The sequence below is a fragment of the Phacochoerus africanus genome, chromosome 12 (assembly GCF_016906955.1).
Source record: "Phacochoerus africanus isolate WHEZ1 chromosome 12, ROS_Pafr_v1, whole genome shotgun sequence".
Taxonomy (NCBI): Eukaryota; Metazoa; Chordata; class Mammalia; order Artiodactyla; family Suidae; genus Phacochoerus; species Phacochoerus africanus.
In genome coordinates this window covers 2,982,513-3,043,074 of record NC_062555.1, presented here as the reverse complement: position 1 = coordinate 3,043,074, position 60,562 = coordinate 2,982,513, and the positions used below count along the sequence as shown (strand labels likewise).

The following is a 60,562-nucleotide window of genomic DNA, read 5'->3' as shown; positions in this document are numbered from 1 at the left end:
AAACAAAGAATATGTTCTTTTGAAATAAAGGCATGTACAGAGTAAGACCATATGTGTTTGGAACTGTAGAGCCCGCTTTGGTAACCATCTTCAGATCTAAAGACGTTGTCATGACTTTGCTCTTACAGAGGGTTTGGGTAACATTCAACCACAGGAGTCTGAAATTTGATTTTTATGCTCATTCATTTCAAAGAGCATAGACAGTTTAAATCAGTGGACTATAAAGGTTTTACATTTCTAAAATCATGGAAATTTTAAGATGAAAAGAGAGATATAAGTAAGTAAGCTGAAAAGGTTTTAAGGGGATATACCGTGACTCTGCATTGCATCAAGTCCAGTGGCATTCTCAGAGCACGCAGCCTGGCCGCCCTCATTGGAGATCATTGATCTGCACCTGAGTCACTGGCCACAGCCAGTTTTCTCACTGTAAGTGAACGCGGCTGCACTTGGCGAGTGTTTTGTGCTGCTAATGTTAACATTTGTGTACATGCTCTTTCTCCAAATGTTCACCTAATGGCTGGCGAACTTATTTGACAATACAGATTGTCAAATACAGATTCATTTCAATCAGTCATTCGCTCTTGTCAGAAAACAGTGTTTAAGATGAATCCTATCATTTTCCTGCGTTTATTAACTGTCCTTATGTATAAAGATGGGTGTTAATTTATCACCTCTGTTTATGTCAAATTTCCTTCTAAAATGCTTTGCCAAATCTTTATGTTTGCCCTTTACCTTCCAACGTTGAGAGCGGGAACTTGAGGTAATAGTAACCCTCTATGATGGTCTTAAGATGTTTTTCCAGTTTTATAAAACTGTTTTGTCTAACAGTAGTAAGAACGCCTAAAGTTTTGTTTATTCAATTTGTCGAAATCCGTTATAGTCATCCGGTAAAGGTAAAATTATTCAAAATTTGGCTAGTGAGTGCCTCTTGAAACTGGCTTCTGGTTGCTTATGATGGTCTTTGAACTTTTCTCTTTGGTCTTTGAACTTTTCTCTTCTTTTTAGCACAGTAATGATTATTCATCTCACTGTATACCTCCCATGCCCAACACCTACAATCATACATTTTTCTGAAAAGGTCGGATTCTTTTTCTTGAGGAATAATTCCTAACACCCAAGAAATGTATTATTGGTGCTACATGGGAATTTTCAATACTGTTGAAATGTCTTTGATTCCACCGTCTTTTGGTTGTCAGATCTTTGAAATGGAAAGGAAAATTCTTTTGTGTGGTTGTTTTTTAAAAATATTTTGTGTTAGCAGTTCCCGTCGTGGCGCAGAGGTTAACGAGTCCGACTAGGAACCATGAGGTTGCGGGTTGGGTCCCTGGCCTCGCTCAGTGGGTTAAGGGTTTGGCATTGCCCCGAGCTGTTGTGTAGGTCGCAGACGCGGCTCGGATTCCGCGTGGCTGTGGCTCTGGTGTAGGCCGGTGGCTACAGCTCTGATTAGACCCCTAGCCTGGGAACCTCCATGTGCCGAGGGAGCAGCCCTAGAAAAGGCAAAAAGACAAAAAAAAAATTGTGTTGAAGTATAGTTGATTTACATTGTTTTCAAGTGCACAACACAGTGAGTCACAATTTTTGAAGGTCATACTCCAGGTATAGTTATTCCAAATATCGACTCTACTCCCTGACTTGTACAGTATATCCTTGTAGCTTATTTACTTTACACGAGCTGGTTTGTACCTCGTGGTCCCCCACCTCGCGTTGCCCCTCCCCGCTCCCTCTCCCTGCCGGTCACCACTCATTCTCGCTCTGCATCAGTGATTCTGTGTCTCTCTTGTTGTGTTCACTAGTTGCCATATGTTTTAGATTTCACATATAAATGACATCATAGTGTGTGTCTTTGTCTGTATGACTTACCTCACTAAGAATAATTTCCTTCAGCTTTATCCATGCTGCTCCAAATGGCAAAATTCTATTCTTTTTTCATACACGACTCGTTCCATTGTGTGTGTATCTTTGTGTGTGCGTATGAATATATACATCACAATGTGGTGGGTAAGGTTAAACCTAGTTGGATATAACAACAAGAAAACCGTATATATTTCTTTCAGTGCAGTCCTCATTAGTGCCGGAAAGCAAGGGAAGAGATTTAACTTTGGGTCCCATTCATCCCAAATCCTCTATTTACACTGAGGGAGGAATATTAATTTCCAAGCTGAGATGGTTATTCACTAAGGTTATTTGAGGTCTTATTTTTTAAAGTAGAAGAAGAGCTTTGAACTCTGACTTATTTCACGTATATCTAGTGCGCAGGGGTGGGATGTAAAAACGTGAAATGGTTTAACAATTGCCCCATTATTTCAAAATGCCAGTTACAAATAAAAGTCATCAAAAACTCTTTTAGTCTTTTGCCGGTGGTACTGAAGTGACTAGCATTTCGAGAACAAGAAAAAAAAATACACAAAAAAGATCTATAGCTATGTATGTCTGAAAGATGAAAACAACACCATGAACATACCTTCAGTTGAGGTACTAAAGACTGGACGGTGTTCTCCGGCACATGCAGTAAGTACCAGAGAGGAGAACTCGTTACATTTCGTGAGTCTGCATAGTGAAACACCAGGGGGAAAGATCACATAGAAGATGGCAAATCCGGAATAAAAAAAAAAAGTCAAGACTGAATCTAAGGAAGTAGCCAGAGCAACGAGAACACAAATTTGTGTTACTTTTAAAATTTCAGTGCAATGCCATAATTTTCTAAGCTAAAAATGAGCTAATACGCACTGTATTTGGATTAATTTCATGTCATGCAAATATAAGAATCTTTCTGAACCAATCTCAGGCTGCTTTCTTCAGTCAAAGGATAATGGATGCATCCTATAGGCATTCATTTCTCTTCAGGGGAAAATGCCCTTATTCTCATATTAAAATGTAAGTGGTAAATCATACACCCCAAGTCTAATATCAATAAAGAAATTTAGTTATATACTAATGCCTTGTGAGAAATTAACTTTTAAATCCATCAAGAAAAAGTAAGTACAACATTTTTTATTAATTATGAACACTGATAGAGTAAAACTAGAATGGTTTCAGATACACTCTGAAAAATTACAAGTTTTAAAGGAGAAATTCACAAACACGAAATTAAAAAACAAAACTCGGAATACAGTATTTGAAGGGATTGATATAAAATTTGTAAGAAAAATGCTGTACTGACAGAAGAAACAGCAAGTGTTTGTGTTTGTATTTTGACATGTGGCATTTGTCGTTAAGTGTAATAAAGGTAGATTAGAGTGACTTCATTAGTTTAAATTAAATAGCAATTATACGGATGCAAACTATTGCCTTTGGAATGTGTAGCACTGGGAACAATATCTAGTCACTTATGATGGAGCATGATGATGTGAGAAAAACGAATGTATACATGTATGTGTGTCTGGGCCACTTTGCTGTGCAGTGGAAAACGGACAGAACACTGTAAACCAGCAACAGCAGAAAAAATAAAAATCATCAAAAAAAGAAGTTATGCAGTTGAGAAGTGTATGTTCAACATCGGAAAATTCAAGTCTGTTTCTACCGAGGTATAAATTGCATACAATACAGCTTACACATTTTAGCAGACAGTCCAAGGGGTGTCAACACATGTACACAGCTGCAGAAGCTCCATGCCCCAAGCTATAGAGAGTTTGATAACTGCTAGTTCTGCCGAGGGAGACCGCGCTAGGCCAAGATGGTAAAGCAAAAGAGATTTGTTAAGGCATCGGATAGGGATGGGCTGAGCTCAAGATGGCACCGGCTCTGACTGTGAGGAGGTGCCAAGCTTACAGAGGGTCTGTGGCAGGAATCTGTGGCTGGAGTCCATGATGGAAACACGTGGCAGGAACAACAAAGAAGGAGAAGGGGAAGGTCAAGGGAAGGGTAGGGGGTGGAGTCCCTTGACCCAGGGCACTCAATCCTTGTAGGGGGTTAATCTATGCAGGCATTTGTTTCCTAAGCCATCATTTCTTGCTGCCCAACTTAAGCCTCCACATTCCGGGAGAGGGTTGAGCTCTTGTGCTGGGCTCCACCCATGTCCGCAGCAGGTCTCCAAGGCGAGCAGCCACATTCGGGGGGTCGGGGTCTGTCTCCACCCTCCTGGGAACCTATCAACAACCTCAAGAGGTTTCCTGCTGGCCCTTTGCACGTAACCTCCTCCTTCAAACCTCTGGGAACCACTGACTTGTCCCCTGGACCTACAGTTTCACCTTTTCAGAATACTCCAAGTGTCCATCAACTGGCGAATGGATAGACCTTTCCTCTTATTGACCAGCGTCTCTTAATCATATGTTTCACCTCTGCATTTTAAACCATTGAGACTTACCCTTCAGTTGCCAATAGGATCAGATCGTCATCCATCTACATTTGACATCTGCATTAAACACAAACCTCTTCTAAGGGATTTAGGAGCTAAATTTGGGTAGCATGTGGCAACTTAATAAAGGCGTCAACACACATAACGGAGAATTGAAGTTGTCTCTCTTTCAAAGAGCCGTTAACGTTGGAAAGACGGAATGAGGCCCCCAGCATGCAGATGTTGAAACCAAAACCTCTAATACGATAGGCTTCAGATGTAGGATCTTGGGAAGGTAATGACGACGACAGCAGGACTTCAAGGTGGAGCTCTTCTGAATGGGCTTGGGAGCCCCACGAGAGTAACCAGAGCACTTGCTTCTTCGGGCTTCCACTTGTGCTAGTTTACACCGTGCTCTCTCTCTGAGAATGGGGCACTTTTCTGCTCTGCTGTGTAGCTTCTGGCAGTGGCCATCGCCCCTTGGTGTTTCAGGCTTGCACCTGCGTCATTCTAATCTCGGCCTCTCTGGCCACGAATTCTTCTCCCTGTGTTTCTTTGCCTTTTCTTGCTCTTTCCTCTTCTCACAAGGATGTCAGTCGTATCTGACTGGAGCCCACCATACTGACCTTACTTCACTCGATTACGTCTTCAGACATCCGCATGCCAAGTAAGGTAATATCAGACATCCCGGGTGTCAGGATTCTCAAAAGTCTTTTGAGGGACGCTGTTCAGCACAGGTCAGGCCACAGGGTGGCCCCTCAAATTCGTGTCTTTCCCAGCCGTGAGATGTATTCACCCAAGCCCAACACCCTCCAAAGTTTTAATCCATTCCGGCATCAGTTCTAAGGCCTCGATTTCACCTCAATACCTTTCATTTATGTGTGAGGGAGACTCAGCTGCTGGTCCACCATTGGGCAAAATGCCTATTCATCTGTGACTGTGAAACTGTGAAGCAAGTCCTGTGCTTTCAGAATACAGTTTTAAGACAGACAGCATAGTCAAAGGGGAGGAGCAGAGACCAAAAGAGCTCTCAGTTCCCAGGGAAACTCAAAGCCAGCAGGAGAAATGTTGGTAGGGCCCGAGGACTGACCACAGACCTCTGCGAAACTGTCGGGTGCCCTGGGGTGACACCTGGGAGGTGACCCTACCTTCTCAGCTGTGAGGGGCTCTGGTGGCCCAGGCCTCCGTATGCATGGCTCTGTCTTTGGAGACATTCTTCCTTTATTTTGTGCGGTCCCTGTCCCTTATCAGTCCAGGCTGGAGGCATCTCTGCTAGTATAACAGTCTCAAAATCGCCTGTGCACTAACAGGGGCAAGTTCACAGACGTGAGAGTCCATCACAGGCCTCTGCTGGATAATAGCTTCTCTATTTCTGGCTTAGGCTGGAAGGATTGATGAGCTCTTGAGTCACTAGCTTAACCTTACTCCCTGTCTTTTTAGGGTGGCACCCGGGGCCTGTGGCGGTTCCCAGGCTAGGGGTCCAATCAGAGCTGTAGCCCTCGGCCTAGGCCAGAGCCACAGCAATTCGAGATCTGAGCCGCATCTGCGACCTACATACCCCACAGCTCACGCAAAGCCGGATCCTTAACCCGTTGAGCAAGGCCAGGCATCGAACCCACGTCCTCATGGATGCTCGTCAGGTTTGTTAACCACTGAGCCGCGACGGAAACTCCACCAGCTTAAACTCTTAAGCAAGGACTGTCCAGTCTCACTCTTGGCTTGATTTATGAGTACACTATTGGATGGGCTGAAAATTTTCAAATTGATCCAGGGGTGGTTCGTTTTTGCTCAACAGTTCGCCCTTCCATTTATGTCTCGTCTCATGTATTTTATTACCATATCGGCAAGAAGCAACCAGGAGGCTCTTCTGGAGTTTGGTTGGGAATCTCGTAAACAAAATACCCAAGTTCACCCCTGTGCTGGTTCACTTAGTGTCCACTGGGCTGGGCTACAGGACTCAAGCGCTTGGTCAAGTGATCAGCCCAGGGTTTCTGGGACGGCATAGTGACGAGATGTGATTAGCATTTAATCACAGACTTTGAACAAAGCAAAATGCCCTCCATAATGTGGGTGTACTCCATCCAATCTGCTGAAGGCTTGAAGAGAAAACACTGAGCTCCTTCAAGGGAAAAGGAACTGTCTTCAAACTCCAAAGGGCACCACATCCCTTTCCTGGGTGTCCAGGCGGCCACCTGCCCTGCAGATTTCAGACTTGCCAGCCTCCACACTCACATGAGGCAGTTCTTGAAAATCAGTCTCAGTCCCTCTGTGTGTGTTTGTCTTCCCGAACTCCAGGTGTGTGTTTGCCTCTCTCCCTCTCCCTCTCTCTCCCGGTGTCTCTCTCTCTCTGAACTCTGACTAGTACAGGTTTTGGTAACGGGAGAAACTAAAGGAAGAACATCTTCGGGATGAGTTTTCTGCACTGGCTCTGGGACTTCTGGAATTTGTTCTCTAATCTGATATTTTCAACAGAATCTGCTACCAGCAGTAAAGAGGGCACTCGTAGCCCACGGCCTGACGTCACAAGAGAGTTACATAAACCACAGCAATGGATACTTCCAATCGTACTGATAGGAGCAAGAACTTGATTTCTTCAAACACTTTTGTCAGACTCGTGAGTGGAATCAGCCTGGCTGCTGGACCTTGATTGCGCTCCATAAACTGGGGAAAGAGACCAGCTCAGGAATTCAAATTCACCATTCCAATGGGGCACAGGTGCTTTCCTGAGCACGAGGAAATACAGATGATGGCATTAGTTCCAAATCCACGCTGGTTTTCTTAGACCCGTAAGAAGCTGAATGAAGGTAAGAAAAGGATGTGAGAAGGTGCTAGTGATATGGACTCAGAGTTACTCACCTACGGTTCACCTGATGGAGAAAGAACACCATCTGTTTTTAAGACATGCTTAATTTAAAAATGACTGTTTTATGTCACTTCCAGAGCCAGCCTTTACGGTCTGTAAAGAAAAAAAAAAAAAATTGCTCAAGTACATATCAGGGAATGAATTCAAGTTTGTGTGACACCACTACCAGGAAGTCAGGGATTTCGCAAAGCTCTTTGAACTTTACTGTTTGCTATGTGATCTCATTAACCAGCATCATGCAATGACCCTTAAATAAGGGTCACGCATGATACTCCGCTAAGGGGCAGGTCTGAAACCCCAGACCGCACAGCTGGAATATCTATCTACATGCACGTACCTCTGGGGATCCCTAACATGCTGTCACTAATCAATGTCCTCCATGTCCTCCTCAGCCTGTGGGTTTCCTGTGCTCACGGACAAGGTAAGTTCAAAGCAGCCCTGGACACGCAGCTTCCCTCTTAAATGTGCCTTCATGTCTCACGTGTCTTTACATTTTACGTTCGCATGTCTTGGTATTTTAATAACAGACTAGCAGAGATTGCCTGTATTGTGTCACCATAACAGAGAGTAACCTTCAAGAAAACTGTCTCACACTCTTCTCAGGGAAAAAGAAAGGAAATTATGTTTTCTCTGTTTTTTGAGTCCCGCAGTAAAAGGACTCTCAATACTGCTTATGAAGAAAGTGAGTCTGCTCACATGACATTAGGAAACATGTCACAAGCTAGATTCTGACTTCAAAATGCCCAAAGATTTCTTACTTTTGAGGCAAGGGAAACTTCACGGGCAATGGATAGCTTTATAATCTTGCGTATGCTGATGGTTGTATGGAATCACATGTCAGAACGCATATTTCAAGTCGATTTGGTTTCCTGAATTGAAAGGACAACACTGCTGATACCTTGATCTTGGACCTTGAGCCTCTGGAACTGTGAGGAAATAAATTTCTGTTCTTTAAGCCATCCTGGCCCCAGGGCTATATGACGGCAGCCACAGCAAATGAACATTTGTAAATGGGCAGTAATAACCACAACCTGTGTTTCTGTTTCCCACCCAAGAGTATTTAAATTCCTACATGCGTGGATTCAGATGACACTCGTTAGGATTTAGAAATATATCCTGGCGCTACTGTGTTGCTAATTTTTGCTTTTATGAATGTTTTATATTCAAATAATCTTCACTGATGTTCCGAACTGCTATGCACAGTCCTATATACATGTGTTCATCTGGGTGTGGATATTCGTTCAGACATTCAGCCGAAGCAACAGGTTACCTGGCCTGGGGGGGTGGGGGGAAGTGCTGAGAGCCTGGGGGGATCCCTCCGCAGGACAAAGGAAGAAGAAGCACAAGAAGGAGAAGGAGAACCGTACACAGCCCTCCGTCCCTTCCAGAAGCCAACGTTTTCCATCTGGGGGCTTTCCTGACGAGAACCACTTTTAGTCTCTTTCCCGGTCTTTACATCTTTCTGTGGGATTCGAATCTTAGAAATACTTTTCAAGCACCTAAACATCATGAGCTCCTCCAGAACCTTTGCACTCTTAAATATAGATTGTCCCAGATCCTAAATCACTAATACAAGTGGAATAATTTAGCCAAAGAGAGCAATGAATCCATCAGCGGGATTATGCACATGGGCAGAATGCATCATTAACGGAGGATGCTATTTCTTTCCTAAGGAAGAACTTGTGATCTCCCGGAAATAAAACACGGACGCATCTATGATGAAAATAGATATAAACAAGTCTTCCCGGTTAACGTGGGGCAATATTTCTACTACACTTGCGACCACAGCTTCGTGTCTCCTTCACAATTACTCTGGTCACAAATAACCTGCACAGACGCAGGATGGTCACCAACACCAAAGTGTCTCAGTGAGTAAACACCCTCGTCACTACTCAGCTCAGTCGTTCAAACCGTGTACTCAGTGAGTGGAGAGGCTGTGCCTGCCGGTGTCACACAGAGCCCGGGCGGTCACAGAGGCAGAGCCTGGAGGACCCAGCAAAGATGAGCTAGGTCTCGCCTCCTTGTACAAGCTCTTTATAGGAAGTAATGTGCCAAATATAAATTGTTTTCTTTCTTTCTTTTTTTCTTTTTTGTCTTTTTGTCTTTTTGCCTTTTCTACGGCTTCTTCCCACGGCATATGGAGGTTCCCAGGCTAGGGGTCTAATTGGAGCTGTAGCTGCCAACCTACACCAGAGCCACAGCCACGCGGAATCCGAGCCGCATCTGCAACCTACACCACAGCTCATGGCAACGCTGGATCCTTAACCCACTGAGCAAGGGCAGGGACCGAACCCGCATCCTCATGGTTCCTAGTCGGATTCGTTAACCACTGAGTCATGATGGGAACTCCATGTAAAATGTTTTCCACATGGATACAAGTCTTAATTAATGCCATTGTCTCGTAATTTTTTGACATGCATGGCCTAACTTTGAAAGCATGAATTTTGCACTTGACTATCCAAGATTGAAAAATGTGGCATTCCCGTTGTGGCTCAGCAGTTCGCAAACCTGACGAGCATTCATGAGGAAGCAGGTTCCATCCCTGGCCTCGCTCAGTGGGTTAAGGATCTGGCATTGCCGTGAGCTGGGGCGAAGTTGGCAGATGCGGCTCGGATCCCGCGTTGCTGTGGCTCTGGCGCAGGCCGGGAGCTATAGTTCTGACTGGACCCCTAGCCTAGGAACCTTCATATGCTGCAGCTATGGCCCTAAAAAGACAAAAAGACCAAAAAAAGTTTGAAATATGTAATACTCCTTCATTACAAGATTTACATCAGTCGTCTTTTGGCTTTTAGGACAGTGCTTCTTCCCTTGGGTGGAAAATGGACTTTCTGCGTCATCAGGACAAACACACCGGGAAGGTGACACTGTACAAATTGCCTGTGACGCCGGCTACAGGCTCGGGAACAATCAGAGCAGCATTACATGTGCAGAAGGTGGCTGGTCCTCCCCCCCGCAATGCAGTCCTGCCTGTAAGTAAAGTAGTGTCCTCCGGGATCCTGTGTTCTTTCCCATCTTACAGAGAATTAACAGCCTTAGGTGTCTGCAGTATTGCTGTTCTTACTCTTGTCACCTTTTTAGTTTCAGGGTTCCACCTGGGTCCAAACAGACATGCAAATCTTTGGATCATCATTAATAATTATTTTGTCTACTTACACAAATTAAGTGTAGATAAAAATAGAAAACACTAGCCAAAAACTGTGAAAAGTTTTGAAGGACACTTACGCAGTTAAGTAGCACAGCATTAATGTTTGTAATGAAATTATGTAAAATCGGTGACATAGCATGAGGATAAATTGAATTTTCCTTGGAGTGATTGTTAAAATACCACAGTTACTTGGCAATTTTTTTCTTTTTTTGGCAAATGTTAAATTATAAAGCCCAACTTGAAAGTATTGATCATTTCCACGTCATTAGAACTTTGTGCTTCTGAAATTTAGGTTTCCAAAAGATCATTTAAAATGTGGAAAACTCTTCCATAGGAAACCACATTAAAAAATAAGCATCTGTGGGTGCTGACACTGAGTTGGAGCTTCTCATGTCATGGAAACAAGACAACTGCATAAATGAATGAGACATGGGAACCCTGAGAGTAAGACTCCTAAAGCGCAGTCAACTCCTTTAAGGGAAGGAGCTCTATTCTGGCCCTTTCAACCTCTGCTCTCACCATCAAGTCATCTAATCAGTGGTCATGGGCCACCTTTTATGAGCCAAGTGCCGCCATGGATGTGGGGAATCCAGGCTCTTCAAAAGTCAGGCCCGGAGTTCCTGTTGTGCCCCAGTGGTTAACGAATCCAACTAGGAACCTTGAGGTGGCAGGTTTGATCCCTGGTCTCGCTCAGTGTGTTAAGGATCTGGCATTGTCGTGAGCTGTGGTGTAGTTCTCAGACTGGGCTCTGTCTCACATTACTGTGGCTCTGGCATAGGCGGGCAGCCGTAGCTCCGATTAGACCCCTAGCCTAGACCCCTCTTCCATATGCTGTGAGAGTGGTCCTAAAAAGCCAAAAAACAAAAACAAAAACAAAACAAAACAAAAAACAAAGTAATGATAAAGAGGAATTAGAATCTACCTAAATATTTAACAATCGAGGCATCGACATAAAAAGTGATAGTAATTCAATGTCGAGGAAAAACATGCATTCGCACTCCACACACACACACACACACACACACACACACACACACACACACACACCATCACACACGCATGCGCAGTACTGCCTTCAGCTCTAAAGAGTGTGGCGGATCTTTCCATCTGTCCATGTCGTCTTTGATGTCTTTCATCGCCGTCTTACTTTTTTGTGTGTGTGTGTGTCTTTTTTTGTCTTTTTGCCATTTCGTGGGCCACTCCCACGGCATATGGAGGTTCCCAGGCTAGGGGTCTAATCGGAGCTGTAGCCGCCAGCCTACGCCAGAGCCACAGCAACGCGGGATCTGAGCCGCGTCTGCGACCTACACCACAGCTCACGGCAACGCCGGATCCTTAACCCACTGAGGAAGGGCAGGGATCGAACCTGCAACCTCATGGTTCCTAGTCGGATTCGTTAACCACTGCGCCACGACGGGAACTCCGCGTCTTACACTTTTTAAGAGAAGAAGTCTTTTGTTTCTTTAGGTAGGTTTATTCCTAGGTATTTTATTATTTTTGATATGAAGGTAAATGGGATTGGTTCCCTAATTTCTTTTGCTGATCTTTTATTGTTAGTATAAAGAAATGGAATGGCTTTCTATGTATGAATACTATATCCTTAATCTTTACCAAATTGGTTGATGAGCCCTAACAGTTTTCTGATTAGGATTTTCTTTGCATAGTATCATGTCATCTGCAAACAGTGAGTTTTACTTCTTCTTTTCCAGTTAGGATTCCTTTTATTTCTTTTTCTTCTCTGATTCTGTGGCTAGGACTTCTAAAACTATGTTGAACAACAGTGGTGAAAGTGGACAGCCTTGTCTTATCCCTGATCTTGTCAGAAATGCTTTCAGTTTTGTTCGTTGGTTTTGTTTTTGTTTTGTTTTGTTTTGTTTTTTAGGGCCACACCCGTGGTATATGGAAGCATAGGCTAGGGGTCGAATCAGAGCTACAGCTGCCAGCCTACATTACAGCCAGAGCAACCTGGGATCTAAGCCACATCTGTGAGCTACACCACAGCTCAAGACAACACTGGATCCTTAACCCACTGAGCGAGACCAGAGATTGAACCCACGTCCTCATGGATCCTGATTGGGTTCTTTACCACTGCACCACCAGGGAACTCCCAAAATGCTTTCAGTTTTTTTTTTTTTTTTTTTTCCTATTTTATGGCTACACCCGCATCATATGGAGGTTCCCAGGCTAGGGGTTGAATCGGAGCTGTAGCAGCCAGACTACACCATAGCCACAGCAATGTGGGATCCAAGCCGCGTCTTCGACCTACACCACAGCTCACGGCAATGCCGGATCCTTAACCCGCTGATGAAGGCCAGGGATCAAACCTGCAACCTCATGGTTCCTAGTCGGATTCGTTAACCACTGAGCCACGAAGGGAACTCTGTGCTTTCAGTTTTAAAGGTTATTTTTAAACATCTCTGTTAGAACACTTTCAATTATTTCTCTCTCTGCGTGTGTGTACAGTAAGTTCAGTATCTTGACACAGTAAATAACACTTTCAATGAAAATCTTCTCTGCCTGTACATGTCACATATTCCAATTTTTTTGCCATGTGTTTACTGTGCCTGGCTATTTTGTTGAAAACTAGAGATTTCTGATTATATACATTGTAGCTAGAAGGTTCCTAACCCCACAGCATCTGTCTTTGTGTCTCATTTGTTCCTTCTGGCCTGGTTTTGCAGCATCTGTCTCCCTTGGTGTGTGCACTCACTGCAGACTCTGTTGACTTTCTCCTTAAAAATCTGTCTTTCTGTGATGCACCATTAACTATGGAGAGCCTAGTGGTCAGTAAGTAATTCATCACAGACTGTGTTCAAAATTCTTGAGCCGGGAACACTTCCACTCTTTGCTAGTCTGAGACTGAGAGTGGGAATGATGAATGGAAGGAACAGAAGATTTTTACGGCAGTGAAATTACTCAGTATGACAGCATAATGGCGAATACATGTCATACACTTGTCAAAACCCACAGAATACGTGATGCCAAGAGTGAACCTTAATGTAAAGTAATGATCTTCTAGAGTAAGTTTACAGTGTAAAAATTGCTTCTGCCTTGATACACGTCTCCTTTCCTAGTTCTTAACTTAAAGAGATCAAGTGCTTTTCTCACACTCTCACTCTATCGCTCTCTTTTTACAGCTGCACCTGCAGCCTGTAGAAGCTTGCAGGCTAGGGGTTGAATTGGAGCTGCAGCTGCCAGCCACAGGCACAGCCACAGGCACATCAATGCTGGATCAGAGCTGCCTCTGCAATCTACACCACAGCTCGTGAAAACACTGCTTCCTTAACCCACTGAGAAAGGCCAGGAGTTGAACCTGCATCTTCATGGATACTAGTCAGGTTCTCAACCTGCTGGGCCACAATGGGAACTCCAAGGGCTTCTTGAGACTACTTTTTTGCCTAAAGTGGTTATCATTTCTGGGTTGCAGTCTCAGTGGCCAGTCTGCGACACATAGAAACCAAAGTGAAAACTCCAACAACTCTCTGAGGTATAATCCCTTGAACCCCCAAGGCTCTACCAGAATTACTTCTTCTCTTTGTCTTTCAGGATCTCTTATGTTCAGGATTTTCCATTAGTAGAAGGAATGTTTAGCAAAAGCAATAGGCAGAAATATTTCCATCTCATCTAGAGCTGGAAGCCAGATTAACTTTCACATGGTTCAAATCTGTAATTCTTTGAATTTCATTAAAGGAGCTGATGTTTCTTTTGTAATAAAATGAAAATCAACAAAAATAAAAAGAGATTCAATAGACAATGCAGTGTGATATATATAAAGACAGGTTTTTTTTTTTTAATTTTAACTAGTCATCTATCCGGCATATATTCAGTGAAAAACAAACAAACAAAAACATGTTTTATTGCTGGAATACTACAAAGCATTTGGTACTGTGTCATGTGTGCTTTCATGTGGAGTGAAAGGAAGGGCTTAAAAATGTGCCTTTTGGGAGCCCCCGTCCAGGATCAGCAGAAACTAATCTGACCAGTTAGTACCCATGAGGATGCCTGTTCAATCCCTGGCATCAGGTCAGGCATCTGGCATGCCATGAGCTGTGTTGTAGACTCGGCCAGAATCTTGTGTTACTGTGGCTGTGGCATAGGCCGGCAGTTGCAGCTCCGATTTAACTCCTTTCCTGGGAACTTCCCTATGCCGTGGGTGTGGACCAAAAAGAAAATGTGCCTTTGGGTTTAAGTGACTAAAACTTCTTCAACAAATCATTTCTCTCATCAGAAATCACAAGTCCTTGGAGAATAGACTTGTGGTTGCCAAGGGGGAGGGGGAGGGAGTGCAGTGGATTGGGGAGCTTGGGGTTAAGAGATGCAAACTATTGCCTTTGGATGGATCAGCAAGGAGATCCTGCTGTGTAGCACTGGGAACTCTGTCTAGTCACTTATGATGGAACATGCTAATGTGAGAAAAAAATAATGTATGCATGTATGTGTAACCAAGTCACCATGCTGTACAGTAGAAAAAAAAATTGTATTGGGGAAATAACAATTAAAAGAAAAAAAAAAGAAATCACAAGTCCTGATATTGTATATTATGACACATTTTTATTTTCCTTATTTTAAACTGTGGGGATTTCTTTGGTCTTTCAGTAAATCAAACAATGTATTTTTCAGACTCTCAAGGAAAATGTGGGCCGCCTCCATCCATAGACAATGGAGACACAACTTCATTCCCACTACCAGTGTATCCTCCGGGATCAGTCGTCCAGTACCAATGCCAGTCCTACTATCAACTTGAGGGAAGCAGCTACATAAAATGCGAGAATGGACAGTGGTCAGAACCACCAAAATGCTTAGGTAAATATTTTAATCTTCTCTTGGGTCATGGGGAAATCAGAGTACTGAGTTTAGCTGTTTATAATAGAATTTCCGTGGATTGGAGTTCCCATTGTGGCTCAGCAGCAACAAATCAGACTAGTATCCTTGAGGACATGGGTTTAATCCCTGGCCCCGCTCAGTGATTTAAAGGTCCGGTGTTGCTGCAAGCTGTGGCGTAGGTTGCAGACATGGCTCAGATCCTACGTTGCTGTGACTGGGGTGTAGGCCAGGAGCTGTAGCTCTGATTTGACCCCTAGCCCAGGAACTTCCATATGCTGCACCTGTGGCATTTTTTTTTAATAATTTTTGTGGATTGAAAAACAACCTTTCTGTTGCATGCTTGATTACCAAAATATATGGAAATGAAGTTTGAAAACTTCCTGTTCAAGCAACAATATCAACAAAAGATTCCTCAGTGGAAGCTTTGATAACTGGCATTATGAATCTTTGATTATGACATTTAACTATAACATTAAACTTAGTACCTCATTCTTACATCATCTGTTTAAAATGATGAATTTGCATAATGGATTTTCAGTGAGTTGGTTTGGAAAATGTTTTGAGAAGAATTTTTGGAACCAGAGTGGAAGAGTCTACTTGAAAGCCTGAAATTCTGTGGAAAATATCTGTATCCCACTTAATGTTTTATGTCTACTTTTTTACCTGCAGATGCATGTGTAGTTTCAGAAGAAATGATGAGAAAACATAACATAGAGCTAAAATGGAGACCAGATAAAAAACTTTATTCCAGAACAGATGATATTATTGAATTTCGGTGTAGACAAGGATATTATAAGAGGACGCCACTGCATACATTCCGAGTAACCTGTCAGCAAGGCAAAGTGGCCTATCCTACGTGTGGATAAAACAGTGATTAAAATGCAGTCATAAAACTGAAATATGTACATTTACTCAGAGTTTGTCATTATTAATCCAATTCTCCATTTATTTGATCGACTATTATTGTTTAACTCATCTTTATTCAGAAATCAGCGGATTTTGTAATTATAATCTGGGAAACCAATGAATTACTTCTTTAAAGCATCTCATTAAACTTGGCAAATCAAAATGCTACGTGTCCTATTCATACAACGTCTATGTAAGAAATTAGATGCAAAAACTTCAGTGGCTCCTTCCACCCCTCATTTTTTTATCTCTTTCAAAGCTTCCTCCATAACTTCTGAGGCTTCCTGGCACTCCATTTCAGGGGATATGTAAAAGAATACTTGTCTCCATTCAAAACTAATATCAGTTCACAAATAAGTAAAAAGAAAATTGTGCCATACCTGTATTAATAATAAGATGTAAGTAGGTATTACTTTTGCTTATCTATCCATAGGAAATATACCAACACTTGATGAAATACATGATTTTCTGCAAGATACCTCTGCAGAACACCTAATCATTTGATCACATCATAAGAGGAATTAAAAACAAGTTGGAAGCATAAATATAACATGATATAATGAGTAATTTTAAAAATCCAACATCAAGTATAAACACACACACATATATCAACACACTATGCTTTAAAAACAATGCACTTTAGAGAAAAAATATTGTCAGGAAGTATAATAGAACATTTGAAATAACCATAGTCGACTTTAGAGACCCTATTAAGGGGTTCCTATATCCTCAAATTTTTCTATCTTTAATGTATATCACCTGTGAAACAAAGATTATGTTATTTTGAAATAAAGACATGTACAGAGTAAGACAAAATGTGTTTGGAACAATAGAGCCCACTTTGGTAACCGTCTTCAGGTCTAGTAACATTTTCATGATTTTGCTGTTACAAAGAATTTGGGGAATATTCAACCAGAGGAGTCTGAAATTTGATTTTTATGCTCATTCATTTCAAACAGCATAGTCAGTTTAAATCAATGGACTATAATCCAATAATACATTAAAAGGATTGATCATCATGATCAAGTGGGATTTATCCCAGGGATGCAAGGCTTCTTCACTATCCACGCATCCATCAGTGTGATACACCGCATTAACAAACTGAGGAATGAAAACCATGTGATCCTCTCCATAGATGCAGAAAAAGCCTTGGAGTTCCCGTCGTAGCGCAGCGGTTAACGAATACGACTAGGAACCATGAGATTGCAGGTTCGGTCCCTGGCCTTGCTCAGTGGGTTAAGGATCCAGCGTTGCCGTGAGCTGTGATGTAGGTTGCAGATGCGGCTTGGATCCCACGTTGCTGTGGCTCTGGCGTAGGCCTGTGACTACAGCTCCGATTCGACCCCTAGCCCGAGAACCTCCACATGCCACGGGAGCGGCCCAAGAAATAGCAAAAAGACAAAAAAAAAAAAAGAAAGAAAGAAAGAAAAAGAAAAAGCCTTTGACAAATCCAACAACCATTTCTGATTAAAACCCTTCAGAAAGTGGGCATAGAGGGAACCTACCTCAACATAATAAAGGCCATATGTGGCAAAGCCACAGAGAACATCATTCCCATTGGTGAAAAGCTGAAGGAATTCTGAGATCAGGAAGAAGACAAGGATGTCCGCTCTCACCACTACTCTTCAACATAGTTTTGGAAGTCCTAGCCATGGCAATCAGAGAAGTAAAAGAAATAAAAGGAATCAAATTGGAAAGGAAGAAGTAAAACTATCACTATTTGCAGATGACATGACACTATACCTAGAGAATCCTGAAGACTGTTTGAGCTCATCCATGAATTTGATAAAGTCACAGGATACAAAATTAATACACAGAAATCGACAGCATTTCTATACAATAACAATGAAAGAGCAGAAAGAGAAATTAGGGAAACAATCTCATTTAACATTGCATCCAAAAGGAAAAAATACCTAGGAGTAAACCTACCTAAAGAGACAAAGGACCTGTACTCTGAAAACTATTTGACACTGATGAAAGAAATCAAAGATGACCCAAATAGATGGAAAGCTATACCATGCTCTTGGATTGGAAGAGTCAATACCATCAAAATGACTATACTACCCAAGACAATCTACAGATTCAATGCAATCCTTATCAAATTACCAAGGACATTTTTCACAGAACTCGAACAAAATATTTTAAAGTTTGTTTGGAAGCACAAAAGACCCAGAAGAGCCAAAGACATCCTGAAAAAGAAAAATGGAGCTGGAGGATTCAGGCTCCTTGACTTCAGACTATACTACAAAGCAACAATCATCAAAACCATATGGTACTGGCACAAAGACAGACATATAGATCAGTGGAACGGGATAAGAAAGCCCAGAATTAAACCCATGCACCTACAGCCAACTCATCTATGAAAAAGAGGCAAGAATATACAGTGGAGAAAGGACAGCTTGTTCAATAAGTGGTGCTGGGAAAACTGGACAGCCACATGGAAAAGACTGAAATGAGAACACTCCCTAACACCACACACAAAAATAAACCCCAAATGGATTAAAGACCTAGATATGAGACCAGACGCTATAAAGCTCTTAGAGGAAAACATAGGCCAAACATAGACATAAACGACAGCAACATCTTCTCAGATCTACCTCTTAGAGTATTGACAATAAAAACAAACATAAACAAATGGGACCTAATCAAACTTACAAGTTTCTGCACAGCAAAGGAAACCCTAAACAAAACGAAAAGACAACCCACAGAATGGGAGAATATCTTTGCAAGTGCATCAACTGACAAGGGATTAATCTCCAAAATTTATAAACACCTTCTGCAGCTCCAGACCAAAAAAAAAAAAAAAACAAACAAACAACCCCATCGAAAAATGGGCAGAAGACCTAAATAGACAATTCTCCAAAGAAGACATACAGATGGCCAACAACCACATGAAGAGATGTTCAACATCACTCATTATTAGAGAAATGCAAATCAAAACCACAATGAGGTACCACCTTACACCAGCCAGAATGGCCATCATCCAAAAGTCTACAAACAAGAAGTGTTGGAGAGGGTGTGCAGAAAAAGGAACCCTAGTACACTGTTGGTGGGATTGTAAATTGGTGGAACCACTGTGGAAAGCAATATGGAGATTCCTCAGAAAACTCAAAACACAATATGGAGATTCCTCAGAAAACTCAAAATACACTCCTGGGCACCTATCCAGAGAAAACCATGACTCGCAAAGACACATGTACTCTGATGTTTGTTGCAGCACAATTTTCAACAGCCAAGACATGGAAACAACAGAGGAGTGGATCCAGAAGAGGTGGTACATACACACAATGGAATATTACTCAGCCATTAAAAGGAATGAAATACCAGCATTTTTAGCAACATGGATGGATCTGGAAATTATCATGCTAAGTGAAGTCAGCCATACAATGAGACACCAACATCAAATGCTTTCACTGACATGTAGAATCTGAAGAAAGGACAGAGTGAACTTCTTTGCAGAACAGATCCTGACTCACAGACTTTGAAAAACTTATGATTTCCAAAGGAGACAATCTGAGGGCTGGAGTGACGTGCTGGGGCTGTGGGATGGAATCCTATAAAACTGGATTGTGATGATCGTTGTACAACTATAAATGTAATAAATTCATTGAGTAAATAAAAAGTTAAAAAAAATAGAGCAATGGATTATAAAGGTTTTACATTTCTAAAATCATGGAAATTTTAAGATGAAAAGAGAGATATAAGTAAGTAAGCTGAAAAGGTTTTAAGGGGATATACCGTGACTCTGCATTGCATCAAGTCCAGTGGCATTCTCAGAGCACGCAGCCTGGCCGCCCTCATTGGAGATCATTGATCTGCACCTGAGTCACTGGCCACAGCCAGTTTTCTCACTGTAAGTGAACGCGGCTGCACTTGGCGAGTGTTTTGTGCTGCTAATGTTAACATTTGTGTACATGCTCTTTCTCCAAATGTTCACCTACGGCTGGTGAATCTATATTTGACACATGACTACAATCAATTATTTCACTGTTGTCTAGAAAAAAGAGATTTTTAAGGTCAATCCTATCATTTTCCTTCATTTATTAATTAGCATTCTGTGCAAAGATGGTGTTAATTTATCGAGTCTGTTTATATGAAAATTCACTGAAAACATTTTAGCAAATCTTTATTTTTGCCCTTTAATTTCCAATTTTTGGAGCAAGGACTTGAGATAATGGCAACCCTCTATGATGGTCTTAAGATTTTTCCCAGTTTTATAAAACTGTTGTGTGTAACTCCTAAATCTTTATTTACTTGATTTGTCAAAATCCGTTATAGTCATCCGGTAAAGGTCAAATTATTCAAAATTTGTCTAGTGAGTGCCTCTTGAAACTAGCTATTAATTTCTTTTGATGTAGGCCCATTGGTCTTGGAGATTTCTCTTCTTTTTAGCACAATACTGATTATTCGTCTCATGTATATCTCCCATGCCCAACACCTATAATCACATATTTTTTTGAAAAAGGTCAGATTCTTTTTTTTGAAGAATATTTTCTAGAACTCAATAATTGTGTCATTGCTGCTATATGGGAGTTTCCAATACTGTTGAAATGTCTTTGATTCCAAAGTCTTTTGGTTGTCAGATCTTTGAAATGGAATGAAAAATTCTTTTCTGTAGTGGTTTTTAAAAAATATTGTGTGTTAAAGTGCAGATGATTTATTTTTAAGTGCACAACACAGTGAGTCACAATTTTTGAAGGTCATACTCCAGGTATAGTTATTCCAAATATCGACTCTACTCCCTGACTTGTACAGTATATCCTTGTAGCTTATTTACTTTACACGAGCTGGTTTGTACCTCGTGGTCCCCCACCTCGCGTTGCCCCTCCCCGCTCCCTCTCCCTGCCGGTCACCACTCATTCTCGCTCTGCATCAGTGATTCTGTGTCTCTCTTGTTGTGTTCACTAGTTGCCATATGTTTTAGATTTCACATATAAATGACATCATACAGTGTGTGTCTTTGTCTGTATGACTTACCTCACTAAGAATAATTTCCTTCAGCTTTATCCATGCTGCTCCAAATGGCAAAATTCTATTCTTTTTTCATACACGACTCGTTCCATTGTGTGTGTATCTTTGTGTGTGTGTATGAATACATACATCACAATGTGGTGGGTAAGGTTAAACCTAGTTGGATATAACAACAAGAAAACCGTATATATTTCTTTCAGTGCAGTCCTCATTAGTGCCGGAAAGCAAGGGAAGAGATTTAACTTTGGGTCCCATTCATCCCAAATCCTCTATTTACACTGAGGGAGGAATATTAATTTCCAAGCTGAGATGGTTATTCACTAAGGTTATTTGAGGTCTTATTTTTTAAAGTAGAAGAAGAGCTTTGAACTCTGACTTATTTCACGTATATCTAGTGCGCAGGGGTGGGATGTAAAAACGTGAAATGGTTTAACAATTGCCCCATTATTTCAAAATGCCAGTTACAAATAAAAGTCATCAAAAACTCTTTTAGTCTTTTGCCGGTGGTACTGAAGTGACTAGCATTTCGAGAACAAGAAAAAAAAATACACAAAAAAGATCTATAGCTATGTATGTCTGAAAGATGAAAACAACACCATGAACATACCTTCAGTTGAGGTACTAAAGACTGGACGGTGTTCTCCGGCACATGCAGTAAGTACCAGAGAGGAGAACTCGTTACATTTCGTGAGTCTGCATAGTGAAACACCAGGGGGAAAGATCACATAGAAGATGGCAAATCCGGAATAAAAAAAAAAGTCAAGACTGAATCTAAGGAAGTAGCCAGAGCAACGAGAACACAAATTTGTGTTACTTTTAAAATTTCAGTGCAATGCCATAATTTTCTAAGCTAAAAATGAGCTAATATGCACCGTATTTGGGTTAATTTCATGTCATGCAAATATAAGAATCTTTCTGAACCAATCTCAGGCTGCTTTCTTCAGTCAAAGGATAATGGACGCATCCTATAGGCATTCATTTCTCTTCAGGGGAAAATGCCCTTATTCTCATATTAAAATGTAAGTGGTAAATCATACACCCCAAGTCTAATATCAATAAAGAAATTTAGTTATATACTAATGCCTTGTGAGAAATTAACTTTTAAATCCATCAAGAAAAAGTAAGTACAACATTTTTTATTAATTATGAACACTGATAGAGTAAAACTAGAATGGTTTCAGATACACTCTGAAAAATTACTTTTTTTTTTTTTGTCTTTTTGCCATTTCGTGGGCCGCTCCTGCGGCATATGGAGGTTCCCAGGCTAGGGGTGTAATCGGAGCTGCAGCCAACGGCCTACGCCAGAGCCACAGCAACACGGGATCCGAGCCGCATCTGCGACCTACAGCACAGCTTACAGCAACGCCGGATCGTTAACCCACTGAGCAAGGCCAGGGACCGAACCTGCAACCTCATGGTTCCCAGTCGGATTCGTTAACCACTGCGCCATGACGGGAACTCTAAAATTACAAGTTTTAAAGGAGTAATTCACAAACATGATATAAAAAACAAAACTCAAAATACAGTACTGAAGAGGTTGACATAAAGTTTGTATAAAAAGTGTTGTACTGACAGAAGAAACTGCAAGTGTTTGTGTTTATATTTTGACATTTGGCATTTGTGGTTAAGTATAATAAAAGTAGATTAGAGTTACATCATTATTTTAAGTTAAATAGAAATTATATAGCTAAAAATGTATGTTCAATATCTGAAAAATCAAATCTGTTTCTACTGAGGTATAATTTGCATACAATAAAGCTTACACTTTTTAGCAGACAATTCAAGGGGTTTCAACGCATGTATGCATGTATCAAGCTATTGACAGTTTGATAACTTCAAGAAGGTTTCTTCTTGGCCCTTTGCAGGTAATCTCCTCCTTCAAACACGAACCCCTGGGAACCACTGACTTGTCCTCTGGACTTATAGTTTCACCTTTTCAGAATATTCCAAGTGTCCATCAGCTGGTGAATGGATAGACCTTTCCTCTTATTGGCCAGCTTCTCTTAATCATATGTTTCACTACTGCATTTTAAACCACTGAAACTTATCCTTCAGTTTCAGTAGGATCATTGTCACGAGACATGTTTCTACAATATTTTCTTAGCCTGTTTCTATTTTCTATGCTGAAAACTCCATCTTGTCCTGCTTTACTTTACCCCATATTCCTGCTTGAAAAAACGGTCACAGTGCTGGCAAATGACAAGCTTAAGAACAAAGATAAAGGCATAAGTTATTCATATGATCAGCAGAATGAGGACATTATCCGTTTGTTTAGGTATGCCGGATCTGTGCAGATAGGCATTGACGCTTGCACAGCATGATATGTCCTCTTAAGAATAAAAGGACGAGGAGCCTCATGGCCCCAAGGGGTCTATGAGGAGTCATTAGCATGATATACATTAGCGAGGAGAATGGAGGTGCAAACCTAGGCATGCTGGGTTGCTGCAGATAGGCGTGCTGTCTTCAGAAACACAGTGGATATTCTCTAGATGCTCTGCATAGATAGCTGATGCCAAGCTTCCTCAATGCTAATGATTGTTAAATGCCTAAAGGTCAGAATAAAAGCTTAACTGCTATGTGACTTTTAAAATAATTAAAAAAAAACCTATGTCCTGCACCTACAACCCCCTCCTCACTTGATGTCATCCTAAAGAGCACAATAAAAGCAGTGTGGTTTTTTTGGTTTTTTGTTGTTTGTTTGTTTGTTTTTATTTTCCCACTGTACAGCAAGGGGATCAAGTTATCCTTACATGTATACATTACATTTTTTCCCCCCACCCTTTGTTCTGTTGCAACATTAGTATCTAGACATAGTTCTCAATGCTGCTCAGCAGGATTTCCTTGTAAATCTATTCTAAGTTGTGTCTGATAACCCCAAGCTCCCAACCCCTCCCACTCCCTCCCCCTCCCATCAGGCAGCCACAAGTCTCTTCTCCAAGTCCATGATTTTCTTTTCTGAGGAGATGTTCATTTGTGCTGGATATTAGATTCCAGTTATAAGTGATATCATATGGTATTTGTCTTTGTCTTTCTGACTCATTCCACTCAGTGTGAGAGTCTCTAGTTCCATTCATGTTGCTGCAAATGGCATTATGTCATTCTTTTTGATGGCTGAGTAGTCTTCCATTGTGTATATATACCACCTCTTCTGAATCCAATCATCTGTCGATGGACATTTGGGTTGTTTCCATGTCCTGTGTGGCTCGCAGCATAACTACTCGGTGTTGCTTCTACAGTGTGGTTTCTTCAGGCAGCACTCTTGGTCCCTGAGACCTTGAGTCCCCTGGTTCCCACCTTTAATGAAGATAAATGTCTCTGTCTTGTTTTATGTTAGATTTTTCCTTAAGTTTCACAACACCCGTTCTTCAGCCCTTACCTGCTGAGCTGGTCTCAGCAGATCAGGTCGTCATCCATCTACATTTGACATCTGCATTAAACACAAACCTCTTCTAAGGGATTTAGGAGCTAAATTTGGGTAGCATGTGGCAACTTAATAAAGGCGTCAACACACGTAACGGAGAATTGAAGTTGTCTCTCTTTCAAAGAGCCGTTAATGTTGGAAAGACGGAATGAGGCCCCCAGCATGCAGATGTTGAAACCAAAACCTCTAATACGATAGGCTTCAGATGTAGGATCTTGGGAAGGTAATGACGACGACAGCAGGACTTCAAGGTGGAGCTCTTCTGAATGGGCTTGGGACCCCACGAGAGTAACCAGAGCACTTGCTTCTTCGGGCTTCCACTTGTGCTAGTTTACACCGTGCTCTCTCTCTGAGAATGGGGGCACTTTTCTGCTCTGCTGTGTAGCTTCTGGCAGTGGCCATCGCCCCTTGGTGTTTCAGGCTTGCACCTGCGTCATTCTAATCTCGGCCTCTCTGGCCACGAATTCTTCTCCCTGTGTTTCTTTGCCTTTTCTTGCTCTTTCCTCTTCTCACAAGGATGTCAGTCGTATCTGACTGGAGCCCACCATACTGACCTTACTTCACTCGATTACGTCTTCAGACATCCGCATGCCAAGTAAGGTAATATCAGACATCCCGGGCGTCAGGATTCTCAAAAATCTTTTGAGGGACGCTGTTCAGCACAGGTCAGGCCACAGGGTGGCCCCTCAAATTCGTGTCTTTCCCAGCCGTGAGATGTATTCACCCAAGCCCAACACCCTCCAAAGTTTTAATCCATTCCAGTATCAACTATAAGGCTTTTTAGTGGCATATGGAAGTTCCCAGGGTAGGGGTTGAATCAGAGCTATAGCTTCCAGCCAGTGCCTCAGCAAAGCGGGATCGGAGCTGCATCTGCAAACTACACCACAGCTCATGGCAATGCCAGATCCTTAACCCATTGAGCAAGTCCAGGGATTGAACTGCAATCTCATGGTTCCTAGTCGATTTCGTTTCCACTGCACCACAAAAGGAACTCCTAACGATGTTATTCAGATACAGATTGCTTAGTGTGTTGTTTCTACTGTTACTTTCTCTTTGAGGACATCTGCGTTCCATGGCCACTTTTCTAAAATACATTTCAATTCAATTTGTGTTCACATCCGCTCTAAAAGAAGGTGGATAGGCAGGAGCAGTTGGCTTCCCTCACACTCAGGCAGCTCTCTGCTGAAAATTCACCCTGATTCATATGCAGCCTCGATGTCAGCGTACATATGTTTGCTCTTCAGCAACCTCCATCAGCCACATTTAGGGACGCTACTTATTTCAGAGGCTTGAGGTATAGAGGTGTATGCATTGCTCAGTGCTCAGAATGTACACTTAATGGGAAAAAAAGTGGAGTTTCCCTGTGGCTCAGTGGATTAAGGATCCAGCATTGCCATTGCTATATCTCTTGTTACTGCAATGGCTCGGGTTGGATCCCTGGCCTGGGAATTCTGAATGTGGTGGGTGTGGCCAGAAAAAAAAAAAGGTGGTGCATTTCTTTGTAAATTTCATATCAAAAGAATAATCTGTAAAAATGCTGAGTTGAGTTAATGAGATATTTGCTTTAGTTTTTAAAAGAGCATGTACAAATACCTACAATTGACTTTGAAACACATCAAAAAAGAATGCATGGATAGACAAATAAATATGTGATTTTAAAAGTATAATGAAATGTTAATGATATAATCCAGGTGGAGGTTATATCCAAATTTTTTCAAATTAAATTATTATCTTTGGAAATAAGATAGAAAATCTTCTAAGAACATAATCACCCAAGTATCCACGAAGAGCAGGTTGGTTGGATGTTAGGGTCATGTTAACAGAGTGGAATATTATGCGGTGAGGAACTATTTACCACAGCCCAAGACCTGGACGAAACCCACAAGAAAAATGTTAAACAAAAGAAGCCACGTTTAAAAATTAACGAACAGAAAGACTTTATGATTTTTTTTTTATGTAGAATAAAACCAGGCAAAACTGATCTGTGCTGTTGGAGTCGAGATTTTGTTTATACTGGGGGTGGCCCTCAGCAGCAACATGGAAAGGGGATTCTTGGAGCTGGTGTGTCCTGTTTCTTGTCCTGTGTGTTCAGTTAATGGGAATCTACTGGTCTGTGCACTAACGGTGCATGATCTTTTCTCTTAATATGTTGTATTTTAACAAAGTTCCAAAATTGAAGTAATAACAGTTTCCACCCTACAGTATTATTTTGTAGTTTAAAACTCATTAGAATGTAAACTCCATGAGGGCAGTCATTGGAATCTATTTTCTCAAGGGCTCTACACTCAAGACTAGAACATGTCCTGGTACAGACTAGACACTCAAAACCCTTTTCAGAAATGATAATTCAGCACGGCCCTTGTCTCATCACCCGCCACAGCATACAAACTCAGCGTCAGGCTTTAAAATCAATACTATTTTTCCATCACTGCTCAAGTCAAGGTCACTTTTCCCTTTAGCACCGCTGTCTGGACAACCCCGGATGTTCACACCAGGAACCCTTGGTCCCAGGCAGCCACGTTCGTCCCTTCATTTGATCAGTGGTGGCAGAGGAGTCAATGGCCACAACTGAACTTTACTCCATGGACTTACAATAGGGAATTAAAGGTGAACTTTTAACCTGTTTTGATGCAGCCCCAGTTAATTATTTATGCTGCTACTATTATTTCTCTTATTGGTGACCATGTTCTTGTTGGACCGTGGCATGAAAAGTATTGTCAACTAACACAGTCGTGTATTTTTAGTATTATTCTAAACGATTTTAAATGAAATATAAGCCTTGTTGCAAAGGGACTTAGACAGCTGTTGTAAATAATTAACTTTTTTTCAGAGGTAGTGTGTACTTAATGAGGTGTCCCTAGTGCTTTAGAATGGTTAAAACCTTTCTTAAACACACCATTGAAGATGAGGTCGGAACACTTGGCTTTTATTATCATATTAATCATCTCAGGACAACTCTATGCAGAAGGTAAAGTTAACTTTTAATATTCCTTATTCCCTAAAAACTATAAAAGAAAATTCTACCACTAATTTCTCTTGAGCTTTTAATATGGTCTTCCATTTTTATGTACCAATTTTATTAAAGGGATTCTTATAATTTGTTAGACTATTACAAATACTTTTAAATATATTTTGTTATAATATTTAGACAGATCTTTTCCTTTGGGGAAAACTACTAAACTATTCCTAGGGTAACATAGCTTAGAAAACCAAAACAAGACAAAAAAAAAAAACAAGAAACAAAAAACAAAAACAAAAACAAAAAACCCTTTGCACCTTTAGTTTTGAGGCCATAGGAGACTAGGCCAGAATCTAAATACTCTAAAGGATTTTCAGGCTAACAGGCTAAGTACCACCACGTGAATGTTGTATGTTAACCTTGATTCTAATTTCAGACTAGAATCTATTGCTAACACTGCGCAGCTTGTACAATTTTAATTCTCTGTTCTGAAAGGGAGAGCTTAATGTGGGAAGTTTGAAAAAGCAATAACCATAAAAACCTCAGCAGGATTTTTTTTACCCTTGACACCTTGATTTTTACCCTAATTTATTTTTTGGTTGAAGTCATCAGTAGGACAATATGATAATGTAAACCAGGGCGCTTCTGAGAGAGAAAGAGACTCTTGTTAATACTCAAGTAGGACCACAGGTAAACCAGGACTGTCCAGACACCATGCCTGTGGACTCCCTAACTGTCAGAGACACCTATATCCGGACCGCCTAGTGTTTGAGGTGAGTGTGAGTGAGGCAGACAGCTGGGAAAAGAAACCAGGCAGGTCCTTAACTGTCTGCAAGAGTTTTCCTACAAAGTTGGAAACACCACCATAAGGCTCTTTTAAAATATCTTAGGGAATTTGTTGAAATAAAACATCCTACAGATTATATATAATTGCCGTTATTTGAATAGCTTGCTACAGATTTTCTACCAAAAGAGGCTCTGCATTTAAAGTTATGAAAGTGAAATTAATAGAAGTCATCTTATTTGAGACATTTAATTCTGCAACAGGATAATTTTTGTGTGATAGTTTCCTTTTGTTTTATTTTTCTATCTAAACAGGGAAAGAAACAGTTGGTATAACTGTCTACAATTTATACCGTGAAAACATTACAATATTCTAGATACTTTTCTAATTATTATGAGGTTATAATCTTTCACAGAACAATGACATGTCACCTCCCTGAAGACAGGCCATGATCTCATATTTCCATGCTCCCTGCACCCATGCCTGGAAACTTAAGGGCAAGAGTGTGTTAACTGCTCTTTCCATTTCATATGACCATTACTGGCCTATCAAAGGTGTCACTTTTGTTTAATTTATACATTTTTCCTCCTTATTCCTGGCCCTGAATTCCATTTCCCCTTGAACCAAATGGGGACCTGCTATAATGTGTTTGATATATCCTTAAATATGCAAATATCTTTGGAAAATATGTCTGTTTCCATGGTTTTTTTTTATTCCTAAGATGCCAATACACCTTTTTAAAATTATTTTATTAACAGATAGTTAATTTACAGCCCATTTCTTCTGTACAGCAAAGTAACACAGTCATACATAATATACATTATTTTTAATGTATATTATCTTCCATCATAGTCTATCCTGGGTGATTGGATATAGTTCCCTGTGCTATACAATGGGATTTTGCTGTTTATCTATTCTAAGTGTAATAGTTTGCATCTATTAACCCCAAACTCCCAGTCTATCCCACTCTCTCACCTCTCCCCCTTGGCAACCACAATTCTGTTCTCCATGTCTGTGAATCTGTTTCTGTTTGGTAGATAAGTTCATTTGTGCCATATTTTAGATTCCATATTTAAGTGATGTCGTATGGTATTCATCCTTCTCTTTCTGACTTACTTCACTTAGTATGAGAATCTCTAGTTGCATCCATGTTGTTGCAAATGGTATTATTTCATTCTTTTTTATGGCCGAGTAGTATTCCATTGTATATATTACCATACCTTCTTAATCCATTCATCTGTCAATTGACATAAATAGTGCTGTTATGAACATGTATCTTTCTGAATTATAGTTTTGTCCATATGCATGTGAGATTGCTGAATCATATGGTTGACATGGAGTGAGATTGCTGGACCATATGGTTGGTTTTGTGTGTTTTACATTCACATAAATGAAGACTCGCCATAGATTTTTATCTCCTTATTGTTTTATTGTACTTGCTGTTGTTTAAACATATTTCCCTGTTGCTGAATCCAATTTGTTGCTTTTAAGTGCTAGGTAGTGTTTCGTGTATTTACTTATCCACTCTGCTAAGGATGGACAAATAGTTACTGCTAATTTCTTCCTAACCATAAATAACTCTGAAATGAATGCTGTCATGTAGTCACTTTATCTCTCTATGACAATTTCTCTGGTCTACCATACACACCCCCATGGGGACTATTGGCTCAATTTCTTTTCTTGATTTCCTGATTTATATCAGATTAGCATTTTCCTCTGCTTTCTGCCTTTTAAATAGCTGATTTGTAGAAGCTCTTTTCCAACTATACATTTTAACCTCTTAGTTTTGGATGTTGCAAATTCCTTCTTCCAAAATGTGATGTGTATGCTTTGCCAACAACACTTTTCATGGAAAGAAGTCTTCAATTTGATATAATCAAATTTGCCCACTTTTGCATATAGTTTCTGCTAGTTCTAAAAAGTATTCATGTAAATTCCTGGTTGTATTGACCTGGGAAAATGGTTGAAAATTCTTAGGGGTTGGGGCCTCTTCTGCACAGTTTTTATCTGTCTGTCCTGATCCCCATCAGACTCTGGAAAGTTTATTTTACTTACAATGCCTTGCCCACTTCTGGGCTGACACTGCTTTTATTTTCTGTCTCATGGTAGCAACAGAGTAGAAATGATCCCCAGGTATTGAAAGCAGAGTAACCCATCTGCCCAGGTCTTCTGCAGGCCTGCTTCCTCCTGACACAACCCCTAGGGACTGCTCAAAGGTTTCTTTTAATTGCTTTTGCGGTTGTAAGGTCCCCATCATAAGGACAGATTTTTTTTTTTAATAAATGCTTTCTTTGGAGATTAATGTAAACAGAAAAATGCAAAAATCAGAAGATATCCTTCTACAAATGTGTATGAACTTTAGGCACCCAGATTAAAAAAAATAATAATAACTATTAATTAGCAGCACCCAGGAGCCTCCTAAACGTTCCCTTCGAAGGGACTAAACCCTAAGCAGCCGTCCTGACTTTGACCGCGGATCGCCTGGCCGCCAGGATGAGGCGCACGCGGTGGGCGGAAGAGGCTTCCGCAGGGATGCGCTGTGGCGCCACAGCTACGGAGGCTCTCCGCACAGGAGCCAGCTGTGTCTAGCCCCACCTCCCCAGGGAGCACGGGGGAGGCTGCCCCTCTTCCCCGGAGCTGGAACACGTTCCCAGAAGGAGGGCAAGAGCCCCAGCAGAGCTGTGGGACGGCCGGGGCCATCGGCTTCCCCGCGGCGTCCTCCTCTTCATCTCCCCCCTCCCTGCCGCATCCTCTTCATCCTCACCCCGCGACAGCGGAAAAGGAGCGTCCGCAACAGATGAAGGCTGCGCAGATCACCGGGCAGCAGCGCCCGCGGGGCTGATCCCGGGGGTCAGGGCCTCCTCCCACCTCCTGTGCCTGCGCCTGGGCGCCGGTCCTTCCTGAGGAACAGGCGACCCTCCCCTGACTGGACTGCCTGCGGCCTCCAGACTGCCCAGTCCTTTGGGTTTGGCCTGGATTCTGGTCCTGGCCTCTGAGGTCAGCGGAGGGCGTGTGAAGCCCATGAGATTCAGCACCAGCATCCGGTGCTCTCCAGCTGCTGCACAACATTTATTGTGTGTAAGGTCTGATGTGCGCCTGTCTCTTCCGCCATCCACGGGCATTTGGTAGCTTCCCTTTGGCACCACAGGAAGAGAGCTGCCAGGAACACTCTGCTACATGTCTGGGTGCACAGGTGTGTTTTCATGTGGTTGGTGCATATTCTGCTTTGATAACAGCTGCGCAAGGAATCCCCAGAGTGGTGCAGTGGGTTAAGAATCCGACTGCCGCAGCTGGGGCCACTGCAGAGGAAGGTTTGATCCCCAGCACCTGGACTGTGAGGTAAAGGATCCAGCGTTGCCACAGCAGCAGAGCAGGTTGAGGCTGCAGCTGGGGTTTAATCCCTGGCCTGGGAACATCCATATGCTGTGGGTGCAGCCATTAAAAACAAAAAGAAACAAACAACAAACTACCAAACTGTTCTCTTGAGAAATTGTGCCAGTTTACACCCCTACTTGGGGTGGGCTAAGAGCCCCCTCTTCTCCACATCTTCCCCAGCTACTGAGTAGCCTGTCTCTTCCAGGTTGGTCATTCCCATGGATACACATTTCCCTGATGACTAACAAGGCTGAGGTTTTTTTTATTAGATCTCTGACCATTTAAATGTAAAGTTCTCCCTCAAGTCTTTCATTCATTTAATTGGTTGTCTGTCTTTTTCTTGAAAAACATAGCAAATCAAAAGGCATTCATTTCAAAATTTGAAACTGCTTATCTGTTCTAGAACTGTCCTGTCCTATGCAGTGGCCGTTAGTCCCATGTGGCTAGTCCAAATTGGGATGGACTGTGAGTGTAAATGCACACTGGAGTTCCGACTTGGTGGGGAAAAAAGAATGTAAAATACCTTTAATATATTGGGTCAAATTTAAAGTATTATTAAAATTAAATTCTGGAGTTCCTGCTGTGGCTCAGTGGTTAACAAACCTGACTAGTATCCATGAGGACGCAGGTTAGATCCCTAGAGGACGCAGGTTAGATCCCTGGCCTTGCTCGGTGGGTTAAGGATCCAGCATTAGTGTGAGCTTTGGTGTAGGTTGCAGATGCTGCTCAGATGTCGAGTTGCCGTGGCTGCAGCTATGGCACAGGCCAGCAGCTACATCTTGCATTCGACCCCTGGCCTGGGAACCTTCAAATGCCATGGGGTGCGGCCGTTAAAAAAAAAAAGACAAAAAAATTAACTTCAACTGTTCCTTTTATTAATGTGGCTGTTAGAAATTTTAAAATTACATGCATAGCTTATGTTACATTTCTATTAGATGGTGCTGTTTGACAAAGTCAGGTAAAGCTTCTCTGAGGAAGCAGGTTGCCCAGATTTATCCAGACTGTTGGGTATTGGGGTTGCTAGCAGATTAATTCTGATGGAAAAGGATTGTTACAGTACCTTAAAACTTTATTTTTATTGATTTTTGGCGTGGTGACCTTGTTCCAGATAACAGAGCTGTAGCCTCTCTTACTTCTGGTGTCTGCCCCCCTTGTGGCTGGAGTCAGTATGGGGGGCTTGCTGTAGGCTTCCTGATGGGAGGGGCTGATGCCTGCCCCCTGGTAGGAGGAGCCGATTCTAATCCCTCTGGTGGGTGGGGCTCAGCCTCTGGATGGGATTAGGGGCAGCTGGGTGCCTGAGGCTCTTTAGGCAGCCTGTTTACCGAGGGGTGGGGCTGTGATCCCACCTGCATTGTTGTTTGCCCTGGGGCTTCTCAGTGCTCACTGATGGAGGGGGCCAGACTTTCTCAAACTGGCCACCTCCAGAGAAAGGCAGCTTTGCCTTCAGTGTCCCTCCCTCACAACAAGCCACGTTCACCCCTGTTTTCCCAGGATGTCCTCCAAGAACTGCAGTCAGGTTTGACCTAGGTTCCCGTGGAGACCTCGCTCTGCCCTGGGACCCAGTGCACGTGAAAGTCTGTGTGCGCCTTTTAAGAATGGGGGTGTCTGTTTCCCCCAGTCCTGCGGAGCTCCGGCGCGCAAGCCCCACTGGCCTTCAATGCCAGATGCTCCAGGGCCTCTTTCTCCCAGTGCCAGATCCCTGCCTGTGAGGGTTTGATGGGGGGGCTCAGAACTCTCACGCCTGTAGGTGAGTCTCTGTGAACCAGTTAGTTTTCAGTCTGTGGAGCTTCCCTCCCGGGAGGTATGGGGTTGTTTATATCACGAAATCACCCCTCCTACCTCTTGATGTGGCCGCCTCTTTTTCTTCTGGAGTAGAGTATCTTTTTTAAGATTTCCGGTCCATTTGGGTGAAGAATGCTCAGCTTTTAGTTGTGAATGTTGTTGGTTTTAGAAGCTGCACACCAGTCTTTCTATTTTGCCGTCTTAATCCCATCTCAGTACCTGAAAATTTTAGGTAACAAAAATAAGGATTAGTTAAAGTATCTGCCAACACTGAATTTGTAAATGTCCCTTGATCATAAATTATATGCTGTTAAGTGTATTTTTGTTTTTCATTTGACATTACTCATTTCAGAGAAACCCTGTGGTTTTCCTACTGTGGAAAATGGAAGGATTGCTCAATACTACTATACTTTTGAAAGTTATTATTTTCCAATGGGCCTAAACCAAAATTTATTATTTTCCTGCTTGGCTGGTTATACAACTGAAACTGGGAAGCAAGAGGCACGGACCACATGTACAGCAGCTGGCTGGTCCCCAGACCCACGGTGCTTCAGTAAGTCTGCAGAGGGGTCAGCGCGATGTGATAATATGAAAATAGATTAGCTTGTAAAAATAGGGTCTCCTAAAGTATGGCAGGTGTCTAAAACTTGTTGGTAAGAACCAAATGACTGGCCTACTGTCTTGTTGACAAATGAAAGCATATTCTGAAATTCTATAAATCATGTCTTTCATCAAAATATTAGCTTTCTTATGTCTCCATAATTATGCCCTATGAAGAGAATAAGGATAACTATTGAAATTGTTATTATCACATTGCACAGAATGGAGACATGATTGGGTTACTTTAAGGTATGAAACTTATACAAATAACTGTGCAGGAGCCAGAAAACTGCTTGACACTGGCCTTAGCAGAAATGAGATAGTTACTCTAGTGTTTTTTCATTTGAAAGACTCATCCCTCTTTTGTATGACAACTTCTCATAATATCTATTGCAAAATATGTTTTTTTTTTCTGAATTTGGAGTTCAAATTTATGGTAAGAGGAGTTCCCGTTGTGAGTCAGCAGGTGAAGAACCAGACCCAGTGTCTGTGAGGAGGTGGCACTGCTCAGTGGGTTAAGGATCCAGTGTTGCTGCAAGCTGCCGCATTGGTCACAGGTACAACTCAGATCCGGTGTTGCTGTGGCACAGGCCAGCAGCTGCAGTTCTGGTTCAAACACTGGCCTGGGAACTTCCATATGTTACAGGTGCAACCATAAAAAGAAAAAATGATTGAATTCTATACAATGCTAACGTAAATGTACTATCCAACACATCACTCTTCTAAGTATTTACTAAAACTTTGATCTGTGAACTGGAAAATCTTTAGGAGCATGTCCATGACTCAGTCATGGTCAACATGGACAGACTCTGGGATCTGACCTTGCAGGGAGGCAATTAAATGCTAGAAAAAAGGATCTAAGATGTCTGCACAATTATATAACAATTCACAAAGTATGTAAATGTGTTTTTGTTACATGATGTTACAAATTAGCAAACTCAGTGGACCCAAAAATATTAGGAAGTCAATCTGAAAGAACTTCCTTCTGTTCTTCATGAAATAACAACTCGTTAGAGAAGTGCTCTGGAGATACTTTCTCAAGTAGATGAGGTAGTGGTGGGAATGATTGTGAGAACTGAAGTTAGCACATATAAAGAATTTTGGTGTTGGAGTTCCCTCGTGGCTCAGCAGAAACCAATCTGACTAGTATCTATGAGGACTCAGGTTCAATCACTGGCCTTGCTCAGCGGGTTAAGGATCTGGCATTGCCGTGGTCTGTGGTGTAGGTTGCAGACGCAGCTCGGATCCCGAGTTGCTTTTGCTGTGGTGTAGGCCAGTGGCTACAGTTCAGATTCAACCCCTAGCCTGGGAACCTCCATATGCCAAGGGCGCAGCCCTTAAAAAAAAAAAAAAAAAGAATTTTGGTGTCCAGTTGAATCAACATTCAAAGAAATTTGATGCAGAACATGCAGGATAGTTCCAAAATTAAATTAAGAAATGACAGAGCGAACACTTTTTCTCTCTCTCCTTCCAATTCCAAGAAAACAATGAAAACTTTTGCATTGTTATTTTTATGACTTAGTAAAGTGCAAACTTAATTCATCAATTTAGTAAAGAAATATTTTTTTCCCTAGAAAAATGCCCTAAGCCTGACTTGAGAAATGGTTATATCCTGGATACAAAATTATTTTACAAAATTCAAGAGAACATGCATTACGGTTGCTCGTCTGGATACAAAACCACTGCAGGGCAGGATGAAGAAGTGGTTCAGTGCCTTGCTGGTGGATGGTCTTCTCAGCCAACCTGTAGGAAGGAACATGGTACGTGTTTAAGCATCATCTCCTAGGAGTGCCCATTGCAGCTCAGCAGTAACGAACCCAACTAGTATCCATGAGGATGCAGGTTCAATCCCTGGCCTCACTCAGTGGGTTAAGGATCCGCATAGCCGTGAGCTGTGATGTAGGTCGAAGATGAAGCTGGGATCTGGCATTGCTGTGGCTGTGGTGGAGGCTGGCAGCAGCAGCTCCGATTCCACCCCTACCCTGGGAAGTTCCATATGCTGCTGATGCAGCTCTAAAAAGAATCATCTCCCAAAGCTGCAGATAAGGGCTTGTGAGATCAGTGCTTTCTTGTTTGGGTAAGCATTTTTATTTAAATATGACCGTTGTTTTATTCTATCTCCCAGTGTACGAAGTTATTACATTCTTTCTCTCTAATGCTACGTGCTTCCTTAATCCAAGGGTTCCCAAGTCCCTGACACACCTACTCCAGAAGTTCCTACTTTCTACAGGAAACAAAGAATTGGAGTGGAACAAAAGGAAGGAACCTAAATAAACCTTTGGTCAGAACATGTATAAATTATATCCTTCATTGGAGAAGAATTCATCATAGTGCACATTATTTTATCAGATATATTTTAAATAACCCAGTAATAGATATATACACATACACTTTGTTAGAGTGTTGTTAATTGTGTAAATTGTGCAAATCCACAAATAAGACATTATCAAAAAATGCTACTGCACAAGCCTTCTGTTGAATTGTGGCCTTTGGCCACATGCACTATTCTAGAATTTTAAGGACAGAAGACCAGTGATGTTAGGACATAAAGTGCATTAAAAAATGGAATAGATAGGCAAGGGCAAGCTATTTCTTAATCTCGCCAAGAGTTGATTCCATCATGTATTATTAAGATTCAGTGACAATACCTTTTAGAGATTTCTTTTAAAATATTCTAGTTTTAGTGATGAAGTTCATGAAAGAAATGACCTTTATTTATTTTTAGAAACCTGCTTAGCCCCTGAATTACATCATGGAAATTATTCCACAACCCAGAAAATGTTCAAAGTGAAAGACAAAGTGCGGTACGAATGTGCCCCTGGGTACCACACAGCTTCTGGGAAGAGGACGGAGGAAGTGGAGTGTCACCCATACGGATGGGCCCTCACCCCACGATGTGCCAGTAGGTTCTCCCTTTGAGGACAACTACTTTCATTCTGAAAACTCCTTCTTGGAAGTTCCCTTTGTGGCTCAGCAGTTAATGAACCCAACTAGAACCCATCAGGATTCGGTTCGATTCCTGGCCTCGGTCAGTGGATTAATTATCCATCGTTGCCATGAACTGTGGTGTAAGTCGCAGACACAGCTCAGATCCTGAGTTGCTGTGGCTGTGACTGTGGTGTAAGCTGGCAGCTGTAGCTCCGTTTCGACCCCTAGTCTGGGAACTTCCACATGTTGCGAGTGCAGCATCCCCCCCCCCCCCCAAATAATCTCCCTCTCAAACAGAAGTGGGTACAAGCTGTCATGCTAATTCTTTTTTCATACTTTTTTCTGCTTTTAATGATGTGGACAATAGGCATTCATCATGTCAAGCTCTCAAAAAGGAAAAAAAATCCTTTTAGTTCAGATAATTAAAATAAGCTTAATGGTATTTAATAAGTATATACATTGACAAGCTTTTACCATGAATAACGAAATATGTCAGATTTGCTGATTTCCAGTTCATGTATGGCATGTAAGTAGTAGGTGAACTTTGCCTAGCAGGAAAAGTAACATTTCTTTGTATTTTTATTTGTTCTTTCCTTTTTAGAATTAAAATGCTCTTCTTTAAGGTTAATAGAAAATGGCTATTTTCATCCTGTAAAGCAAACCTATGAAGAAGGAGATGTAGTTCAGTTTTTCTGTCATAAAAATTATCATCTCAGTGGAGCTGACTTAATTCAGTGCTATAACTTTGGTTGGTACCCAGAATCTCCGGTCTGTGAAGGTAAATTTTAAAATTTCATACTCACACAAATAAAATGTTGTGCCTTAATCAGCTTTAATTTCTATGAAAAAAAAAAATGTCTCTGGTAACATCAGAGTCTTTCCCTGAGTGCTATTTTAAAAATAAATATTGTCTTTTTTTTTGGATTGCGGCCATGGCATACGGAGATTCCCAGGCTAGGGGTGAATTGTAGCTGTAGCTGCTGGTCTACGCCACAACAACAGCAACGAGGGATCTGAGCAGAGTCTGCAACCTACACCACTGCTCACAGCAAAGCCAGGTCCTTAACCCACTGAGCAAGGCCAGGGATCAAACCTGGGTGCTCTTGGATGCTAGTCAGATTTGCTTCCACTGAGCCACAACAGGAACTCCAATATTGTCTTTTAAGTCTTTTATTTTCAACAACCTTGAATACATTTAATCGGAAGAAATCTCAAGTGTTGTATTAGTTTACAGAGTGGCTATAGCCCTTAAACATTTTTTAATCTCATAAATTTCTTATTATAATAAAAAAAAACTTTTCTTGTTGGAAATTGTTAGATCTAATTTTCCCAGTGTGGCATCTTTGTGAAGGTATTATCTTATTTGGCTACATATTTCCTGATGTGAAAATACGGACTTCAAAACAGTAAAGTAGGGGAGTTCCCTTGGTGGCTCAGCGGAAATGAATCTGACTAGTATCCATGAGGATTTAGGTTCGATCCCTGGCCTTGCTCAGTGGGTTAAGGATCTGGCATTGCCATGAGCTGTGGTGTAGATTGCAGACTCGGTTCGGATCCAGTGTTGCCGTGGCTTGGTGTAGGACAGCAACTGTAGCTGCAACTCGACCCCTCGCCTGGGAAATCCCATATGCCGCGGGTGCAGCCCTAAAAAGACAAAAAAAAAAAAAGTGCGGTAAAGAGCAGAAAAAGGAGCAGAACGTTACACAGGATGAAAATAAAACCTGAAGTCATCTAGTAAGAGCTGCCCTAAAGTGGAATGTTTATGGTTCCGTTTCTATCTGTGGGTGCGTTCAAGCAGGTGGTGTGATTAACTGCCAGAAGTCAGTTCAGAAGTCAGGTAATCACACCTACAATTGTTCGTGAGGGTGGCCCTGGTCTAACAGAAGAAGAAGATCCACAAGAGTGATACAACGTGACAGATGGTTACTGGAGTCAGGTATAGAGCATTCGAACAAACAGGAGAGGTTCTGATTGATGTGAGCTTGGGCGGCATTTACAGAAGTAACGGCTGATGATTGAGCCAGGCTTAAAAGATAAACAGGAGCTTGAGGATTGAGAAGGATGGGAGAGGCAAAGGGCTTGATAGCCTCTATTTCCTCTGTGATATGGAAAATAGCGTTTTTTTTTTTTTTTTTTTTGGTCTTTTTAAGGCCACGCCCACCGCATATGGAGGTTCCTAGGCTAGGGGTCCAATCGGAGCTACAGTCTCTGGCCTACACCACAGCCATAGCAACATGGGATCCAAGCTGCGTCTGTGACCTACACAACAGCTCACATCAATGCCGGATCCTTAGCCACTGAGCGAGGCCAGGGATTGAACTTGCGTCCTCATGGATACTAGTCAGGTGCATTAACCACTGAGCCAGGATGGGAACTCCATAGCATCACTTCTAGCAGGCAGAAGAAAGGTAGGAAGGTGAAGAAGCACTTTGAAGAGGGTGCTTAAGATTTGAAACGGTTACTGGGAGGAATAAAGGAGGGGTGACCAGGGGTGTACAGCGGGATTGCCCGGAACTGCCGTCACTCTCTGAATGCACTTAATTTTTTAGTGAACAATGACTTTAATTTTTTTTTCATTTAAAACATTCTTTTTTAAATTTTCCAGTGGTGCTCAACAGCCTTGGTCTAACAGCCTTGGAGAGAAAGAGGGTTAGCAAATTGCCTGTTGCAGTATTTTTTTTTTTTTTGGTCTTTTTGCCATTCCTTGGGCCACTCCCATGGCATATGGAGGCTCCCAGGCTAGGGGTCGAATCGGAGCTGTAGCTGCTGGCCTACACCAGAGCCACAGCAATGTGGGATCCGACCTACAGCACAGCTCACGGCAACGCTGGATCCTTAACCCACTGAGCAAGGCCAGGGATCGAATCCGCGACCTCATGGTTCCTAGTCGGATTTGTTAACCACTGCGCCACGACGGGAACTCCGCGTATTATTTCAAAAATAAATGGCAGACCCTAGTTATCGTCTCTTCCACACTACAAATCCCCCCCCCCCGCCCCAGCAATTAGTCAGATGCCAACAGTCCTGTTATTTTTTTCTAATAAATAGTCATTGGCGGTACAAGGCTGAATAATGCTTCCCTGATCCCCAACACCTCCCCAGCCCCCCCAAGAGATACCCAGACCCTAACCCCTGGAGCCGGTGAATGTTACCTTATATGGACAAAGGGTTCTGCAGATGCGATGAAGTTGAGACTCAGGGGGTAGGAGTGATGGCTGGGAGTATCCACATGGGCCCTAAATGTGATCATGAGCATTGCAATTCTAAGAGAGAGGAAGAGGAAGACTATAGAAGGTCAAGTATGAGATGTGACAATGGAAGTCAAGGTCGCAGTGAAAGAGGAGGGGGTCACAAGCCCAGGAGGCAGGCAGCGCCCCCAGGAGCTGGCAGAGGCAGAGAAGCTGCTTCTCTCCTAAAGCCTCCAGAAGGGATGCAGCTCTCCTGACACCTTGATTTCCAGCCCCATGAAACCGCTTCTTGACTTTGGCTTCCAGAACTGTAAGAGCATAAATCAGTGCTGTTTTAAGCCACTGCATGTGGTAACTTGTCATGGCAGCCATGGGAAGTTAATAGAGTCAGTATTTTAAAATAGTTAGCAACTGGAAATTCCCTTGTGGTGCAGCAGGTTAAGGATCCTATACTGCCCAGCTCTGGCGCAGGCAGCAACAAGGGCACAGGTTCAATCCTTGGCCTAGGAACTTGCACATGCTGCGGTGAAGCCAAAAAAACCCCAAAGAGGTTGGAATCGTTAAGAACAGGAGATTTTAATTCAGGGAGACATGGGTTCAGGAACAGATCCACCACTTACTAATAGTTTACTTACTTCTCAAGTTTTAATTTCTTGACCTATAATATAGGGGTGTAATAATCCTCACTTAGCAAAGTTCCATAAAGAGTAAAGGAGATAATGAATGCAAAATGCTGGCCCTTTTAGTTTTCTATTGGCACAGACTTAGCAGCCTAAAATGACAAACTGTGTTCTTTCATATTTTGGGGGGAGGGGGTCAGGACTCTGGGCGTAGCTAAACTGGCTCTGGATGCCTGTCTCACAGAGCAGTGGTTAAGGTTCCCAGTGGGACAGCAGTGTCATCTGAGGCTGGACTGGGAAGAATCTGCTTTCCAGCTCACTGTGGTTGCTGGAGCAGGAGCCTCAGTCTGTTCCTGACTGCCCCCCTGGAGGCAGCCCTGTGCTCCCCCCAACCCCCAGGCCTCCCCACTTGGAAGCTCACAAAGATACAGCTTGCTTCTCTTTGAAACCAGCAGGGAGAGTCTCAGCAAGAATGGCCTTACAATGTTGCATTGTATCAGCCCTTATGAGAAATCACATATATCCATTCTCTCTGCTGTGTTTAAACATAATCGTATGCACCCATCATCTTTGCTGTGTTTGTTGCTTAGAAACAAGTCCCAGTTCCTGCTCTTGGGGAGGGCCGTGACTCCAGGAAGTTTGCGTCAGGATGTGGGGACCCAGGGGTGACCCCAGTCCATCTCCCATACTTCTTAGGGTCCTTGGCACAATGAATGTGCTCATGAAATCCTTTTCAAAATTTTTGATTATAGTCTATTTACAATATTCTGTCAATTTCTGCTGTACAGCAAAGTGACCCAGTCATACATATATATACATTCTTTTTCTCATATTATCTGCCATCATGCTCTATCAGAAGGGATTGGATATTGTTCCCTGGGCTACACAGCAGGACCTCATTGCTTATCCATTCTCAATGTAATAGTTTGCATCTACCAGTCCCAAACTCCCAGTCCATCCCCACTCCCTCCCCCCCTTGGCAACCACAAGTCGTGAAATCTTAACTATTACCTTTTGTAATGATATGACTCAATATATGGATGTTTTTCGTAAGGAAGAAGAAACCGATGTCCTCCTCCACCTCTGCCTCTGAATTCCAGAGTTCAAACATACTCCATCGCTTACCGTCATGGAGAAGCGGTTCGAGTTGAATGCGGACTTAACTTTGGGATACGGGGATCGGAAGAGATACGCTGTGAGAATGGAAAATGGACAGAGCCTCCCCAATGCGTTGGTTAGCAGCACCTCACATAAGCTTTCCCTCAAATGAAATCTGCATGTGGAGCTAAATGGTCTCTTCTCTTTAAATTGTCCCTTTTCAGAAGAAAATGAGAGGACAGCCTGCAAGGAGCCACCCTTTGTTGAGAATGGTACAGCAAACCCACGCTCTAAGCTTTATTACAGTGGGGATAAAGTGACATACACGTGTGAAAGTGGCTATCATCTCCGTGGACCAGGAGAAATAACGTGCACACGTGGAAAGTGGACCCTCCCTCCTGCGTGTGTCGGTATGTGTGCTGCATTTCACCTCCAGAGCTATGCCCGCCATGTAAAAATTTCCACTCTCTTTATTCATTCCACATATCTCAACAGTGCTTAGAAGAGTTTGAACCACACCTAACTATGCTATTTTTCCTGAGCATGTGGAGCTCTCTGTAGGATTTAACCCAGTAGAGAATTGGGAAAATTAATTTTGAGTGTCCTACTTACGGCACTTTTGCTTCTGGCCATTCTGAGCCCTACACCCTCCTGAGCCACATACCTCATCTTTTTTTTTTTTTTTTTTTTTTTTTGCTGAAGGGCACAGCCAGGCTACGTTACCATTCTTGGGTGCCAACCCTCCTTTCATCCTCCTCTTTTTTGATCAAGTCCTGCAGAGACCTCCACAGATGTGTCTACCAAGGACCTCTGTTGGAGAAGAGAAAAGCTAGTAAGGACGCTAGAGAAATTAGCAGAGTAAGAGAAGGACTCTGAAGACAGAAAAATGGAAATTTCCAGCCATGGGCTGATTGAGATCTGAGAGGAAGAGGGATTAGAAAGGAGAAAAGATCGAGATGGATGGTGATAAACAGACAGTTTGAGAATGGACCAAACGCTTTAGGTCAAAGAACACTGTTTACCTTTCTATACATTTTAAGACTATCTAGAGCATGATTCCTTCATAAGAAGAATGAAGATAGGCACACTCTTCAGAAAAACAATTGCTGTTTAGCTTTGCTTAGTAAATGTTAGCAGTACTTGAGCAGAATAATGTTTCTCTTATTTCTGGTGAATTTAGAAATCAATTGTCTGAATTACATAGTACAAATATTAAAGTGCTATTGTATGGATCATTGTATTGTATCATTATGTTGCTATAAGTTCGTATTAATTTTAAAATAACCTCTTTTCTTAGAAAATACTGAGAATTGTAATCCTCCACCTGATATAATAAATGGGGCTGTTATTGGTGGATTATTGGCAAACTACACAACGGGATCCTCGGTGGAATATAGATGCAATGAGTATTACTTATTAAAAGGAGCAAAAATATCTCATTGTGAACAAGGGAAATGGTCGACCCCACCTGTTTGCTTAGGTAAGAGAGAGAACACATTGAATTAAAAAAATTTTTTTAATTTTTTTTCCCCAGCTTTTTTTTTTGTCTTTTTTTGTCTTTTTTGCTATTTCTTTGGGCTGCTCCCGCGGCATATGGAAGTTCCCAGGCTAGGGGTCGAATCGGAGTTGTAGCCACCGGCCTATGCCAGAGCCACAGCAACACGGGATCCGAGCCAAGTCTGCGACACCACAGCTCACGGCAACACTGGATCCTTAACCCACTGAGCAACGGCAGGGATCGAACCCTCAACCTCATGGTTCCTAGTCGGATTTGTTAACCACTGCGCCATGACGGGAACTCCTTTTTTCCCAGCTTGATGGACACACAATTGACAGAACATTGTGTGAGTTTTGGAGTTCCTATCGTGGCTCAGGGGAAACAAACCCGACTAGCATCCATGAGGACGTGGGTTTGATCCCACGCTCAATAGGTTAAGGATCTGGCATTGCAGTGAGCTGTGGTGTAGGTCACAGACGCAGCTCAGATCTGGCATTGCTGTGGCTGTGGCGTAGGCTGGCAGCTACAGCTCCGATTCGACCCCCAGCCTGGGAACCTCCATGTATTGGGGGTGCGGCCCTTAAAAAAAAAAAGACAAAAAAAAAACAAAAACAAAAAAACACTGCATAAGTTTGAGGTGTAGTTGTGATGATTTGATTCACAAATTTATTGTGAAAGTATTACCACAACAAGATAAGTTTACATATCCTTAACCTCACATAATTTTCTGGGCTTTCATTAAAACCCACTCCTTGGGCAACCTTGAAAGGTATAAAATAATACTGCTAACGCTAGTCACCGCCCTGTGCATTAGATCCCTGGAACTTATTCTGCTATGATGGGACACCAAATTTTTTTTACCCTTATGGTTGTATTCTTGGGTGTTTTTATAGCATGGAAAAATGATTTTCTTTACATCTTTTTTTCCAAGTGTTTTCCCTTATCAGCTCTATGAGCAAAAAAATCCCGACTATCTTAGGGTTTAGGACCATACTAATTCTTACCCCCCCTTTTTTTTAAAGTTGTAAAATAGCAACAAAACTACCATTTTTAAGTATGTGTTGCGCGGGCATTAGGTATAATCACAGTTTGTGACTGATCACATTTGTGCTGTCTTCCTCCTAACTGAAATTTCCCCTTGTGGTTTATAATCCTCAACATCTCTCTTATTGTCCTCTAAATGTCATTTGGACAGAATTTTTTTTTTTTTTTTGGTCCTTTTAAGGCCGTACCTGAGTCACATGGAAGTTCCCAGACTCGGAGTCCTCTCACACAGCTGCCAGCCTACACCATAGCCACAGGAGCACCAACCTCAGCCGTGTCTGTGACCTACACCACAGCTCATGGCAGTGCCGGATCCCTAACCCTGAGCGAGACCAGGGATCGAACTCACATCTTCATGGATACTAGTCGGGTTGGTTACCACTGAGCCATGATGGGAACTCCCAGAAGAATAATTAATCCAATTCTTTTTTCGGTAGAGCATGTTAATAGCTTTCTTTGCTGCTGCTTCCTCAGCTGAAGGGTCAGTTATGTTTTATCTTGTTGAGCAAATAAAAACATGTTTGTAGTCATTGTAAATATATTTTGGATTAAGAAGAGTATAATTAACATTAATATTTTCAAGTTGAGAATTGAGGCAATTCTCTAAATAATTACCCAAATTATTATTATTATTTTGTATTCACTGGCATTTAATGAGTACATATGGAATCAGAAATGATCACAAATCAAAATTTCAAGTCTTTTTTTTTTTTTTTGTCTTTTTGTCTTTTTGCCATTTCTTAGGCCACTCCCGCGGCATATGGAGGTTCCCAGGTTAGGGGTCGAATGGGAGCTGTAGCTGCCAGCCTACACCAGAGCCACAGCAACGCGGGATCCGAGCCGCGTCTGCAACCTACAGGACAGCTCATGGCAACGCCAGATCCTTAACCCACTGAGCAAGGCCAGGGATCGAACCCTCAACCTCATGGTTCCTAGTTGGATTCGTTAACCACTGCACCACGACGGGAACTCCAAAAGTCATATTTTTATCTCTGTTCTCCAAGACTATGAATATGTAGCAGGCCCTTAACGTGGGCTATTCTTTTTTTTTTTTTTTTTAGTCTGAATTTTTATTTTTATTTTTTACAGAATAAAATACATACATTTAAACACAATTACATTCACACAGATTATTATATTGTGGATCTTAAGAAACAGATTAAGTGACTGCCATTGGAGAAGTGGAATGGAAAATATGCTGAGACAAATAGGAAATTTATTATATACTTTATCCCATTTTTTTTATGGCTTTCATCTTTACTATTTAGTTTTATCTATTACGCTTCAATTTTTCTTTAAAAATTAGCATTATATTAAAATTGTGTATATTATGCAACTAAAATTTATAAAGAAGAAAGCCTTATATACCATTAAATATTTTAAATAGCATAATAAAAAGAATAGCTTAACTGGTAAGAATAACAAAAATAATACACCCTCTGAAAATAAGTAAAATATAAAATGCATAAATTGGTTAAAAAACAATGTAACTATATAAATATGTCCTCACAATTTGTTACATCTTATTGATTCTTCAATATAGGCATTACACCATTCTAGGTGATGTGATAAACAAGACATTATAGACCTTACATTGTACCATGGAGAGAAATGGTTATTAATAATACAATTGTAGAACTGTATTATTTAATTGTACAGTGGCATTGTTTAATTATAATTATCATAAATTCTTTGATGGAGAGGAAATCAGAATCAGATGTAAGACTTCAGCATTCCAAGAATGATGTCAAATGACCCCCTTCATGGTGGATTATGCACTTATTTACTATGAGATATATTTCTTCTCCAGAGATTCCTTGTTTGTGTATCAATTGTAGATTTTTGGTTTGCAGTTATTCTGAAGTTTTGATGTAAGAGTCTGTATGTATATGAGATTGTTTTAAGTTGTTGGTCTCTTAATTGCAAGTTCATCTCCAGTGTCCTGCATTTGTACCCACCTCTTCTCATGATTTCTGATTTTGATGGTATAATTGTGCATGGATGATTTCCTATCTTTACTGTATATATACCTTTACTGGTGAGCCTTGTCATTTGTGGAATTTTTGTTTCCTGTTGCTGTCTTTTCTTTCCTGCCTAGAGAAGTTCCTTTAGTATTTGTTGTAAGGCTGGTTTAGTGTTGCTGAATTCTCTCAGCTTTTGCTTATCTGAGAAGGTTTTGATTTCTCCTTCAAATCTGAATGAGAGCCTTGCTGGGTAATCTTGGTTGGAGGTTTTTTCCTTTCATCACGTTAAGTATATCATGCCACTCCCTTCTGGCCTGCAGAGTTTCTGCTGAAAAATCTGCCAATAACCTTATTGGGGCTCCCTTCTATGTTACTTGTTTCTTTTCCCTAGCTGCTTTCAAGATTTTCTCTTTGTCTTTAATTTTGGTCAGTTTGGTTAATATGTCTCGGTGTGTTCCTCCTTGGGCTTATTTTATATGGTACTCATGCTTCCTGGATTTGAGTGAGTGATTCCTTTCCCATGTTTTCAGCTATTATCTCTTGGAATATTTTTTCTGTCCCCTTCTCTCTCTCTTCTCCTTCTGGCACCCCTATAATTCAGATGTTGGTGCAGTTAACATTGTCCCAGAGTTCTCCGAGACTCTCTTCATTTTTTTTTCAATCTTTTTTCTCTTTTCTGTTCTGCATCTAATTTCTTCTAATCAGTCCTCCACCTCGCTTATTCGTTCTTCTGCCTCCTGTATTCTGCTGTTAGCTGCTTCTAGTGCATTTTTTATTTCCGTTATTGTATTTTGCATCTCTTCTTGTTTAAGTTTTATATCTTGTATCTCTTTGGTCAGTGTTTCCTGTAAGTTATCCATCTTTGCCTCCAGTTTATTTCCAATGTCTTGCATCATCTTCAGCATCGACAGTCTAAAGTCTTTTTCCTGGAGGCTGAGAATCTCCTCATGGCTTAGCTGATTTTCTGGGGTTTTCCTTTCTCCCTCATCTGAGTTATAGTTCTCTGTCTTTTCATTTTTATAGGTTTTTGGTGTGGTAAGTTTTTACAGGTAATAGGATTATAGCCTCTCTTACTTCTGGTGTCTGCCCCCCTTGTGGCTGGAGTCAGTATGGGGGGCTTGCTGTAGGCTTCCTGATGGGAGGGGCTGATGCCTGCCCCCTGGTAGGAGGAGCCGATTCTAATCCCTCTGGTGGGTGGGGCTCAGCCTCTGGATGGGATTAGGGGCAGCTGGGTGCCTGAGGCTCTTTAGGCAGCCTGTTTACCGAGGGGTGGGGCTGTGATCCCACCTGCATTGTTGTTTGCCCTGGGGCTTCTCAGTGCTCACTGATGGAGGGGGCCAGACTTTCTCAAACTGGCCACCTCCAGAGAAAGGCAGCTTTGCCTTCAGTGTCCCTCCCTCACAACAAGCCACGTTCACCCCTGTTTTCCCAGGATGTCCTCCAAGAACTGCAGTCAGGTTTGACCTAGGTTCCCGTGGAGACCTCGCTCTGCCCTGGGACCCAGTGCACGTGAAAGTCTGTGTGCGCCTTTTAAGAATGGGGGTGTCTGTTTCCCCCAGTCCTGCGGAGCTCCGGCGCGCAAGCCCCACTGGCCTTCAATGCCAGATGCTCCAGGGCCTCTTTCTCCCAGTGCCAGATCCCTGCCTGTGAGGGTTTGATGGGGGGGCTCAGAACTCTCACGCCTGTAGGTGAGTCTCTGTGAACCAGTTAGTTTTCAGTCTGTGGAGCTTCCCTCCCGGGAGGTATGGGGTTGTTTATATCACCCCTCCTACCTCTTGATGTGGCCGCCTCTTTTTCTTCTGGAGTAGAGTATCTTTTTTAAGATTTCCTGGTCCATTTGGGGGGAGATTGCTCCGTCTTTAGTTGTGAATGTTGTTTTTAGGAGAGAAGTTGAGCTCCAGTCTTTCTATTCTGCCGTCTTAATCCCGTCTCCCCTAATTACCCAAATTAAAATTACTTTGGGGAAACAATATTAACTGGTCATTTCAAGCCTATAGTTTTGCCTCATTTTTTAAACTATGCTTGTCAGAGACACATTTAAAAATTATGGGCCTTGTCACTACGATTGCAAATAATTTCTTGTATTGTGATTTTTACAAATAGATAATTGCATGAAAAACTTCCTATAAGCTAAAAAGGACATTTAATTAAAACTATTATCCCTTTAAACTACAAAAGCCAATCATTATCTACCAAAAATTTCATAAATATATAGAAGTAGAAGAAAACAGAAAATATCAATAACCTTGCCAGAAACAAATGCTATCAATGAATTGTTTTCTTAATCTTTGTGAACTTGAATATTTTAATCTTCACATTTTATTTATTAGGCAATTAAAATTACTCTAATTGGATTTATTTGGTTATTAATCAATTGTTATTTTCCAATTTTCTAGTGGGGCCACAGGTTTTTTTTTCCCAATGAACTGAATTTTCATTGTTTAGAGATTCTTCCAGTCATAAGAGTTTAGCTGTAAAAATTATATTATCCCCTTGACAATCATGTATATTGCAACTTTTTAAAAATTTTCCTTTTCCTTCTATCTATACTGTTTTTAATACACATAAATTTAAGTCTAACTCTTCCAACATCTGCTCTGTGGTTTCTCTCCCTCAAGTGTTCTTAGGTTGCTGTTTTCATTCAAATTCAAATATATCTTCACCTATCATTTTTTCATTGCTCTTATATTTTCATAAATAATTTTGACGTTAAGTGTTTTTAGTCTTTTTGTCTTCTCTAGGGCCGCGCCTGAGCCATATGGAGGTTCCCAGGCTAGTGGTCTCATCGGAGCTGTAGCCGCTGGCCTACACCACAGCCACAGCAATGCCGGATCCTTAACCCACTTAGCGAGGCCAGGGATCGAACGTGCGTCCTCATGGATGCTAGTCAGACTGGTTTCCCCTGAGCCAGGATGGGAGCTCCCCTGTCCATCTTATTTACCCTGTGAAATTGAAAGTATCTCAGGGCGACTCAGAAAGGCAGTGTGCTCTGGAGCAGAACTGCACGGCTGTGAAGGAGCCTGCGGGCAGGCAGGAGGAAGCTCTCGCCCCCCTCCCCCTGCTGGTCTTCCACCGCCATCCACTCGGGTCTCCTGCTCCGCATACACGGCGCGCAGGCGGTGGAACGCCCTTCCCTCACAAAACGGTGTGTTCCCTCCTCCACCTTGTCCGCATCTGTGCTGAGATCACCGTTCCTTCCATCAAGCTGTCCCAACCACCTTCCTGGAGGCATGACCTCCCCCGCCAGCTCTTTGAGAGCCTCCCCTCCGCTACTCATTTTCCTACCTCATTTATTATGTGTGCTATGAAGACGGCCACAAACTGTAAAACCCGTACGTGTGCTACATGTATCATTTATTGTGTGTGCCTTTCTCCCACTTAGAAGGTGAACTCCATGAGGGCAGGGATCTTTGTTTTATTTTCTGACGTATATGGAGTGGTAAGTGCCCCACAAATGTTACACAATAAATACATTTTCTGTTTCAACATTTTCATTTCCTAGGAAGGAAATCAGTTAACCTAAGGGGTTGATGGCTCTAAGCAATATTTGTAGTGCTTCCATTAAGTGGTTTTCCTTTATGATATAGTGAAGATACTATGAAATCCATAAAAGCGTTCGATAGTAATAAAGTGCATACTTTTACGTACGTGTGAAGAGCTTTAAGAATGACGTTAAATATAAAATAGGGATTTTGATGCCTATCCCAATTTTTTAGTAAAAATACGTCACTTGCCTAAGAGCCCTTGTTTTTCAGAGCCGTGTAGTGTTGACGTGGACCACTTGAGCAGAAATAACCTAGAGATGAAGTGGAATTATGAAGGAAAGATCTTACATGGGGACTTAATCGATTTTGTATGTAAACAAGGATATGACTTGTCTCCATCATCCCCACTCTCAGAATTATCCGTGCAGTGCAACAGAGGAGAAGTGAAATATCCTTTATGTACTAGAAAAGGTAATATTGCTTTCTGACAATCTCTCAGGTGATCAATATCACCACTTGGGTTCAAGTATAAGACCCTAAGCAACCCACCACCTGCATCATCTAATCTGCAAGACTGGGAATGAGCAGATCCGTTCATTGCTAATCAGTACATACACTTAACTAGGAGGACTGTGCTGACAGCTTCTCGTTCCGTAAGTCGGGGCTATACATGGGAGCAATCCTGAGATTTTGTAACTATCACCAGCCCATCAGAGGACATATCACCCCCTCGTAGGCAATCAAAAACCGTGTAAGACCTCGCCCTCCTCACAGTGTGCGGGGAGCGTTGTCTCAGAAGAGAGCTTGACCTAGAGTGAGAGATTGTGTGTATTCTTTGGATATAGGACTCTCATTTTTAATGAGAAAAAAAGGAAGAGAATCAAACAGAACACATGGCTGCAAGATGGGGTCAGAGTTCCCCTTGTGGCTCAGCAGGTTGAGAACTCAACATAGTGTCTGTGAGGATGCCAGTTTGATCCCTGGCCTCACTTGGTGGGTTAAGGATCTGGCATTGCCATGACTGTGGCATAGGTCACAACTGCAGCTCAGATTTGATCCCTAGCCTAGGAACTTCCATATGTTGCAGGTGCGGCCATAAAAAGAAAAAAAGAAAGGAAAAAACAAAAAGACAGATCAACTTTGTCTAGATACTCATGTTGCAACAGAAGAAAGGCTGGGGGAAAAATGTAATTGTAATGTATACATGTAAGGATAACCTGACCCCCTTGCTGTACAGTGGGGAAAAAATAAAAAATAAAAAGACAGATCTTATACACTTTCACTTTTGGCTAGTCGAAAAGAGAAAAATAAAATCATGACTGTTAATACTTTGCTTGTTTTAAATGTGGATTTAATATCATGAGATTCTAATGGCAATCATAAATTTTATATGAAAGTTATTGCAGAAGTGCTCTTGATAGTTAAAAATTACTTGAGAGTTGTCTCAAAAATTCTTTTACATGGAATACCTTGTTTTATTTCTGTAGCAATATGTAACATATACCTATAGTAGCAATTCACTGGAGACTCTAACAATTATTTTTGCAGAATCTAGAAGAATGTGTGCAACTCCCCCACTTATTAAAAATGGAGTTACTGTGAGTCCAGCAGCAGGCGCCTATGAAAATGGCTCCTCGGTGGAATACAGGTGTTTCGATCACCATTTCCTGCAAGGGTCTAGGAAGTCCCATTGTCTAGAGGGAGTGTGGACCCCCCCGCCACTGTGTTTGGGTATGTACTGCTAAGTATGTCCCTATGTATAAAAGAAAATCACATTTTCTCTTTCTCTTTTCTTTGAGTTGCTAAAACACAAATGCAAAATTAATTTTTGCATTTATGTTATTTTATTAGTGTGCCTGTTTAAATGACTGATTTCTGTCTTTCCTCATAAGTTAACTAGAGTCCAACCCATTCTAAAGAGTGCTTTTTTTTTTTTTGTCTTTTTGCCTTTTCTAGGGCCTCTTCCCACGGCATATGGAGGTTCCCAGGCTAGGGGTCTAATCGGAGCTGTAGCTGCCGGCCTACACCATGGCCACAGCAACGCGGGATCCTTAACCCACTGAGCAAGACCAGGGATGGAACCCGCAACCTCATGGTTCCTAGTCAGATTTGTTAACCACTGCGCCACGACGGGAACTCCCTAAAGAGTACTTTTTAAGCACAAACCAAACATCAGGTACTGGGTTAGGAGTGGCTGTTAGGATGGATAAGCCATGTGGTGTGGGTAACCAGGTTAATAGCGACCATTCAGTGTTATCGATGCTGCTCGAGAAAACATGGGGTCAGTGGGGAACAGAGATGAGAACGAGCATTCTCAGTTGCAAAGATAAAGCAAGTTAACACCTTGTTGGCGAGGAATCCTAATGGAAGTTTTGTATATAGCAAGCTTTGCAGGAGACATAAAATAGCATATTTTAAATAAAGAGAAAATATTTCTTTGTGTTTATATCTTTCATTTTTCTTATTTTATTTCCTCTTATGTCTTGGACTTCTGTACAATGCTGAGAAGAAGTGGTGGGTATCTTTGTGTCTCCATCTCATAAGTAAAGCTTTTGGTAGTTCATCTTGAAGAATTGTGTTATAGGAGTTCCTGTCATGGCTCAGTGGAAATGAATCTGACTAGGAACCATGAGGTTGAGGGTTTGACCCCTGGCCTCACTCAGTGAGTCAAGGATCTGGCATTGCTGTGAGCTGTGGTGTAAGTTGCAGACGTGGCTCGGATCCTGTGTTGCTGTGGCTGTGGTGTAGGCCGGCAGCTGCAGCTCCAATTCGACCCCTAGCCTGGGAAACTCCATATGCCGAGAGTGTAGCCCTAAAAAGAAAAAAAAAAGAAAAAAAAAGAGAATGATGTTATAGATACTATTTAAAAATTACATTAAAGATATAGAAACTACCTATTTCTATTTTGCAAAAAGTTTAAAAACCTTCAGTGAGTATTAAATTTTAGCGATGTCTTCTGAAACAGTCATATGATTATTGCCTTTTTCTCCCCCTAGAATTCCACTGCTTCTTTTTACATGTTAAGTCATGAGTATGCCTGTTATAAATCCCACATGACTGTGGTGAATTATGCTTTTTATATGCTGTTGAGTTTTACTTGCTAATATTCTACTTAGGATTTTTGCATTTATTTTCATAAGATAAGCTGGTCTGTTATTTTCCCTTTGGGTTTGGTTTCCTGTTTCTGTTAACCTCATATAATGAGTTAGGAAGTATTCCCTCTTTATCAATTTTCTGGATTTTGTGTAAGACTGGTACTTTTTCTTCCTAATAATTATAAGAATTCATCAGAGATACCACCTGGGCTTTAAGTTTTCTTTGAGGAAATATTTCAATGACAATTTTGATTTGTTTAATAGACATTAGAGGAGTTCCTTTCGTGGCTCAGTGGTTAACAAACCCGACTGGGATCCATGAGGATGCGAGTTGGATCCCTGGCCTCGTTCAGTGGGTTAAAGATCTGGCGTTGCTGTGAGCTGTGGTGTAGGTCACAGATGTGGTTCCGATCCCGATCCCGCATTGCTGTGGCTGTGGTGCAGGCCGGCAGCCACAGCTCCAATTCAACCCCTAGCCTGGGAACCTCCATATGCCACGGGGGCGGCCCAAGAAATGGCGAAAAGACAAAAAAAAAAAAAACTTCTTATTTTAGTTCTGTCAATTTTTGTTTACATCTTTTGGTGGGGTTTTTTTGGTACACACAAATGGAAGCATGTTGAATCTCAGTGGGCTGGCTCCGGATAATACGAGTCCTCCTTTACCTGTCGTAATGCTTTGTTTTTATTTGGTTTTGCCTTAAAATCTACTTCAGCTCTACCAGCTGGTTTTTGCCAAATATTTCCAAGGTGTACATTTTTTCACCCTTTAACTTTCAACTTTCAGCATTCTTTCTTTTAAGGTGTGTGTTTTATAAGCAACATATAGTTAGTGTACTTAAGATATATTTATTCAGTCTGACTGTTGTCTCCTTTATAATAGAGTATTTAGTCCACTTATGTATTAATGTAATTACTAATACATATAATTACTAGGTTTATAGTTACCAACTTACTATTGTATATATTATATGTATATTATATATATATATATCCTATATGTTCTATATTCTATTTTCTCTCCCTTTTTTTTGTTTTCTCATGAGTGAATCAAAATTTTTGCTATACTGTTTTACTCTCCACTAGCTTGTTAATTATACATTCCTCTAGGCTTCCTTTAACCATTAGCATAGGGAGTTCATAATACAAAGTTGTCTTACTACGCTCGAATATAAATTCATACATTTACCATTTCCGTAGGGCCCAGAACACATTAACTCTATTTACTCTTCATTTGTTGTATTATTGTCTCATGCATTTTCATTGTACATATAGTTTAAATCCCAAACATATATTAATATTATGTTGTCCAACAATATTCTTTTAAATTTACCCATATATTTATCAATGATTTGTTCCTCATCTTCTCTTGTTTTTTCTGTTTCTCATTAGGATACTTTTCTGTATGCCTGAAAAAAATTATTTCTTTATTTTTTTCTTAGTCCGTGCTTACAAATTTATTTTTTTCACCTTTGAAGAATAATTTTGCCTGATACAGAATTCTAGCTTGTTCCTTATTTTCTTTCAGTGTTTTAAAGATATCATTTCATGCTTTTCTGATTTTTTGGTAATTTTTGTTAAATAGACAAAGGCCACTTTCAAGGGTATTTCTTTGAAAATAAGTGTCATTTATTCTGTTTTTGAGCTTCTCTTTGCCTTTATTCTCCACAGGTTATATTGGGGAGGGGGGGTGAGATGTGTCTTTATTTGTGTATTTATTCTTCTAGGCGGTAGTACTTCTTAAATCTGTGGCTTGATGTCTTTCACAGGTTTTGGATATGTCTAGCTAATGTCTTTTCAAGTATTTATAACATTTTCTCTTTTTACTCTTTCTGTGATTCCATAAAACACATGTTACATCTTTTTCCTGTCTCCATTATCTCTTAAAATTAATATTTTTCTCTCCCTTTATCTTCTCTTTGTTTCAGTTTGGTAATTTTCCAGGTTTAAACTTGTCTACCGAGTTCTCGATTTCAGTATTATTTTTGCATTTCTAGAATATCCACTTCATTTACCTTTTTGTAGATTTGAGTTGTCTGATGAAAAACTGGATCTTAACATCTATTTCTTGACCCTATGAATCACAGTTATATACCTGCAAATTCCAATATCCGGATCATCTGTAAGCTTATATCTATTTTCTAGTCCCATTATTTCTGTTAACACTTGATTGAGTAGCAAATATAATGTGCCCGTGATTCCAGGAGGTTGAGACAAGGACATCGTCTTATTCCAGACGATGCTCTTCCGGTCTTCTGGCTCGTAGTGCAGGGGAATCTGGTCTCCATTCAATTAGAGACAAAGCTTTTTCTAAGCTTCTTTTCAGGCCTTTGCCCCTGCTCACAGAATGTAACCCTACAGGGTTCTTTGCTCGAGTTTGGTGTGTAGACCAAGGGCCCCCTTCCTGCCTATCTGTGATGTTCCTGGGAGATAGCCAAGTGCTCAGTGTAGCTTTTCATTCACCTCAGGCTTGGCTCCTTTTCCTCTCTCTGCACAATTAAAAATAGGCAGATGCCCCCCGAGGAAAATCCAGGGCAGAATATCAAGTTCATTCCTTCCCACCTCCCATCTCTCTGGGCCCTGAAGTCCTGGCTATCTTGGCTGACCCAAACTTCCATTTTTCTATCCTCAATGCCTGTGGGGTTTCCAGAAGCTCTGCTGGTTCTATGTTTATCGCGGCCCCTTCTCTGTCTAATCTCTCAGCTCCTGCTGGGAATCAACAAACCCCCCCAGAGAAAAATGGCACGTAGCATGTGAAACTCATCTCAATGGGCTTGGACCAAGTCCTTCGCCACCAGACTACTGACTGCCTTGGAAATTCTCCGAAGCCTTGAAATACTTGTTTTGTGTCCGTCTTCAACTTTCTCATTCTTAGGAGAAGTGCTGGTCTGGTCTAGGCTACTGTGTCATAGCTGAGAGCAGAAGTTCTATGAATCGATTTTGAATTTGTTTTAAAGTGCGTGTTTTATCGAGCAATAACGTTCCACATGGTAGTACCATCTGGCCTCATTTTCGAAACTATTTTGCAGTGACTGTAAAGACCCTAGCAGACTCTTACCAGTAACTCCTGGGCTTTTTTTCCCTCTATAGTACTTCTGGCATGACATCTGACACCGAGACCTTTGTAAACACTTGTTGAGAATGGCTGAATAAAGAGGCTTTTTTAATGTTATGTGAATCAGTTATATGATTCATATGCTTTATTGCCAACTCTGGATCTTTTTATTTATCTCAGAAGCAAATACTTAGTGCTAGATAATCCAGAAGGCGAATAACCCAAGCAGCATCATTTTCTGAAATGACTTGATTTTTAAAATACCAATCTTTCTATCATGGGAAAAAAATTCCTTTTTTTTTTTCAGAACCTTGCACATTATCTTATGTTAAAATGGAACATAATAATTTACTCCTTAAATGGACTTTTGACAATAGGCCATATATTCTCCATGGCGAATATATTGAGTTTCTTTGTAAGGGAGATACTTACATAGCTGAGTTACCTGTTATCGGATCTGAACTTCGAGTGCAGTGTGACAGAGGGCAGTTAAAATACCCAAGATGCGTTCAAAGAGAAAGGTAAGAAGAGGCTGGTGCCTGAAACTTTTTTTTTTTTTTTTTTTGTCAACTTGTCATTCATGAGATTCCTTATGTTACAAATTTCGGAAATATTCAGTTCTACAACATTCCAACTTTATGGTCATTATAAAGGGGGGAAAAATCACAGTTTCTTTTTCTTTTTCTTTCTCCCCCCACCCCCCCTGCTTTTTAGGGCCTCACCTGTGGCATATGGAAGTTCCCAGGCTAGGGGTCGAATGGGAGCTGCAGCTGCCAGCCTGTGCCACAGCAACGCAGCATCTGAGCCGCATCTGTGACAACGCCAGATCCTTAACCCACTCAGCGAGGCCAGGGATTGAACCTGCGACCCCATGGTTCCTAGTCAGATTCACTTCGGCTGTGCCACAGCGGGAACTCCTTCTTTATTTTTTAAACCAAGTGAACTCCTAGACATAGTAGCTAATTCAACAAGCTTTCCTTAAAGTCAAAGCACTATTTTCTATTTGACATTTGTGACCTTTTGGCAATCAGGTAAATAAATCAATTTATATGAGCAATATCTATATGCTTTGAGACAAGAGAAAAATCACATTTTCCCCATTTCCCACTAGAGGTTCATGTATGAGTAGTAATGATGGGAAACATAGCTGTACAAACTTTCTACTGAGGGGTGAGCATGTTAATAATGAAGATTAAAATTATGGGGTTTCTTTTCAAGATCACATTTCTATATAAGAACTTGGAATTGTTTCTAAAGTGTTTTCTCATATACCAATTTTTAAAATATATTTTCTGCTATTTGATAAATGGGAAAACAGCCCTGTTATTTTTTTCAAAAAATATTGAAAGAAAGCAATAAAATAATGTAATTCATTTTATAGGGTGAACATTTTGCTTCTTTTGTAGATACCCTATAAAATAGAAATATACTCTATGTTCAACTCAGAATATTTTTAAATGACTTTTGGCAAAGGGTGTGTTATACTCTTCTAGCGATTATAAACAATAAAGTATATGAAATAAGTAAAGACAGCCTTTTAAAATACTTTGAACACTTCAGAAAAAAAATTTGTAAGACACACATAGGATGGATAACTTTTCTTTTTTATTAAAATTAGGGTAGAAAAATTCATGTGCTCTTTAAATATTTTAGTTTACCTTGTATTTCTCATTTCTAAAAAAGATATAGGTAACTCAGAAAAAAATGTAAAAATGGTATTAATGTAGTTAATGACATTGAATTTTTTTTTTTTTTGTCTTTTGTCTTTTTAGGGCCACACCCATGGAATATGGAGGTTTCCAGGCTAGGGGTCCAATTGGAGCTGTAGCTGCCAGCCAGAGCCAGAGCCACAGCAATGCCAGATCCAAGCCACACTTGCAACCTACACCACAGCTCACGGCAACGCCAGATCCTCAACCCACTGAGCAAGGCCAGGGATCGAACTCGAAACCTCGTGGTTCCTAGTCGGATTCATTTCTGCTGAGCCACAGTGGGAACTCCAACACTGGATTTTTAAAAAGGAGTTGGTGCTGTGCTTTACCAAGGATGGTTACCTGCTTGTATCAGTACTTTGTTAAAACAAGGAGCAATTATGTGAAATGTTGAAGGGCTACAGTTACAATAAATACTTGACCAGACATGATGCTTATTTCAACACCCTCCCTTCTTGCTCCTTCTTTTCAAGGACATTGTCTCATCAAGAACCTTTAAGGACATACAAATGAAATGGCAGGAAAAGAAAGACTATTTCAACACGTCGTAAAATCCTTTACAAACCATAATTGTTAGAAGAAAATTATTGAGTTAAAAACTCCTGTTTTTATCTGCTTGTAGATTTGAATCTAAACTGTTCATGCTGAACATTCTTTATTTAGGAATGAAAGCCACAACATGTTGTTTCATTTTTCTTTGGATGACTTGACAGGGACCTAATCTTTGTTCCGTGTCTTTTCTGTCTCCTAAAAAATCGATCTTCACATCAAAACATTGCTGGTTCCTGAGCGCCCATTCACTGAGCATATTGTTGTCTTCAATATATGCATAAAAAATTCACATTTGTCGTCATCTTCTTCATTAACGCCAGGCTTTTCTGTTACTTTTAGTTCAATATATTATGTTAACATAGAAAAACCCAAACACATGAGCACTGAGAAACTAGTTATTATGTTAGAGGATTTACTTTATTTTATTTATTTATTTATTTGTCTTTTGTCCTGTTTAGGACTGCACCCATGGTATATGGAGGTTCCCAGGCTAGGGGCCTAATTGGAGCTGTAGCCACTGGCCTACGCCACAGCCACAGCAATGCCAGATCCGAGCCTTGTCTGCAACCTGCACCACAGCTCATGGCAACTCCAGATCTTAACCCACTGAGGGAGGCCAGGATAGAACCCGCACCCTCATGGTTCCTAGGCAGATTCATTTCTGCTGTGCCACGATGGGAACTACAAGATTTACAAATCTACAAGATTTACTTTATTACATGCAGACGAGACTGCCCTTCAGTTCTAAAGTGTATAGAAATTTTAAAATTAATTGTTCTATTCGCTACAAGGTTGATAATTAAATTGTTTGTGAGTTCGTGAACTATCCACATGGTCAGAGTTGCCCAACGAACATGGTTATGAAAAGAACAGCCCTTACCATTGTTAATATTATACACTTTCCATTATTTTTTTAGATCAGGTAGTTATAGGATTCATGAAGATTATAAACTCTGAAATCAGTGAATCCTGCAAGCACCAAAAAATGGTGTGTCGGCATCACAGGGATCGGCCGGAGGCCTGAAACCATCACGTTGTCATTTTCAGGTTGAAGGAAGAGTTATTCGTCTGGTGGTTGTTACAGTTCATTCAGAAGCACTGCCTAGAACTAGGACCTTATTAGGACGGGTGTTGTTACCAGATGTACGTTTTTCCTCTTTAGAAGCTATTCAGTTCATCTACCTTATTTTCCTAGTACGATAATATTCTCCAAACTCCTTCAGTTCTTACTGCTGGGCTGTGACATCTTCTCTGGAATTAAGGCCACCCCTAGACTTAACCCTGTGGGTTAAATATTAATTCATCCAGTGTTAAAACATGTATGTTTTAACACTGTCCTTCCTTGAGGTCATATTCATGATTTCAGTGAATTTCCAAGAGTAGTTTTTCCCAGATGCTCTCATAAAATTGAAATCTGATGGAAAATAAACATCAACAGGAAAATACGAATTCTTTCCAATGAATTTATCAATCAATCAATTCAGAAATAATAGTGACCACCCGCTGTGTCCCAGGAGACAGACCAGGTAATCCAGGGCTCCGTGATGAATAAAATTCAGCTTATTATTTAAGGAGATCACAAAGTAAGGAACTACCTGGTTTAAAAGAGCTAAACTTGTACTCTTGATCATAAACTTGGGCACCTAAGGGGCAGGCATAGCAGGTGGATAATACGTGAGGCAAGTCTGATGGTATTTCTGGGGAGCGGCTTAAGGCTTGCTCTTTTTGACCTGGCCAGCTTCCTAGCTTCCTGATGTACTTCCCAAAAGTTCGTTTTTAATTGTGGTTTTCTGCATCTTAAAAGTAACTCAGCAATGGTGCATACGTTTTTGTATTAAAACTCATTTAAGTGTTCCCATCATGGCTCAGCGGTTGACGAATCTGACTAGCATCCATGAGGATGCAGGTTTGATCCGTGACCTTGCTCAGTGGGTTAAGAATCCAGCATTGCCGTGAGCTGTGGTGTTGGTCGCAGAGGCAGCTCGGATCCTGAGTTACTGTGGCTGTGGTGAAGGCCTGCAGCTACAGCTCCAATTCGACCCCTAGTTTGGGAACCTCAATCACTGGAATCTCTCATCCACTTGGGATATTCTAAGGCTTTTGACAAGCTCTGTGACAGAAGCAGGGACAAAGACCAAACACAGATGCTTTTCACTGCATGTTTTATATTGCACTGCATTGATTGCACATTTCAGATACTGCATTGTTCACAAATTGAAGGCTTGGGGGAATCCTGAATTGTTCAGGCCTATTGGTGCCATTTTTCCAAAAGCATTTGCTCACTTTGTGTCGCTGTGTCGCATTTTGGTAATTCTCACGGTATGTCCAATGTTTTCATTATTATTATATTTGGTGAGGTGCACTGTGACCTCTGATGTTATTATTGTTTTGAGGCTCTGTGAACCCCACCCACATATGATGGA

At 41.3% G+C, this 60,562-nt stretch overlaps 2 protein-coding genes across 2 annotated transcripts; both read left to right on the top strand.

Moving 5' to 3' along the window:
* The first annotated feature begins 9,573 nt into the window (after window positions 1–9,573).
* LOC125113008 (complement factor H-related protein 2-like) lies at window positions 9,574–16,174 on the top strand. The gene is made up of 4 exons (XM_047755445.1): window positions 9,574–9,634; window positions 9,929–10,105; window positions 14,902–15,084; window positions 15,775–16,174. The coding sequence occupies exons 1-4, from the start codon at window positions 9,574–9,576 to the stop codon at window positions 15,969–15,971; spliced, it is 618 nt and encodes a 205-aa protein (XP_047611401.1). The 3' UTR covers window positions 15,972–16,174.
* Window positions 16,175–27,307: 11,133 nt separating this feature from the next.
* LOC125113007 (coagulation factor XIII B chain-like) lies at window positions 27,308–58,100 on the top strand. The gene is made up of 12 exons (XM_047755444.1): window positions 27,308–27,371; window positions 33,656–33,856; window positions 35,478–35,663; window positions 36,629–36,805; window positions 37,433–37,609; window positions 41,694–41,873; window positions 41,962–42,147; window positions 43,035–43,217; window positions 49,999–50,199; window positions 51,277–51,459; window positions 56,183–56,396; window positions 58,061–58,100. Exons 1-12 carry the CDS (start codon window positions 27,308–27,310, stop codon window positions 58,098–58,100), a joined length of 1,992 nt encoding a protein of 663 aa, XP_047611400.1.
* The last annotated feature ends 2,462 nt before the right edge of the window (window positions 58,101–60,562 follow it).

Bases quoted from the DNA above. Each gene is read 5' to 3' on its own strand.
- LOC125113008 (XM_047755445.1), top strand. From the start codon at position 9,574: ATGAATTTTGCACTTGACTATCCAAGATTGAAAAATGTGGCATTCCCG. The intron at 9,635-9,928 runs GTTCGCAAACCT...TTTGGCTTTTAG, and splicing joins ATTCCCGTTGTGGCTCAGCA to GACAGTGCTTCTTCCCTTGG. The intron at 10,106-14,901 runs GTAAGTAAAGTA...TGTATTTTTCAG, and splicing joins CCCGCAATGCAGTCCTGCCT to ACTCTCAAGGAAAATGTGGG.
- LOC125113007 (XM_047755444.1), top strand. From the start codon at position 27,308: ATGAGGTCGGAACACTTGGCTTTTATTATCATATTAATCATCTCAGGA. The intron at 36,806-37,432 runs GTAGGTTCTCCC...TTTCCTTTTTAG, and splicing joins CCTCACCCCACGATGTGCCA to AATTAAAATGCTCTTCTTTA. The intron at 51,460-56,182 runs GTATGTACTGCT...TTTTTTTTTCAG, and splicing joins CCCCCCGCCACTGTGTTTGG to AACCTTGCACATTATCTTAT.